Source organism: Chenopodium quinoa, unplaced genomic scaffold (genome assembly GCF_001683475.1).
Source record: "Chenopodium quinoa cultivar QQ74 unplaced genomic scaffold, ASM168347v1, whole genome shotgun sequence".
Taxonomy (NCBI): domain Eukaryota; kingdom Viridiplantae; phylum Streptophyta; class Magnoliopsida; order Caryophyllales; family Amaranthaceae; genus Chenopodium; species Chenopodium quinoa.
In genome coordinates this window covers 249954-322042 of record NW_018744582.1, presented here as the reverse complement: position 1 = coordinate 322042, position 72089 = coordinate 249954, and the positions used below count along the sequence as shown (strand labels likewise).

General features: G+C 38.2%; 3 protein-coding genes across 3 annotated transcripts; 2 read left to right on the top strand and 1 right to left on the bottom strand.

Annotated features, from left to right (window-relative positions):
- Positions 1-32567: 32567 nt before the first annotated feature.
- Positions 32568-45333, top strand: LOC110699164 (ABC transporter G family member 28-like). The gene is made up of 14 exons (XM_021876649.1): positions 32568-33191; positions 33274-33350; positions 35577-35852; positions 36975-37038; positions 37128-37274; positions 37452-37486; positions 38804-38877; positions 39477-40393; positions 41507-41803; positions 41964-42437; positions 43028-43176; positions 43808-44097; positions 44302-44435; positions 44665-45333. The coding sequence occupies exons 1-14, from the start codon at positions 32941-32943 to the stop codon at positions 44819-44821; spliced, it is 3342 nt and encodes a 1113-aa protein (XP_021732341.1). The 5' UTR covers positions 32568-32940; the 3' UTR covers positions 44822-45333.
- A 531-nt stretch (positions 45334-45864) lies between these two features.
- On the top strand, positions 45865-51547 carry LOC110699163. Its single transcript, XM_021876648.1, has 9 exons — positions 45865-46673; positions 46810-46860; positions 47591-47707; positions 48535-49014; positions 49575-49999; positions 50171-50270; positions 50514-50573; positions 50695-50880; positions 51139-51547. The coding sequence occupies exons 1-9, from the start codon at positions 46614-46616 to the stop codon at positions 51457-51459; spliced, it is 1800 nt and encodes a 599-aa protein (XP_021732340.1). The 5' UTR covers positions 45865-46613; the 3' UTR covers positions 51460-51547.
- A 9078-nt stretch (positions 51548-60625) lies between these two features.
- On the bottom strand, positions 60626-63853 carry LOC110699161 (protein LYK5-like). Its single transcript, XM_021876647.1, has 2 exons — positions 62558-63853; positions 60626-61398 (listed from the first exon to the last, which is right to left on the bottom strand). The coding sequence occupies exons 1-2, from the start codon at positions 63466-63468 to the stop codon at positions 60969-60971; spliced, it is 1341 nt and encodes a 446-aa protein (XP_021732339.1). The 5' UTR covers positions 63469-63853; the 3' UTR covers positions 60626-60968.
- Positions 63854-72089: the final 8236 nt, after the last annotated feature.

Genomic DNA, 72089 nt, shown 5'->3' with positions numbered 1-72089 from the left:
GATCAGGCGGCCGCCGTTACTGAGACCCCTCTCTCCAATTCTTAAGCTGCTTATTTTTTCAACTCTTCTTCGGCCTGCGAGCCGTTTCTTCTTATATCTTTTTACCCGACCAAGGGGTCGGGGTCTATGAATATTTTTGCCGGTCTTTTTGGCCAGCTGTTTATATATGAATGTGACGACTGTTTGGTCGTCTTATTTATCAATATTTTTTTATTTCCCTTTGTCAAATCTTTTTTCCAAGTGTAGAATGTCTTTATTGACCGCTTGTTTATCATGCCGACCGTTCTTGCTTGTTGTCCTCATTTTTGCATCAAAATTTTCCATTTGAATGTTTTTGAATGTCTGAATGTTGCCAAGTATAAAAGACCCCTTAGTGGGTGTCGCAATCGACTGATATTGTTGCCCCTGGCCGACTGATTGTTTCTTTATCAGTCAGTCGGCCATGAGTTCAGTCGGCATTTCCTTGAAAGCTTGGGATAACAGACTTTCCAGACTTCGATCATTTGAGGAAACTTACCCAGGCCGCCTGTTAGTCGTGCTTGGGCACATGCAAATGTCTTGAGGGTTTTAAGCAATGGTCGTAGTAGGCGTAGTTGAGGAACAGTCGTCCTATTTCAGTAGACCTGGCGTTGGTCTTATAAGGGCGCTACCTAGGTGGTTGGGCGCCTATTTTGATTTTAATTGTTTTCCAAGTTTGATAGAAAGAGGCCGTCTGTAAACGGGACGCCTAGTCGGAGAAGCTACGCCTGTATTGGTTACAAGCGGTAACTTCTGTTAGATCTAGTAGGAATAGTGGTCGAGAGCCCTTGTTTGCCAAAAAACAGGCGGACCTCTCATACCTATTAGGTTCCGTACTAGGGAGGGCGTCTTGTTAACCTTGAGGTTAGTCAATCACCGCCACTTTGGTTTGAGAAGTAGGGAAACCAGGCGGCGGAGGCCGGCTGGTCCCCTTGATTCGCTAAGTTTAGCTTGACTATTAACTCAAAGGTTGTTAACCTAGTAGGAATAGTGGTTTGAGTACCTCTGTTTGCTGAAAAACAGGCAGACTACTCATACCTTTTAGGTTCCATACTAAGTATGAGAGAGTGACTATGAGTTAACATTGTTTACTCAGTCTCCATCACTCCAGCTTGAGTAGTAGAGGTACCAGGCAGCGGAGGCCGGCTGGTCCCCTTGATTTGCCAATGTTGGTTGGATATTAACTCAAGAGGTACCCACTGTATTTATCCCAAGTAATACAGGCGGTCATCCGACTCAGATGTCAACTCTGCTACCACTGGCTCGGTTAGTGGTAGAATTATCCTTGTCTCAGTGGTAAACGACTATGTGGTTGTCCTTGGGGACAGTCGTTTAGGGGCCGTGTGTTTTATTTTATAGAGCATTATTCCACCCAAAAGGGAGCTACTCTCTGCGACAAATCTCATCCGGAGGGATGTCGCTGGACGCCTGCTATAATGTTGGGACAGGTCGTATTAGTTTAATTTTAGGAGAGGGTCAGTCGGCCTGGCGCCTGGACTGGTCATCCGGCCTGTGGCCTTGGCTAGTTCTTGGTGAACGTAGGTGCTATGTAAGAAGGGGCAGCCGCCTGTTTAGGCACAGGGTCGGCCAGGCCCTCTGATAATTTTTTAGCAAAAGTATAGGAGGGTGGCCGTCTGTTTTGGTACCAGTCGGCCATCTTCTATGGAGAGTAGCCGACTGTATGTCTAGACAGCATGCCCCTCTTGCGATAGAATGAAACTCAATGGAGAGTAGCCGGCTGTAAAGGTTTAGGCGGCATGCCCCTCTATTAAAAGTACAAAGTATTGAAATAATTGCAAGTTTTATTAATAACCTTTGTACAATTACATTATTCAGAAGTAATACTTCTTCAAATTGTCTACATTCCATGTTCTAGGTAGGAGCCGGCCGTCTGGTGTTTCCAGGCGGTAGGTGCCGTCTCTGACCTCTTCATAGATCTGGTAGGGTCCTTCCCAGTTGGGAGTTAGCTTTCCCAACTCACTAGCCCTACCGACTGCTTCCATTTTCCGTACGTAGTACAAAGTCCCCCACTTTCAGTGGACGCCTGTGTACTCTCTTGTTATAGGCTCTAGTCATTCTCAGACGGTAGATCTCATGGCGTAGGGCTGCGTTGCCCCTACGCTCGCTCGGGGAGTGAGTCCAATGCTTGGCACATGGATTCCTAGTTGGCCGCCTCGTCATACAGCATGACACGAAGAGTCGGCTCATAATGCTCAATAGGTAGAACAGCTTCTGCCCCATAGGTCAGGAGGAATGGGGTTTCCCCAGTCGCCCCTTTTTCAGTCGTCCTTATGGCCCAGAGAACATGTGGAAGTTCGTCTGCCCATATGCCGCCTGCTTTTTCAATCTTTTTCTTGATACCGTCAGAGATAATCTTGTTGAATGCTTCTAGCTGGCCGTTTGCTTGGGGTCGGCCAACTGATGCAAAGTTGTATGCAATTCCTTGATCCCCCAACCAGTTCTTGAGAACAGGCGTCTCGAACTGAGGACCATTGTCAAAGACCTGACATAAGCACCCCAAATCGTGTAATGACGTTCCTCCAAATGAATAAGATAACGTCCTTGGTCTTGATACCTTTAACATCCTCGGCCTCTACCCATTTAGTAAAGTAGTTGACTGCTACCAGGATGTATCTCCGGCCGCCTGTTGCTGGTGTATACGGTCCCAAAACGTCCATGCCCCACTTGGCGAATGGTAAGGGGCTATGTATGGCCATTAGATCAGTAGCCGGGCGATGGATTAGCTTGCCAAACCTTTGACACTTGTCGCATTTTTTCACCATATCCATAGTGTCTACTTCCAGGGTTGGCCAGAAATCTCCCTGCCACCTGGTTCTACAAGCCAGGGATCTACCGCCTACATGGGAGGCGCAGTATCCCGAGTGCAAGTCCTTTAAGATCTCTCGCCCCTTTTCCGGGGTGACACATTTGAAGAGAGGCTGGAGATAACCCTTTTTGAAGAGTTCCCCTTTATGCATTTCAAAGTTGGACGCCCGTTTTTTCAGTAGGACCGCCTCTGAGTGAGTAGCTGGCAGGGTGCCGTCTGTTAGGTATGCCCGGATGTCATCCATCCAGGTGGAGCTTCTGTCTAGGATCCCAGTAGGGTCCTCCTCAATGCTTCTTTTCTCCATTAATTCCCAGAAAACCGTCCTTGGTGTGTCGCAGGAAGTTGATGATGCTAGTTTAGAGAGGGCGTCCGCCTGGTTATTCTCGGACCTGGGCACTTGATTTAGGTGAAATTCTTCAAGTGTCCTGGCCTCCTGCTTTACCGCTTGTAGGTACTTAGCTTGATCATAGCCGGATGTGTGGCTTCATAGTCACCATGGTATTGGCTTACGATCAGTTGTGAGTAAGAACAGGAGGCTATCTTTCTTGCCCCGATCGCCTTACACATGCGGATGCCAGCCAAAAGGGCTTCATATTCCGCCTCATTGTTCGAGGTTGGAACTTAAACCGTAGGGCGTACTCGTACCTGTCCCGTTTAGGGGACTGACATATGATGCCTGCTCCACAACCATTCATTGTAGAACTCCCGTCCACATAGACTTTCCAGACCTGCTCAAAATTCTCAGGATCAGTCGGCCTGGTTAACTCCACTATGAAGTCAGCGAATGCCTGCCCCTTCACTGCTTTCCTTGGCTCAAAAGTGATCTCAAAACTTTGGATCTCGATTGCCCATTTAATCATTCCGCCTGACGACTCCATGGTTGTCAGTGGCCGCTTGATTGGCTGGTCGGTGTAAACCAGAACCGGGTGTGCTAGAAAGTAAGGCTTTAATTTTTTAACTGTCATGAAGAGGGCAAGGCCAAACTTCTCAACCATAGGGTACCGCAACTCGGCGTTCTTCAAGACGTGGCTGATGAAGTAGACCGGGAGCTGGTAACCGTCCCTCAGCAAGGAGGACGACACTAAGACCATGGTCAGAGAATGCTAAATACATGTATAGTACTTCCTTGGGTAAGGGGCTGACCAACCTTGGCAAGGATTGCAAATGTTGTTTCAATTTCTGGAAGGCCGCCTCCGCATCCGGCCCCCATTCAAACATGGTCTTCTTCTTAATAGCTTGAAAAAAGTAGAGACACTTATCGCCCGACCGGCTGAGGAATCTCCCCAATGTCGCCAGGCAACCCGTAAGCCTTTGAACTTCTCGGACATTGCGGGGCGACTGCATGTCTATGACCTCCTGTACCTTCTCGGGGTTAGCCTCTATCCCCCTTTGATTGATTAAAAATCCAAGGAACTTCCCAGACTCAACACCAAAAACACATTTCTTGGGATTGAGCATGACCTGGTGCCGCCTGAGTGTGGTGAATGTTTCTCGGAGGTCAGCTAGGTGGTCCGTCCGGAGTTTATATTTAACAATCATATCATCTATATACGCCTCCACATTTCTTCCAATTTGGTTGAAGAAGACCGTATTTATCATTCTTTGGAAGGTTGCAGGCGCATTCTTTAGTCCGAACAGCATGACAGTATAGCAAAACAACCCCTGATCTGTGACGAAGGTCGTCTTCTCTTGATCTTTCTTCCACAGGGGTATCTGATGAAAGCCTGAGTAGGCGTCCATGAAGCTCATCAAGGCATGGCCGGCTGTAGAGTCGACCAGGTGGTCGATCTTTGGGAGCGGGTAACTATCTTTGGGACACACCTTGTTTAAGTCTGTGTAGTCTACACACATGCGCCAGGTCCCATTCGACTTTTTGACAAGTACTACATTCGCTACCCAGTCCGGGAAGTAGCATTGTCGAATGAACCCTGCGTCCAGCAATTTCTTAACCTCAACGGCTGCCGCCTGGCTTCGTTCTTCACCATGGTTCCTCTTTTTTTGCCTGACCGGCTTGTTTTTGGGATCCACAGCAAGCTTTTGTACGGCTAGGTCCGGACTTATGCCTGGCATCTCATGAACTTCAAATGCAAATACATCTTTGAATTCCCTTAGCAGTTGGTGTACTTCAGCACCAAGCTCAACAAAAGCAGTCGTCCCAACCTTAACAATTCTCTCAGGGCGAGAGTCGTCCAGGACGACGTCTACATGTTCACCAGCCAGCTAAGGGCGGAAATCATCTGACTGTTCCTCGACCAATGATTGCTATTGTTTTTCTTTTCTCTCGACCTCCAGATGGGTGGCCTTTCTTTTCTTGCCGGCTACTATTGGGGCAGGCTCAGCTCCCTTGACTTGCTCAAGGTCCGTAGTCTCTCCACTAGGGCCGGATGGCACCACAATGGGCTTGATATCAGAGAGATAACACTCCCTGGCCATCTTTTGGTCTCCCCTTAGGGAGCCGATGGTTCTGTCATCCCTCTCAAACTTAAGAAGCATGAGCGAGGGAATGATGACAACTTTTGAATTATTCAAGGTGGGTCGTCCTAAGATCATGTTGTAGGCCGACAGTTCTTCAACCACCAAGAACCGGACCACCATGTGATGACCCTCTCCTTTCTCACCCAGGTGGATAGGAAGATCCACCTGTCCAACTGGGTGTACGACTCCTCCTCCAAATCCCATAAAAGGATGGGAGACCGGGTGTATGCTGTCGGGCTTGTACTTGAGCTTTGCCAAGCACTTGTTGTTGATGAGATCAGATGAACTCTCGGTATCTATGAGAATCCAGCCAACTCTCTGGTTGGCCACCTTGCATTCAATTACAATGGGGTCGCCATGCGGCCCCCTGATTCCCCTGTAGTCTTCCTCAGTGATAAAAACTTCGGGAAATGAACTTTTGGAGGTCTGTCCCTGGTCGACGGAGTTAACATCTAGACACCTGATGTTGTCTTTGTTGCCCCGGATAGTTAGGCCTCCTTCTGCGAAGCCGCCTTCTATTGTATAGACTAGCGCTTTGTCACTATCGAAGCTTTCAGCAGGTGTCGCCTTCTTCCGGTCCGCCTATTTCTGCTTGGGTTGTTGGGTACCCTTTGATTTCTTGACATAGGTGTTGAGATCTCCTTTGTCTGCCAGGCGGTCCAAGAGGCGCTTGAGACTGATGCATTCATTAGTGTCATGACCAATGTCCTTATGGTAATAGCAATATTTATCTTTGTTCCGATTGTTGACGGAACTCTTCATGGCGGCCGGCTTCTCAATTGAGAGTCGATCCTTGATTTCCTTGAGGATGGATAGCTATCATTGTTAAACTCATACTTAGGGGAGTATGGTTTAAACTCCTTCTTCTTCTTCTGGGACGGCTGTTCAGAGGAGTCAGCCACCCAGACTTCTTTTCTCTTCTTCTCTTCTTTATTGCCCGATTGCTTTGTCCGGATCTCTCTTTTGTCAGAATTTTTATGGTCCGACTGTTTTCCAACATTACAGAGGTCAGTCGCCTGAATGTAGGCTTCTGCCTCCATCATTGCTTCTTGGAGGGTGGTCACCCTTTTTCGGACGAGGTCGAATTTGAAGTTCGACCCATCCTTCAGACCTTTGAAAAAGTCTGTATAAGTTACTTCATCAGGTAGTCCTTATATCTGAATTCCCATTAGATTGAACCTCTTAATGTAAGAGCGCAGTTCCTCCTTCTCTCCCTATTGTATGGCCCCCAGATCAAGGGTGGTCTTCTTAGCAGGAATGTTCATTGCGAAGTTTGATGTGAACAAGTAGGCGAGGGTCTTGAAATTGTTAATATACCCGGCCGGCAAGTTGCCAAACCATTGCTAGGGGATGCCCTTCAATGTGGCCGGGAAACACTTGCACCATGTGGCGTCATCCAACCCTTGGAGGTACATAAGGTTGGTGTATGCCATCATGTGATCTTCTGGGTTGGTAGTGCCATCATATGCCCCTACCAACACATTTTTTACTTTGGCCGGCTGGGCGGCCTCTATTATTTCTTTAGAGAAGGCGGATGGCTGTTCTCCAAGTTTCAGCAACCTAAGTTGCCAGTGCAAAGGCTGGACATTCCTTGCCGCCTGTCCTCCAAAAAGAGTGGGCTGCATGAAATATTGGGACTACGGGACGTATGGTTGAGGAGGCACATACGAGGCCGCCTGATGCTTCTAGGAACCAGAACGAGAGGAGGCTTCGGGCGTCTGGCTCTCATAATTTGATTTTGAATACCTTAGAGAGGTATTATGTAGGCTGTCTTGAAAATCAGACGTAGAGGCCGACTCTGACAGTCGGTCATTCTTCTTCTGCTCAAGCAACATTCGAGCATCAGAGTATGTTTTCTTTGACTCGTCCGGCTGAACATGACGAATGGGCTTTCTCTTCCCTGGTGAGGGAAAGTGATACTTAGTTAGGTCGATCACTGGTGGCTCCCTCTCCCTAGGTTTAGGGTAAGGAGTCGCCTCCCGTTCCTTTACAAGCTTCTTCCTCCCAGATTGGGAGAGTCTCCTGGACGACTGTTCCTTTGGTGGAACGGTCGTCCTTTTGTTGATAAGCTCCTGGATTTCCCCCTTGAAACTATTCATGAAGGTCATGAGTTCGTTTCTAGTGATGGGGGCAGATCCCTCAGCCACCTGTTGATGATCAAGCGGTTGGCCGGCTGGTTTACTAGATCCAGCCAGGCAGTCCTCCCGTTCCCTCCTTTCAGTGGGACGAGTGCGTCGAGCTCTTAAGGTCCCGTCAGAGGTCGTATGAGTCTCGACTTCAATCTCATTGTCAGTATCCTGGTCCGTCTGAACCAGGGGGTCGTCCATGGGACGCTTCTCACTTAGAATCGGTACAGACAGTGATTCCATATCGAAAGTACTCTCCCCACAGACGGCGCCAAAATGTTTCGGGGTTTTTTGATGTCCTGCGGGAGAGTTACAATTCCGAGACTGGATCCGTGCGCCTGTACCTGCAAAACAACGGAGACTCCGAGTGGTGGGAGCTCCGCCTCCGACGATCAAGTTAGTCCTTGTATGTGGAGTAAAGAGTGCATAAAAGTAAAGGTGATATGGTTCCTCTAAGGGGAGGAGCGATCAAGGTGTGCAATTAATGCTAAGTCTGGTCTAGGAAGTAGTATGCACGAGGGTTTAGGTTTCTCTTGATGAGATGATTAATTAATTTTGTATGTGTTTAATGAAGGCTTAATTACTGTATTTATAGCCTCGAAGTACGTGCCCAGTACTAGGTTAAATGGTAAACCTAGGACTGATTGAGCTTGCCTCGGGATTCGGGCCTTGTTGGCCGTTTTCCAGGTTGGCAGATAGTGAGCCACGTGGCGTGGCGCGATTGGTCCATGTTGGACCTCTAGGAGTATGACACGTGGCAGTCCCTGATTGGTTCACGTGGCAGACACGTGGCAAGTGCTGATTGGCCCACGTGGCGGGGAAAAATCCCTTAAATAGAAACAAAGGGCAATCTTCAAATTGAAGCACAAAAGCAAAATCATCACTGAAAATTTCTAAGAAAAGCTAAGAAAAGAGGGAAAAGAAGAATTACCTAGAACCTATTTGTGCCAAGATGCTTTGAAGTTGATTATATAGAAAGTAAAGCTAACAGCATGCCCAATAAATTAAAGTTTGAATCTTGCAGAGCAAAACCCTTGATTATATCAAGCAAAGCTAGTAACTTTAGCAAGATTGCACTGAATTCAGTGAAATAAGATAGATATATCGCAAGTTTGTAACAAATAAGGGAACAAAAGCAAATCTTTTCAAGATATGAACAAAGGTGAAGACCCAATTTAGGATATAGGATATGAAGAATTGGGTAATTCAGCTGAGGTCCTCGTACTGTAGTATTTAAAATTGGAATTAGATTGTTAAAAATGTTCAAAATTTTTTATGTTTATGTAGTTTAAACATAAATTAACCACTTGCCCCTCAGTTAGCAAAACATTGCAACATGATCGACACCACTCACGCCCCTTAGACTATTGAGAAGTATATCAAGGGTCCACTTCCGAGCATGGCCAAAATCCTTAGCCTTGGAATGATGGACAATCTGGGATGTCAAATTACGCCTGAAGATTCGCCAGTTCGGCCCATAATATCATGTAGGTTACAATAGATAATGTTATTAGTAGGGAGTGGCCTAGGACGGTTAGCAAACACTGCCATGTCATGAACCAAGTCCTGGTGAACCAGAGAACGGTCTCTCATAAAGATGAGCATATATGAACCCTGGGCCAAACTTGTCGCAGAGTCTTTTGAGGGCTGCTTCCATGGTTGTAGTAGACTTTTTGGAGCCATTGGACGCGGTTGATCAACGGTATACCTCTAGGTCCCGGAGGAAGTTTCAATGAAATTAAAGCCTTGAACAGAACTGCAGTGCATGCTGTTACAACAAACACAAACCATGCATCCATGATTTCAATAGGTTCCTGATTCGATTTTTTTTCTTTAATAGTCCCTTGTTTTATCTGTAAAAACAAGTTTTTCAGACATAAGATTTTGACACTATACATAAACTAGAAATAGCATGTAAAAGTGTAACATAACATTACTCAATCAACTTTTTGCAGTACTGATAGCATTAACAAAAAGAACTTGTAATATTTGGCAATTATAACATCTTGAAACTCATTATTGGACCATCATGTCCATCAAATTGGACTGTCATACTGCAATAAACTATTAGCATTATGTGTGTAATTAATACTGTTTGGGTCCAATTTATTTACTATTAGGCCTGGTCTACAAATGATTCAAAGCAAATCCCAAAGGCAAGGTTCAACTCTCAACTCAATTGCTAAGCCAGTCAACGGTCCAGTCCAAGTGGCAAGCCCATTTGACTTCAATGGCCCAAGCCCATCATCCAAAGTAAAGGTATAAAAGCCAAATTCAATCCATTTTACATTCATTGACACATAGCCTCAAGCAACCAAATCTCTTGCATAGCTTATTCTCTCTACCTTTCTACACTGTACTGACTTCGGCATCGGAGCGGCCTTCCTCGGCACAACCCCCGAGGCCAGTTTTTACGTGTGTTTGCTGTGCAGGAAACCCTCAGCCCAACTGTAACTTGGACCGAGACACTCTTCCCACCTTGAAAAGGGCCTATTGAAGGTCCCATTGTTTTCATCCGAAACAATTTGGCGCCGTCTGTGGGGAAAATACAAAAAGTTAAGCCAAAAAATCAATCACTCTTAGCAACATGACTAAGAGTGGCAAGAGCACTAAAAGTGCTTGAAAGAAGGGTGGTTTTACCCCCCTAAGGAAACACAGAGACGTGATTACGGTGAGGGAAAATCAACCAATTTCGCCATCACCGGAATCATCCTCACCTTCCTCAAAAGCTCCCAATTCTCAGGAAAGGGAGGCTTCCATAGGCTCACCATCGCACCATACTCGCCAGCCGACAAATTCGCCTAAGCCGAGTGGGTCCAATGCGAGGAGTCCACCACAAAACAACCTACATTCTCGGTCCCAGCCGAAAGAAACCCCTTTGTCGGGGCCCTCTGCTGAGGAAGTGGCTAAGGACGTGGCGGTTTGCATGGAGTTCCTAAAGGCCCAAGGTCCAATTCCCTCAACACCAAACGAGTCTGAGCCTCTTCAGCCGAGACGCCTGAGAAGGAAGATCGGTCAAGAGGAGAATGAACAAGCTTCATCCTACAAAGAGGACACTTGGGAAACCGAAAGGGAAAGGAAAAAGAATCCTTAATTCTTTTGCCGCACCGAAACTCAAGACTCCATGAGTTTCCGGAGTAGCAATACTACCTCAACGTTCAAAGAGTCTCCCAGTCGAAGTGTTCATGAACGCTTGGGCTCAAGGGAGGGGGACGTGCGTAGCCGCCTCACCTTCCCAGTGGGAATCGGGCCATACCCCGAATTGTCTGTACCAGGGACGAAAACCACTTCCACCTCTCTGAGAGAGAGGAGCGAGGTCCCCTCGGCCAAGCAAAAAGGGAAGGCCGTGATGGTCCCAACAAGCTCGCCCTTCCAAAGTTGGATATTGGAAGAGCATGTGCCAAAGGTGAAAATACCGGCGCACATTACTTACGATGGTGCCTCAGACCCAAATGATCATATTGCCTCTTACGAGGGGCACATGTATCTCAATCCCATATCTAAGGCTACCTGGTGCAAGTATTTTCCAACTACCCTCAAAGGTGTTGCACAATCGTGGATCACCAAGGGGGTGAAAGAAGGCTCTATATCTGGTTGGAAAGACCTTTCCAGCAAATTCAAGAGCAAGTTTTCTACGGCAAATCGCCGAGAGAAGACAATTGCAGAACTGATGAGTCTGCAGTATGCCGAAGACGAAAGCCTTCGTGACTATCTTACTCGCTTCAGCAACGAGTCATCTAGAATTACAAGACTGGATCACGGCCTTTCTGTATTTGCACTGCGAAATGGTCTGCAAGCTGGATAGTTCCTTGACTTCATGGTCATGCATCCCTCGCAGACCTTGGAAGAGGCTTTGGAGGCCTCAGATAAATTCATCTGGGCTGAAGAATGGATCAAGACAAAATCTCAGTCCCAATCAGGGACCGGGCTAGCTAAAGGACAACTGTCCGAGGGCCCGACGTCGAGGAAAGGGAAGGTCAAACCCTCGGAACCATCCTCGGCTGCCGAGCCAAAGAAAGATAAGACCTCCTCTTATACGGGGAGATATGATTCTTACACTCCCCTTACTCTTCCTCGTGCTAAAATCTTCAGCACGACAAAGGACAAGGGGAGATTCAAAAAACCCAGGCCTCTGCCACCATGGCATCAGCAGAAGGGCAAAGACCGATGGTACGAGTTCCATGAAACTTCGGGACATCATACCGAGGACTGCCTTCAGCTGAAGGATCAAATCGAAGATCTGGTTCAAAAGGGTATCAAATAAAATACCCCGCGGATCGTCGCAAGGAGAGAAAAGCCGAGAGAGACTCTCGGGAAGATCTAGATTTTCTCCGGAAAAAGGACAAGCAACAGGATAAGGACACCCATGACATTCTTGTTATTTCTGGAGGAACTTCTCGGAGCGCGGTAAAACGCCATTTAAGGGGTCTAACCCATCAAATAAATCATGCCGAGCTCCGAGTGCCTCAGTCTCCGTGCCGAACATTCTGTTCATAACCGAAGACTGTAAGGGGGTGGTGTACCCTCATGATGACCCATTGGTGATTGTAGTGGGCATTGCAAACCGCAACGATCGTCGTCGACGGCGGCAGCGGGGCGAATATCCTCTTTTGGGGAGCATTCGACCAGCTGAAGTTGGAGGCCAAGCACTTAACTCCAGTACCCTACCCGGTATCTGAATTCAATGGCTCTTCATCCTGTCCATATGGGAAGATCCTTCTTCCTATCACCATCGGCAAAGTTTGAGCAGTACGAAACATCATGGTCGAATTTCTGGTCGTGGATGCCCAGTCTGTGTATAATGTGATCATGGGGAGACCCCTCATTCACGAAATTCAAGGAGTTATCTCGACGTACCATCAAGTCATGATATATGTTTCGGACGAGGGACAATCCGAGAAAATTAAGGGCAGCCAAAAGGAAGCCCGAAAATGTAACCACCTTAAGCCATCAAAGGGCCGCCGCGGCGACCGGGATGATGAGGAGGAAAAAGAGCGGGACTGTAGCGCTAAAAAACCTAAAGGTCTAAGTGCTTCAGCCCAAGGAACCCCATCAAAAGAAAAATCTTTGGGGAAAGAAAAGGCTAGTTCTTCATCGGAGTCAAAAGGCTCGGAAGATCAGCCAGAGTCTGTGATGTCTGCTGATATTGACAGCAGATCCGAATTAGAGGAATCTAGTGCCAGAGCTGCAGAACTGGATAATTAGACTGAGTCAATAGAGTTGGCCGAAGGAAATTCTAAAAGGTGTGTCAGTTGTGTCAGTATTGGATTGGGTCTTGAACCAAATGTTCGTGTTGAAATAATTCATCTCCTTTGGGGCAACAAAGATGTGTTCGCGTTCTCGGCATCAGAAATGCTGGGGATCGATCCGAACCTCATCTCTCATAAGCTTAATGTTGACCCGGAGTGCCGGCCCATTAAGCAGAAAAAGCAGAACTACTCCGTCCAAAAGAACCAGGACATTGCAGTCGAAGTCAAAAAGCTTCTGGACGCAAGGTTCATCAAACCTTGTCAATATCCGGAATGGCTGGCTAATGTGGTGATGTTTCAGAAGGCAAATGGCACCTGGAGAATGTGCATTGACTTCACGGATCTAAATAGGGCATGTCCGAAGGACTTTTATCCCTTGCCGAGGATCGATCAGCTAGTCGACTTAACAAGTGGCCATTCCCTGCTTAGCTTCATGGACGCATTTTCTTGGTACCATCAGATTTTCATGCACCCCGATGACCGAGCAAAAACGACATTCGTTACAAGTTCTGGGGTGTACAATTACAAAATGATGCCCTTCGGATTGAAAAATGCGGGGGCAACATATCAATGGTTGATCAGGTCTTCGCCAAGCAAAAAGGCCGTCATATGGAAGTCTATGTTGACGGCTCTATTTTCAAAAGCAAAGAAGAAAAAGACCATGTTACGGACCTGGCCGAAACTTTCACCACCCTTCACAAGCATCAAATGAAGCTGAACCCGAAGAAATGTGTCTTCGGCATGAAGTCAGGCAAGTTCCTCGGCTTCATGGTCAGTAAAAGGGGGATTGATGCTAATCCCGCCAAGGTACAAGCAGCTCTAGACCTTCCCGAGCCGAAGAATACGAGGGATGTTCAGCGCTTAACTGGCAGAATGGTCGCCTTGTCCAAGTTTATCTCAAAAGCCTCGGATAAAGGGCTACCTTTCTTCAAAGCGCTCAAGCTCCCAAAGTCAAAAGAGCTTATCTGGGAGGAAGGGCAAAGGTAAGCTTTTCAGCAGCTTAGTGAGCATTTGGCTCAACTCCCAACGTTGGAAAAACCAGCTGAAGGAGAAAAACTATACTTATATGTGGCAGTTAGTCTGACCACAGTAAGTGCGGTGCTGCTAAGGGAAGAAGAAAAAATTCAGCAACCAATCTACTTTGTCAGCCATACTCTGACAGATGCTGAGACGCGCTGACAGATGCTGAGACGCACTACCCTCTACTTGAAAAAGTTGCATATGCAGTGGTGGTAGCCGCTCGGAAGATAAGGCCTTACTTTGATTCTCATCAGATAATGGTTCTAACAGATCAGCCGCTAGAGAAAGTCCTTGGCAAAGTGGAAAAATCTGGCAGACTAGCAAAGTGGGCTTTTGAGCTCACGGAGTTCGGTATCAATTATCAGCCGAGGGCAGCTATCAAAGCACAAGCTTTAGCGGATTTCTTAGTCGAGTGTTCTTATCAGGAGACGCTTGACGAAGGAAAAAAGATTTGGACTGTTTTCACGAATGGATCTTCCACCGTGAATAGTTCGAGGGCAAGGGTCGTCATAGACTCTCCCGAAGGCAAAACCTTTGAATACGCACTGAAATTCTCGTTCAAAGCTTCAAACAACGAAGCAGAATATGAAGCAGCAATTGCTGGCTTAGAATTGTGCATAGCATTGGAAGCCGAGCATGTCTGTTTAAAAACAGATTCTCAGCTCGTCGCAAATCAGATCTGATGTGAATATGAGGCCAAAGAGCCCTCATTGGTAGCTTACCTCGCAAAGATCAAGACTGTTATTGAAAACTGAGAACTTTTGAAATCAAGCTGATCCCAAGGGGTCAGAATGCACAAGCCGATGCACTCTCCAAACTTACGAGTTCAACTTTAACTGAGTTGAACCGGTCCGTATACGTGGAGGTGCGCTGAGAAAGAAGTGTGGACGAAGCAATTGTCATATGCTGCGTTGCGCATGAACCGAGCTGGATGGATCCCATCCTAGCTTACAAACTTCAGGGAGAACTTCCCGAAGGCAGAAAGTTAGCCTCTAAGATAAAAAGAATCAGCTCAAGATTCGTCGTCTTCATAGGGGAGCTTCTGAAAAAGTCCTTTTCAGCCCCACTATTGAAATGCGTGGTTCCAACAGATGCAGACTATGTCCTTCGGGAAATTCATCTCGGCATCTGCAGAAACCACATAAGGGGAAGAACCTTAGCTCATAAAGCGCTAAGGGTTGGGTACTATTGGCCGACCATGATCGTTGATGCAAAGGATCTGGTCAGAAAATGTGAGAAATGCCAAAAGTTTGCACCAGTTATCCATCGGCCATCCCGAGATCTTCAGCCAATCCTGAATCCTCTTCCATTTTCTCAATGGGGATTGGATATACTAGGAACATTTCTTGATGCTCTTTATCAAAAAAGATGGTTGATAGTCGGCATAAACTACTTCAGCAAATGGATCGAAGCCGAGGCTGCTTCGAACATTACAGAGCAAACCGTCACGAAATTCATATGGCAAAACATCATTACTTGCTTCTAGATTCCGAAAGTTTTTGTCTTTGACTATGGCAGGCAATTTGATAACCTGGCGCTGAAGCGGTACACAGATTAGTTCGGCATTAAGCTGGTATATTCTGCAGTCTGTCACCCGTAGAGTAATGGCCAAGCTAGAGCGGCAAACAAGCAGATCCTCAATGCTCTCAAAAAGAGAGTTGAAGATCAAAAATCCAAGTGGATTGAAGAGCTTCCTGGAACTCTCTGGTCACTTTGGACAACGGAAAAAGAGGCAATGGGACATTCACCTTTTGAATTGGTATATGGATCCGAGGCTGTGCTTCTAATTGAAATTGGCTCTGAAAGTCTGCGAGTGAACCTCTTCTCAGCTGAGGGAAATGAGCAACTCATGAAAGAGTCCCTTGATTTCTTGGATAAGATCAGAGACTCAGCTCGAGACAGAATGGCTGCATACAAACAGAGAAATCGGCAAATTTTATAACCGAAGAGTCCACCAAAGACTTCGCAAAGTTGGGGACCTAGTTCTTCGGAATGCTGCTACTGTGTAGAAAGACCGCATTCATGGAAAACTCTCAGCCACCTGGGAGGGGTCCTATGAAATATATGACAAGCTTCAGCCTGGCACGTACCAACATCGACAGTTGGATGGTACCGAACTGAAAAATCACTGGAATGCAGATGTACTAAAAAAATATCATGTGTAAATCCCTTCGGGGAAGAACAATCTGTGTAAGTACATTCTCGTTAACTAATGAAAGGCCTTCGAGCCACCGTTTATTTCCAAGGTCAGCTATGTTTCTATTTTTTTTTGTCTTCTATTGTTTTTACAAAAAATTCAAGGTTTTTGTTCGGTGCTGTCCGAAGTATTACCTAATGAGGCATTCTACTTCGGCAAGCCGCAAAACCTATCGAGATGGGGATAAATGGTAAAATCCCAAGGTACTGCCTAATGAAGCATTGTACTTCGGATGAACTAGTTCCCCTGGGCAAAGAGGTCATAGGCGCATCTTAAACATCGCCTAAAAAATAGGGACTGATAAAGCCCCGAAATACTGCCTAATGAAGCATTGTATTTCGGATGATTCAGTTCTGGGGTAGGATTGCATTTCTGAAGTATTGCCTAATGAGGCATTGTACCTCGGATAGATCGTTGCCCTGGCATTGTGTTTCGGATAGTCGTTCCCTCGGATGAATTCAAAGTGTCACAAGAGTAATGCTCTCAGAGTCTATGGCTCTTGAGCAAGAAATCAGAGCTTTTGAAAACGAAGATAGAAGAACTAAAGAAAAGTAAGAGGAAGTTTCAAAGATGGTATGTGGAAAAATTATCATCCCAGAATCCTGAAGATATCACCTTCAGATTTTTGGGGGGGCAAGAGGGGCACTCCCTCAACAAGTTCCTAGCCGAAGCTGGGTATAAAAAGTGAGGACAAAGGAGTACAAATAGAGATAATGCACTCTCAAAGAAAAAGAGAAGTTCTCAGCCAAATATTCCTACAAGCCAAAGTTCTACACTTAGCGAAATTTTAAAGAAATTCAGAAAAACAGTTAAAGTACAGAAATGCAAAGGCAAGCAATGAAAGGAGAAAGCTGAGAAAATACTTCATAAATAAGTAAATGGTTTCAATACATTAGAAAAATGAAATTCTTGACATCGACAGCCACCCACAAAGCGGAAAACACAGCTGCCGAATCTCAGTACAAATAAGCAAAAACTAAAGTTTGTACAAATTCGAGGCAAGCTGAAGGCAAAAACAAAGGCAAAAGCAGATGCGACATTTGTCAATCAAGAACAAGTTGATCTGCATGATTTTGAAGATGGCTGCCCGAGTTCCTATGCTTCAGCATCAGCATCAGCATTTAGGGCTTGAGAGGGCCTTGCTCTAGTTGAAGACGAGGCAGGAAGAGCAATTTCTTATTCGGGATTTTCAGCCTCTTTGTTCTTTTCTTCTTCCTGAGCCTCAGTCTCAGGGCGACGAATGAGGAAAACCACTTCAGTTGGGCTGGCCTCAATCATATGAGCATTTTTTGGATCCATGGACCAGTCTTCGGCTTGGTCCCAATTAATTTCAGGCTCAAGATGAAAGGCCAGTCACCGAGAAACCTTCCAGCCATTTTCGTAGCCCTCAGCAAACTCTTCCTCGGTGTAAATCCGAGTCTCTAAATGTGAATGTGAGCAATCTGGCTTTCATGATCAGCAACCAGGAGCCGCCGAGGTACAACTTCTCTCTTCACTCTATCTTCGATACGGGCCTTGAAGTCAGAAATGCTCTAGCCAGGGAAGACAGTCTCCTCCAGACCCTGGCAGAAGGAGAGGAAGTTGTCGTTCATGATTTGCATCTCTCTCTTCAAAGCGAAGACCTCATCCTCAGGGTTCAGCTGCTTCGACTCTGCAAGCTGAGCCCGGCATTCAGCCTCTTCAGCGTTCTCGGCTTTAGCCTTCAACTCGTCGTTCATTTCCACAGTAAGGAAGTGGTTGTGAACGACCTGCAAAGAATGAGACAGAAATTAGTCGAGGCAAAAGAAAAGTTCAAAAGAAAAGCTGAAGTATGAGAGTTCACCTGCATCAGCAGCTTCTGGTTTTCCATAAAGGGGTTCGGCACTTTTGCAAGTGGCTCGGATGCCCCAGATGTTGCACCAACAATCCAAGCTCTGGCTCTGTCCAGCGCTGACAAGTTAGCCAGATCGCCGAAGTACTTGTTGGCTGAGTCTCGCTTGGACTCAAAAACAGTTCGAGCATATTCTAGAAGAGGCACCAACGGCGTGGAGCCGAACCCCATCTCAGAGGACTCAAAGGTCCTCAAGGAGCCAGCAGCCGAGGTAGATGGCACATCGTTATTTCTAGGTTCTTCAATTTCTTTCTCTACCTCGACCTCCTTCGGCCTGTCCTCATTCGCAGCAAGCGCTTCGTCTTTAGCATTGACGAGCAGCGCATCGACCTCTCTCCGAACCTCTTTAAAGGTAGCTTCAGCTGCATGGTCCGGAGAGGGAGGAGGGGTCTTCAATTCAATAACCCCCTCAATAGTGACCTCGAGGAGCAGAGAAGTAATCTCCTTAGCCTCCTCTTGCTTGTCTTCTTCAAGACAAGGCCTCTTATCAGGAACAGCCGGAGCCCGAAATTCTCCAGGCCTGACAAGTCTTCTCTTCTTTTTCTCCCCAGCCATTCCTTCGTCTGATGAATCTGGTACAGGGAATGCTTCGGTTGGGTTACCTCTTTTCTCTTCTTCTTTGCCAGACTGAAGCAAAAGGGAAAAAAGGGGGGCAAGGATCAGTGTAAGCAAAAAAAAAAAAAGAAGAAAAGAGAAAAAGAAAAAAGAAGCAAAATAAACTTCAAGCCGAAGCTTAGTACTTAGACAAATTTTCACAAGTTAAAAAGTTTAGGTAAACAGAACGAGGCAACCGAAGTTATATACTTAAACAAATTTTCACAAATTGTAAAAAGCGGTTAAAGCTCACCGAAGTCTTGAGCAAACGTTCGTCTTTAGAGTCCTCTTCTTCCTCAGCTTCTACCCTCGGCCCAGCAGATGAGGTAGGAGGTTCAGCATGGCTTCGGGAACTCGCAGCAACGGCAGTTGCAGCAGCTTCCTCTTTAGCAGTGTGAAGGAAGAAAGGATCAATCTTCTTGAACCAGGGATTTTGCGCCAGATAGTAAAAAGCACTGGCTACTTGAAGTTTCTTCGGATGCAGGGTGAGAGGCCGATCCTTTGAAGGAATTATCTTCGGTGAATTTGTGGTCGGATTCCTCTCCTGGTTGATCCCGAGCAGCGTGTAGTCAATGCCCGAGTTCTGCTCGCAGATTTCTGAAAATGTCAAAAAGGCAAAAAATTAGCTCGATTGAAAAAAGTTAAAACTTCAGAAATCAAAAGAATAAATAGCTTCGACCCCAGCTGAATCCCTTACCACCCTGTTATCTTCAGCTGAGGCCGACAACAGCGAGCATCTTCTCTTGGAAGATGTAATGGCAGCAAGGCAGGCAGATAGAGGGCACATTTGCCATTCGGCAAGTAGCCCCAGGCATGCCTTTTCGGCCAAAAAGCTCCATCTGAAGCTGATCAGCCTCGGTAAATTTGTCAAGGCCGATGATGGACATTTTCGGATCTGGCACCTTAAGTAGCGGGGGCCGCCAAAGTAATTTGGATGATCTTCGTCTGACGGTGCCCTGATCCAGATCCACTGCCCTCTCCATTCTTTATCCGAAGTATCATTCGGATAGGTTGAAAGATACCCCTTCTCATCCTCAATCTGCCACCAGCCAGGGCCAGCCACTTGTTAGACTGGGTGTTCGGCGTCAATTTGTGTGTGCAGCAAAAGCAATGCACACTCGGCTCCAACCCATAAAACAGGCAGACCCACAAATAGGTCATAACCCTTCGGTTGCTTACAGGGGTCAGCTGAACTAGAGAAATGTTGTATTCGTTCAGCACCTTCACAACAAATGGATGTACGGGAAACCGAAGCCCGTATTGCAGCTGCCAAGTATAAACCCCTATATAACCAGGTGGGACTCGGTGAATTCTTTCATCAGCGGAAGGCATTCGGCACCAATAGCTGTCCTCTTCCATTATCCCATAAAAAACCTCGAGTTGTTCGGCAAATCGGAACTTAGGATCATTTTTTATCCACCATGAGTAGGGCTCAGTCCTCATTATGCCCCAATTTTCCCTCTCATCAGTCCACTCCCTTTCTTCGAGAGTCAACGGCCTATGCACCGAAGTCTCTCTTCGGCTAGAGGTACTGGGCTCCTTAGAATCATCTGGGGGTGCGCTAGAGAGGGGTATGGCCCTTAAGGGAGCTTTTCCAGGGATGGCAGCAGCCCCTGTCCGAGCATTGGGGTTTCGGCCGCTGAGAAAAGGCATCATCGCCAAAGGCGATTCCGCCTCGGAATCAGTTGCGGCTCTTCTTCCTCAGAACCAGCTCCGGTCTCAATGGGTCTTTTTTCCGAGTTTCCGGCCATTATAATTGACGGAAATGCGAAAAGCGAAAATAGAGGGGAAGTTCAAAAGGCAAAGAAAACCAAAGAAATTTCAAAAAAAGTTACCTTTATCAGATGCGAAATCCGCCGATCTTTCAGTTCGGAGCAACGAATTTCACTTTAAAGCTTCGGAATTGCAAGAAATGGAGTCAGGTTTTGTGAGGGGGGTTGTGATTCTCAAGTAGTGTGTTTGCAAAATGAGCTTGGAAATAGTGGAAAGGGCGTTTTATATGCGTTCTCTGGAATCAGGAATTCTTAAAGTCCAAAACCGCCAAAAATCCCACTAATCCATCATAAATCAAACCGTTAAAACACGTTGCCCACTAATCCTCTCCACTTTGCCATAAACTTCCAATTAATTCCTAATTAACAGTTATTAACACCAAAAATCCCTCAAAATTCCTCTAACTAAGGTTGTCATCATTTGTTTCCCTCCAATTTTGCAAGTCAAAACCCGATCCGTACTTCTTCCAAATCGGGTCTAGGGGGCAAGTTGTTTGGGTCCAATTTATTTACTGTTGGGCCTGGTCTACAAATGATTCAAAGCAAAGCCCAAAAGAAAGGTTCAACTCTCAACTCAATTGCTAAGCCAGTTAACGGTCCAGTCCAAGTGGCAAGCCCATTTGACTTCAATGGCCCAAGCCCATCACCCAAAGCAAAGGTATAAAAGCAAAATTCAATCCATTTTACATTCATTGACACATAGCCTCAAGCAACCAAATCTCTTGCATAGCTTATTCTCTCTACCTTTCTATAATGTACTGACTTCGGCATCGGAGGGGCCTTCCTCGGCACAACCCCCGAGGCCAGTTTTTACGTGTGTTTGCTGTGCTGGAAACCCTCAGCCCAGCTGTAACTTGGACCGAGACAGTCTTCCCACCTTGAAAAGGTCCTATTGAAGGTCCCATTGTTTTCATCCGAAACAAATACAATTACAAATGTATATTCAAGGATATCTCACTTGGTTAAAGCTTCTCTTTCGATTCCAGGTAATCCTGGAATCGATTCTCATCCCCGCCCTTTGATGCTCATTGGCAACAAAGAAAACTTTATCAAACTACAACATGAAGCAACATAACTAGGTCACAATGATTGCAATACAATGTTGTTCAAATTCTACATAACAACATCATGATTGTGCATACTTTCATCTCCACAACAACCATCCTTAACCAAATATTAAGTATAATGTAATTATCAACTTATATTTCATGATATAATGATATGAAAACAAGTAACAAATCATAAAATTAACTTATAAATAAGAAAGAAAATACACTACATTACTAGAAGATAACGAGATTAAAAATTCGATTTGTATTACAAAAGAATTGAAATGTTGTTTACAAAAATACCTGAAATTTTAGTTTGAAAATCATGCAAAACAGAGTTGTGATTATCAAGTATAAATCAGAGTTATGATGAGCAAAACAGAGATTAGATGATGATGATTTATAATCATCTGTTAAAGTGTCTTGTCAGACAAAAAACAAGTAATTTTAAAAAGTAAAATTTTAAATACTTTAAAATTTTAAACAATGATGATTTATACTTTCTTTTTGCACAAGAATTTCTAATAGTGGATAATTGGAAAAAGTAAAATTTAGAAATTTAATGTAAGGAGTATTCAAAATTGTGGTGGACTTTCTTTTTAGTCAGGAAATATTGTATGAAATGAAATTGTGCCACCTTAGCAAGTTAGCAATCGTCATTAGTCAGGAGCTGTAATATTTTAGGTAAATCCGAAATTAATGAATAAATAGATGATAAATTTTCTCTTACTATATTTTTTTTTTTGGCTGCTACAATGCGAAGAAAATGAAACTAAGGGGGAGGATTGACACCCACAACATGCTAGACTTGTTGCTCAACACTAAGGTTAGCAAGCCAGTCTGCTGCTCGATTTGCTTCGCGGTAGCAATGAGAGAACATAGTGACCCATTGAGGCCTCTTAAGGAGTTGTTTGCACTGTTGGGTAAGTTGGAGATTGGGACAATACTTACTCTGAGGTGGATTAGATTTAAATTTGATAGGAACAAACTAACTCACAGGTTTCAGTGGGTTTGTGGGTGTTTTCGGTGATTTTTGGTGGGTTTGTTGGTAGTTTCAGTGATTTTCGGTGGGTTTGTGGGTGGTTTCGCTGGGTTTGTGGGTGGTGTTGATGGTTGTGGTGGTCTGGTTTGGGGTCTCGGTGGTGTCGGTGGTCTGGGTTTGGGTCATGGCACCTCAATCGATCTGACAACAAGATAAGTTGTTCCAATTTATTGTTTATTTCCTTCAATCTAAGTTAGAAAATCAAAATTGTTTACTCAGTTGAGTTATTGTTATAATTGAATTTGAGTATTGTTTGTTGGTTTCGTGATTTGGGTATTCTTGCAATTCTTGATTTTAGGCAACCAATTTTGGGTATTAGTTGGCAGTAGTTACTGGTAGAATTGTGACTTTTAGCATTTGGTGGTTAATTATTGTGACAATCATATGTAGGAATCAGCATGAGTATCATTATAGATTTTTTAAAACGACTTTTGTTGTCTTGTAATAGGTATGGCGATGAACATAAGCTTGCTGGATTTTCAGCAACATTGCAAGTTATAATTAATATAGTTATCTTATCAACCCCCCTCTTATAGGATTTCGTCTCAACTAACAAGTACGAATATGACCACTGGTGGAGGCATCAATTTTTTATTAGGGAAGACCTAACTTAATACGAGTATATGTATGTATTAATATCTCGTACTCAAATTGAAATGTCAAAAATGATTGGGATAGATTAAGTGCGGAATATTAAAAAAAAATATATAAATATTTGAAAAGGGGAATTTAATGTCTAGATTAGTGCTATAGCCTTTTTATATAAAATAGTAAAATTAGTACACGAAAGTATTACAAAGTAAAAAAAAAAAAAAAAAAAGGTTTAAGGGAGAGGTTATGAACTTGGGAGCTAGAAAATGGATCTCTAGCTATTTTCACCTAAAACCAACTTAGCTATGATACAACAAACATCATGAATTGAGAATGATCTCTTGGACCAGTGGTCTAGAGGCTTCCTGTATATATATATATATATGTATATGTATGTATATGTATATGTATATGTATGTATATGTATATGTATATGTATATGTATATATGTATATATGTATGTATGTATATATATGTATATATGTATGTATGTATGTATGTATATATGTGTATATATGTGTATATATGTATGTATGTATATGTATATATATGTATGTATATGTATATATGTATGTATATATATATATTTATATTTATATATATGTATGTATGTATATGTGTATATATATATACACATATATATACATACATATATTATATATATATATGTGTGTGTGTGTGTGTGTGTATATATATGTATATATGTGTGTATATATATATATATAATATATATATATATATGTATATGTATATATGTATGTATATACATATATATATAAATATATATGTATATATATATACATATATATATATATGTATGTATATGTATATATATGTATATATGTATATGTATACATATATATGGGTCCTCTTTCAGTTTGACATTACGTCACAAATTTAGTTATTGGAAAATTAGGGGCATAAATGTCCGCACACTATTTTTAAGATTAAAAAAAGGGAAAATGCTATACATAGCACTTATGGCTACATATAAGTAAAGGTGTGCATCGTGTCGGGCCGTGCTTGGTGGGCCACGGTCTCTGGCGGGCCGTGCCGTGCCATGCCATCGTATTGGAGGAGGCGTGTCGTGCCATCCAAATTCGCAGGCCAGCCGGCGGCACGCATGCTCGTGGAAGGCCAGCCCGGCACTTCATATCCAGTCTAATGTGGTCTCTGATGAGGACGTTGGTAGTACCTCTATTGTGGTTGTTGTACCCGTGGTGGGGGGTTAGGCACATTCGTACTGTTGTACGACATATTTTGGTTATTTTTCAACCCTGCATTGTAGGTGTTAGAGTATGGACTAGTTTGCTTATAGGCCTGAAAAGCATAAATCTTCTCAAGCGAACTAGTACATTCCTGAGCCCAATAACCTACAAGACCACAATTTTCATAGTTTATTGCAGAGTTAGTACCAATAGCAGAAACATTAGCAACGGGATATGAATTAGAATTATTAATATTGTCTAATTTTTGGCTAATAGCAGTTAATTGTGCTTGCAAAAAGGATATAGAATCAACTTGGTGCTTTCCCTTATTTGCAAATCCTCTGGGATTCCCATGTTGGGAATTATGAATATCCATCTCTTCAACAACATTACTCGCTATATTCACATCCAAATTCATAAATTTGCCGTTAGCTACAGAGTCCAAAATCATTCTTGAATTATATCCAATCCCATTGTAGAAGGCTTGGATTATCTGCCACTGTGCTAGCCCATGATGAGGGCATTCTCTCTGCAAATCCTTAAATCTTTCCTAAGCTTCATATAAAGATTCATTCGCTTCTTGGGAAAAAAATAGGATTTTACTCCTTAACAAAGCTGTTCACTTTGCAGGGTAGTATTTGTTATAGAAATTCAAAACAAGAGTTTCCCAGTCAGTAATACCAAGTGCAGTTCTATTAAGACCATTGTACCATAATTTAGCTTTACTACATAAAGAAAAGGGAAAAAGAATCTCCCTGATTTGGTCTTGTGTGACCTCAGCTTGTCTAATGGTGTTGCAATATTGGCAAAAATCCAAGATATGAAGATTTGGATCTTCGCCCTTAGCTCTGCTGAATTGCTTCCTCTCGATCATGGTAATAAACTAGGGTTTAATCTCGAAGTGTACTCCCTCGAGATCGGGTGTAGGAGCAAGGTGTGGAAAATCTGCTAGGGATGGATGCAAATAATAACTGAGCTTGCGAGGTGGTTGAGTCGTCATCTCTATGGTTCTGGAGGAACTTATGTGTCACTAGAATCAGATGGGGATTCCAAAGGTATAATACCCTCGGAAGTAGCTCGTACCTGTCTAAAAAGGTTCTTCTGTCTATGAAAAGAACGTTCGATTTCAAGATCAAATGGAATGTAGCCTGATCTAGAACTCCTGGGCATAACCACATAACTAAACAAACAGATATGAGAAACTGTCTCAAAGAACTTTCGTTCTCTAAGACGAAAGAGAATAATCTAGACTGCAAAAATAATTAGAAATAAAACTAAAACCGTTTCCCTAGCAACGGCGCCAAATTTTGACAGCCTAAATTCGTATCACCTAATCAAAAGTAATTCCTAAAACCACTAACTAAAATAGATAGGGAAGTAGGGTCGAATCCATAGGGAAACAATGTTCTTTTTATTCCTAATCAATTGTAATAATCTAAATTATCAAGTAACCAATTTGTATTGTGAGAATTAAACTAACAATTAAACTAAGCAAATTAACTAAGTGAATAATCAATAATAAAAGGCCTAGGGTATAGGTTCACCAATAAATAATACTCCAGGGTAAAACACAACGATCAATCATCACTGCATAAATTAATCAGATCATAAAGGGCTTTCGCTACGTATTATAACCACAGAATTAATCTACTGGTATTAAATCGCATCTCTCGAATCTTGACTTAACCATTTGTAAATTAACCTGCCTATTGAAACTAAGCCTAAACATCAATCCTCATCTCTTGAATCTCGAATCAATATTGCAAAACTCATACAATTAAACCTGGACAAATCTAATTGCATAGTATTAAATCAATCAATAGGAAATCAATCAAGCATTAACAATCAACAATAATAATTTACCCTTTCATATTATTCATGGATCTCCACAAACCCTAGAAATAAAACTACTCACTCATAATCAAATCTAAGCTAAACAAAACAATTAAACAAGACATAATTAATCAAAATAATTAAATTACTGAAAATAAAAAGGAAAAGAAATCGTTACCAAATTAACGGAAAGGATGAATTGCATAAAAAGTATGGAGATAGAACAAGAGTATCAAGAACAAAGCTCAAAACTAATCTGGAATTTTTGCTAAAGAGAAAACGTAATCAATGGCGTAAAAGACGTAATACACTTTTTGCCGACAAATCGTATTTATACTAAGCTAATAATCCTAATTAAAGAAAAAGCTAATTTACATTAAAAATCCTTAAATAAACACGCGCCCGGTCGGGCGAGGCTTCACCGGCCGGGCGCGCCTTTTCTTCCTAAGGGTCTTCGCTCACGCCTGGTCGGGCGCGAGATAGGGCAAAGCTTCGCCCTTTCCTTTATACCTCGCTCGGCCGGGCGCGCCTCAGGACGAAGCCTACCCGACCGGGCTAGCCTTCGGGCAAACGGATCTCCACTTGGGCTATTCTTTTGGGCTAATTTCTTGGCCCGAACGAATTTCCTCTTGGGTTTTGAAACACAGTCCATTGCCTCGAGCTCTTCTTTTCTTCACCAAGCCCTTAATCACCGGTTCGATTTCTCTAACGCGACCTTGGGCTTCGGAATGTGGTCATAGTAGTATGTTCCTATCCAATGCTCGTAGTGGCTCAAATAAGCTCGGGAAAATGCTCCAAATCCGCAATTTCCTGTAAAATCAATACCACAACTACGAAAACACTAGAAAACGCATATTAGTAATAAAAGTGGCTCTAAAGAGCCAAAAATACTCCTAACTATGACCAAGGGACGGTGATAAAATACTATATAAAATGAACATATCACAAAGCCCATCAGATTTGTTGCTAATTAAATTTATTTTTTATTTATATAAAAACAAAAAGAATGCAACCTATGGTATTTGATTCTTTTTCCCTAATCGTGTAGAATTGGAGTAGTTATTTAGGATACCTATTGCAAGTTGCTACTATGTGAGCAACTCATCATTTGTTTTTTAATTTTAATGTTTTTGCTATTTGTTTTTAGTTGTTAATGTACCTCAAACCTTAGTTTGTTGTATCTATATCAATTTCTTGATGTATTTATAAAATTTATATTACGTATTTATCATAATTTTCTTAATGTTTCTACAATATACGATTGATGTATCTTTAATTTAGTGTTAGCATGATGTATCTCTAATTTAAATTTGATGTACCTCTTATTTAAATTTGATGTACCTAGAATTTTAGTCTGATGCACCTCATATTCTCACGCTTCTCATCATAATCACCCTTCCCACCAGAACTCAACCCTCTATATATATATGACGACCCGAGAGAAGAACTTATTATCTCCATAATTTGATCCTATAATATATCTAGGAATTGCACTTAACAAAGACATAATTCCTTCAAATCTCTCTTTTTTTTTTTTTTTTTTTTTTTATCTATTTATGATAACATTGTTATTTTATTAATGGATACATATAATACATTTAATATCTAATAAATTTCAATATCAATTTATTTATTATAAATGTTCAGGAAAAATATTTAAGAATATTACGAAGTATGTAATAGAAGATTATGGTAAGATACATTCCAATTTTATTTTATTTTTGAAGCAAAAAAAAAAGAAGTTACATTTTAATTTATCATCTTATGAATATGGGATTATACTTGCTTTAAGCTGTTCTTTGAAATGTATCTCGCATGATTGAGGAGGAGTTGCATCCGGATCATTCAAACCTTGAGGAACCACATGTAAACCACAACGTTCGAGGTTGACGAAGGAACAATGATACAAGACATGATCCTTGTTATTTCGAACATGTCAACCGTTGAAACACTCAACGAGATACCCAACAATCGGGTACAACCTCAGGTAAGTCAGTATATTTGCACTTGTGAAGTGCATGGCTATTGTGAATTACACGTATTTCATCTTGTAGCGTACTAATAACTGAACATTAATTTTGTGCAGAAGATCAATGTGACATCAGCCAATGTAGGTATGTGCACTTGCTTCCAAGACCGATGTTGCCTTACATCACGGCATGGAAGGATGTCATTGGTGATGGTAACTGTGGCTTTCGTTGTGTGGCTGACTTCTTCTATGATGATCAAGCGCAATGGTTTGACGCTCGGGAAACAATAGCAAACGAGGTCGCCGCTCAACCAATGTTGTACGAAAGGATTTACGGGATTGGAAGGGTTTGGATGAATGTAGAACGTATTCGATGGGATGGTGGGGCGATCGATTCACGACATTGGATGGTAGCAATTCAAGATTTATTTCCTATTGCTACTTGGTTCAACACAAGGGTGATTGTTCTCGGTGTAGGCAGCGTACCAACCTGCTACTACCCATACCTCACGATGTTCCCGTCGCGGGCACGAAACACGGTCAGGGCACCCGCTCGAGAGTTCGTGATCAGTACTGTTGGTGGGTCACATTTTATCCTTCTTGATCTTGCACAAGATTCACCTCTTTCCCCGATTGCAGGATGGTGGACCGAGCACCATGAGCCAAGTGTTGATGGATGGGATCAGCAATATGAAGTTAGAAGGAACATGTGGGATGCATTAATTAGGTAGTGAACTCATTTACTTTCACTAAGGTTGAACAGTTGTAGCTATGTAATATAAATTAATAAAAGTAATTAAACTAAGTTCCAACAAAACCAAATAAGAAAGTGTCTAGTTCTTACCTTACTTGCCGAATACAAAGTAATATAAAATAACGAGGACAAGTAATATATAACTGAAAGACAAGTAATTCACAACTCAATCATCGTCTTCCAGTCATCTCGGAGCTGCTCATCCATTGCCCTCGTTCCACGTGACATGTTGGGATACTCATCCAGTGCTCTGTCGATAATCTCCATGGACCGACCCATACACTGCAAATGTTAAAAAAACATATTACAGAAATTACAATTTTTAGAAGTCGTATTAATAGTACAATAAAACACAATACTTACATAATCCGTGTTAGTCCTCTCAGGTAGACTGCTACTCCCAGATGATGACTCCCCATGAGATAGATGAGGGTGAGAAAATCTGTACAACCACTACATTTAACCGGGAGTGACCGTAGGAGCTTGACCACCAAGTCTGGTGAAGGCACCTGAAACAACACTGAAAGACGAACTAGGGACAAACCGAGTCCACATCACAGATGTCATCTCGGTTGGAAAATCTACCCGATACATCTTCAAGTTCGTCGGTCTCTTAGCCTTCTCAGGCCTGATAATGGACCTTGGAATGTCCTCCACGAAACCAAGTTGTCAAACCACTCGATCAGGCATGTACGGCTCAATGATGCCACGGTACTGGATGCAGCCAATAAATAGAGTGGGTGGCACGTGTTGTGCGGGATCAACTCTGTATGGGAGCTAGTTAACCTCAAGGTCAGTCAGCTGATCCAGTCTAGCACGAAAAGCTAATAGGCGCTCCATGCTCTTGTTAGGGCATCCCGATCCATTGTCCCATGAAGACGCACGAGGGCTACTAAGCTCCCTCATCAAGGTACCCTGCTGAGGCCAAAAGCACGAAAAGTACTCGTAAATTCACGCTTGCAGCAGCGTGAGACACCAAGCGATCGAATCAGCATCTTTTCGTGATGCCGTACACAAGTGCCGATACAGATAGGCTAGAGTAGCTAAACCCAAAGAATACTCATCAATCAGAAGATCATCAACAATAAGCTTGTGGAGGAAGAAAGGATGAGTGCGGTTGCCACTCTTGTCTAAAAACAGTGATCTGCCTAGTACTAACCACATGTATGCAGTACAATGGACACTGAAGGGCCTTTGCATCTCCAAAGTCGAACCAAAAATCCTCTCAGTCAGCACCCCACTACCATGCCAAATGGTTTTAGTACCGCACATCTCATTCAACTCTTCCACAGTCATATCCATGGTAACCGAGCACGCGTCTCGTATGACGTCCGTGCTAGGAGTGGTGGAACCATCAACACGAAGCCCAAGAATATGATACACATCGTGCAACATGATCGTGATCTCCCCAAATGGCATATGAAACGTGTTCGTATCTTGCTGCCATCTCTCAAAAAAAGTAGAAATCAACGGTCAGTCGAAACGCTTAAACATAATCCCGGGTAAGTGAGACAGATCACTGCCATCAATCGCTTCCAGGTGCTCCTGTGCAAGACGACCTCGCCAATTATCACACAATTGTGTCCTACTCAAACACCGCAAAACATTTCGCTCCTGCCCGCCCCATATATATGACGCCATGTGACCACCAAAACAAGGGATAACAGAACCATCCTCAGGACCACCTGACATCGGCTGCTGCATCAACCATGACTCTGCTTAGCTGCTAGAAGGTTAACTCGCTTCACTACTAACAAATTTCCCATGTTGTTGCTTATATACCATATGATAATCCTGGGGGTCCGATTCTTCTGCTCGATCATCTAGACTTGCTCGATCTTTGTACTCATCGTCAAATGTAGCCATGTAGGTATTCCACCCAACGAGTACATGGGGCGGCTCCCTTGTGACAGATGCTCTCCCGTCCAACCACTAGGAGACCCATATTCCTGTTCATGACGCAGCAGTGTCCCTGTATTTCCTCGACTAGACTGCCTCCTAACAGACGCATTCAAACGTCGTGATATTGCATGACGAGCACCCGAACCTTCAATCTACATTAAATTAGTACAAAATCAAATATCAATAATAATTTCGAATACAACTATAATATTAAAGTTGAACAACAAATATTAATATTCAAAAACAATTTTTTTTTTTTAAATAAAATAATAATAACAATATTAATAACAATAATAATAATTATTATAAACCACGTGAACCACATATTTCGCAACATACTAATAACTATTACAAAACAACAACAATAATAACAACAACAATAATAATGATCATAATAATACTAATAACAATAACAAAAATAATAATAACAACGAGTACAATGATAATAATAACAACTATGATAATATTAACAACAACAATGATAATAATAATAATAGTACTAAAAATATGAAGGTAGAAATAATAATAACATTACTCGGTTTGGAAAAAAAAAAAAATTCTAGAAAATAGTACACCCGCCCAAAATTTCTGGATGTACCTTGGAGGATCTGCCTGAAATTTCCGGATCCTCCATAGTACATCCGAAAATTTCAGGCGGATGTACCATTTCCAGAATTTTTTTTAAAAAACAACATCAAACACTAACCTCTTCGCCACTGGTGCTGTCGCCTCGACGACCGTATGTCACTTTGATTCGTCGTGGGTCCGCCATCGCCGGATTTCTTATGCCCTCCTTGGATTGGTGGCTGTCGGTGGTGGGTTTTGGGAGTTTTTCAATTTTCTGTTTTTTGTTCTTTTGATTTTCAGATTTTTTTATTTTTTTTTAAAAAAATTCTGATTTTTTAGGGAGATTTTTTTTAGAGAGATGTTAGAGAGATAAAATGAGAGTAAAGTATAAGCGTGAAATGTGTTGTAAGTGTCGTGAGTGAGTATCGTGACTATATACATACAAGGGGTAAATACGAAATTTCATGTAAAAAATGCGAGCGACGCCTGGTTAATTGGAAGCGACGTTGAACAACCCCAAAAATTTTGGTCTGAAGAAATTTTTGATGAGTCATTATTATATTTATAAAGTAGATAGAAGCCCGTGCGATGCACGGTTTTTTCATTTAAATTTTTTAATTATTTGATATTTCAGATAAAATTACAAAAGTTTAATATTTATTTCTTTTTACTATAATTTATAATGAATTTATTTAATATAAATTAATTGTAAATATAATATTTTTTCCGTTATATAAAATCTTTAATGTGAAATGATAAGTTTTTAATAATTTAAATCCTAAATCATTTATTCATTGTTTTACTATATCTTTTATTTCGATAAAATCACCAACCTCGTCCACAACCAAACTACTACATCAATGTATAAATTGAACCGTGAAATGTTAGCCAAACTGAAATCGATATAAATTAAATCTTTACATTTTATATAAAATAAATCAATATATTTACGAATAAATGAAAAATTGTTGCGATATAAAATCAAATCTATGCATTGGATCGGAATTTTTTCATCATCTCCAAAAATAACCAAAGCCATCTATATATTAAGTATACAACATCTAATCGTATGCCATTACATAAACAAATAATCGTTAAGTATCCTAAATAAATACAATGTAACTAATAATTACAAATATAAATTTAAACATAAGATTTTAAAAATTACCCGGACATTGATGACCTAAAACTAACACAAAATTCACTTGATGAGGTTTTGTATTGATACGAAATTTTATTTGTGTCGTATGATGTGTTAGATCTGCATGTAAAAAAACATTTAGTAAATAAAACATAAACATAGGATTTACTAAAACATAAACATATAATCGTTGAGTATTCCAAACTAATACAATGTAAGTTATAATAATTAGAATTACTAATTTAAACATAAGATTTAAAAAATTAAGGGAAAAATTACCCGAACATTGATGACCAAAAATCAACACAAAATTCGCTTGATGGAGTTTTTTATTGATACGAAATTTTGTTCGTATCGTATCAATAAAATACAAATATCTTTTCTGATTGGTCGAAATAAGTATATTTCTTACGTGACGCTCCGAATACTCTCCAAAAATGCTACTTTATTTATATACTTCGTATATTAGATTTTTTTTTTTTTTTTTTTTTTTTGTAAAAAACAACAAAGCACTGCTTCTTCGCCACCTTCATCTCCCTACCTCATCTCCCCCTAAAATTCAGGTTTCCCCAATCATCCCTAAACCATTTCCTTCCCATGGCTTCCAAAATCTCAATAATCCTCACTCTCATCCCAAACCCTAATTTTCGCAACTCGAAGAATGTGAAACTGAAACCCTCAGCCAATCGAATTCTGAATTCTACAACCCCATTTTTTCAAATTTGGGTTAATAATCATGAAATCGAAAGGCGATACGGGTTTCTTGATTCGCTACTTCGTGTTGTTGCCATTAATATTGGCGACATTGTTTCGCGCCATAAATTCCCAAGGAGATAATGGTGGTAGTAATAATTCTACTGATGATAATATTGATAATCCTGCTGCTGTTGATTATGTTACGCAGATTATTTATGATCGATTTGCTAATAGCAGCGAATTTTTGACCCCTGAGATTACGAAAACATTCAGATTTTGCATCAAAGATATGTAAGTTGATTTGCAATTTATTCTGTTGATCATATTCACGTGTTGTGATTTTCTTAGTAATGTAAGTTTAATTTGGTTGTAGGGAGGCTGAATGGAATTCCGCATTCGATTTCTCGAGGAATTTGAGTTTTTTGTCCAATTGCATTATTAAAACCAAAGGTACATTGATTGATTAATTCACTTTCAAAGGATACTAGTGTACGACGTAGTCCAGTAGTTTAGGTTGTTGAATGTGACGAGGTAGTTTAAATATTGTTGTTTGTAGAAGTCAATTACGGTTCTTGAAGTGCGTTAGCTATGAAGTTGAGGTATTAAGTATTGAAGTTTCATATGGTTCTTTGTTGAGTCGTCATTTCAAAGAGTAACTTTGAAAATTCTATTCTTGGTAATGATTTTTATTGGCTACATTGTATCATTACGGAGTAGTATCAGAAATATATGAGATTTTTGTGAGAACCTGGTGCTTAGTTGAAGACTGAGTGTCTCAGCATGATAACTTACTAATATAAGTTCTTGCACCGTACACACCCGGGTGTACATAACAAACTCTGGCATGGAAGGGCCTCGGGTTGTCAAACTTTCTAAGTAATTTAGGCTCGTTTATGTTTTGTAGGCAATTTCTCATCTAGAGAGGTTTTTTACTTTTTTGTATACAGTAATATTTATGTTTGAAATTTTAAAGAATCCTGGCATGATTGGAGCTTCTTCCCTCCATCCCTGGTGGTTATAGTTACCTAGCTTACTGATTTTGGGGGTTAGTGAAAGTGGATCGAAAGTTCATTACTTCACTATTTCAGCATATATTCTCTATGTTGATTATTGAGAACCCTAAGAGTTTGTTGGTGTGTTGGAAAGTTCGTGGTAAAAAGATAATTTGTCTGTATTACTGTCATTGGTGTGGGATTTTAAATTGATAGTTCTCAACATCTCACTATAAATATTTCATTTCATAGGTACCAAACAATAATCGGTGTATATAATCCATTCTGGACAACATATAGTTGTTTATGTCACCCGCTGAAACAACAAGCATATTTTACGTCTGGTTTGGGTGGTCATCTAAATTATCCCAATGAGCCAGCTATTGATTTGTTGAAATTGATGTTTGTTCTTGAAGAGAGGGAAGAGATTTCTAGAAAGTGGTTTTGTGTCATAGAGTCAAACTTATTTATTCTTACTTTCTAGCTTTCTTGAAAATATGCTCAACCTGCAAAATTGTGCGGGCATTTTTCTTTTAAATTTATTTTTAAAGATGGATGATTAATTAAATGAAGGAACCACGGCTGCAGTTTGGTAAATTTTTCTTAATCTTTTTTTTTTTTTTTTTTTTTTTTTTAATTTTTATTATTATTCCTAAAGATTATACACAAACACCATGTTAGCAGGACTCAAGTAGGAGAATCCGATATGGCTATGGGTCCTAGTATTTGATACATAAAACTCGAAAATTCAGGACATGGGAATTCTAACTGAATTTTGGACATGGGAAATATTTATATGTATTTTTTAGTGAATATTTAAAAGGTCATGTTGACATTTCTAGTCCCAATATGATTTGGTGACAGGTAACATGAATCATCATCTGTAATACAGAATATATTTACTTTACTATGATAATAATATTATTATATAATATTCTTTTGGATGAAATTAGTATAATACCAATACACCACCCGTGTTGGCTTTTTTTTTTTTTTTTTTTTTTTTTTTTTTTTTTTTTTTTTGATAGGTAAGAAGAAAATACATTAGGATTCCCTCCTCCCGAGTGCTACACTTAACGAGTCACTAGTAAGAGTTGAGAGGAGTTGCGGGCTATTACAAGGCTCAATATACATTTAAGTAGTCACTAGATATGATATGTTGAGCTTAGCGTAGCTATTCTTCGAGGATGGACATACAAGTTGATAAAAGTTAAATTTGGGCTACACCTAACGAGACACTAGTAAGAGTTGAGAGGAGTTGCGGGCTATTACAAGGCTCAATATACATTTAAGTGCTCACTAGATATGATATGTTGAGCTTAGCATAGCACTTCTTCAAGGATGTACATACAAGTTGATAAAATTTAATTTTTGATGCAACCATAATTGATTCTTGGTATTTTGCAACTGTAAAGATCAGGCTAAAAGAGCCTCTACACAATTGTGGGTATGTTTGTTTAAGTTGGGCCCTTTTTATTTGCCCTTGGCTGCTGCTTCGTTATAGGTATTGGGGTTATGTTATGATGTTCTCTGGAAGATAATTACACATTAGTATCAATAAGGGTTGATAAAAAGTATAATTTTGATAAAGTGTGATCCTTCTATACCATAGCCTATGTCTTTGTTCAGATTTGACCATGTAATAATTTACAAATTACTAATGCTGAAACTGGTTAAATGATAGGGGACTTGGTTCAGCGCTTGTGCACAGCAGCAGAAATAAAGTATTATTTCTCCAGTTTTCGTGACAGTGTTACCATGGGCATTCTTCCCATGAAGTTAAACCGCAACTGTAACTTAACCACATGGCTTTCTGGGTGTCAGCCAGGATGGGCCTGTAGTGTTGTTAATGAGCAGAGAGTCAATTTTAGAAATTCAAAGGATATTCCAGATAGAACAGATAATTGCCAGCCTTGTTGCGAAGGGTTCTTCTGCCCTCATGGCTTAACTTGCATGATACGTGAGTTTCTATACTCTTTATTTATTTTGGAATGTATGCTATACCAGTTTTGCCTTTTGTTTATTGCTTGTGTCAAGTTACAATTTTTATCTTCTTTTTATTTGTCTCAACTATGTTTCTCATTTCTTGGCTGTATTGCTAATACATTAAACTAGGGGTGTTCATAAACTGATCTGGTCTCCGGACAGAAAAAAGGATTTGGATTGGACCGGACTCGACTCCGAAGCGAGAATTTTAACTGTCGGCTCTTCGGTCCGGTCCAAAACCTTTTAAAATTTGACCTTGGAATGACCAGTATTTTGTTTTGAATTATGCATATAAACCTCTAGAATGTCAAATTTTTAGCTTTAATGTAGGAAAGTAGTATATCATAAGCTATTCTATATTTGGCATTCAAAAAAGGCATTAAACAATTAAGTTTTATTTATTTAATTTTCCCTATTTTTTATAAAATAAAAACATAGAAAAAAAATTCTAAAACTGATCTGGTCTGGGTTTTTGACTGGGTCCAGTCTCCAAGTCTTGAAATTTAAATTTCTGATCTTTAGTATGATCTTGTCCAACCGATGAATAGCCCTACATTAAACTTATGATAAGTTTCTACAAATATGTAGTTCTATCTCAGCCAATAGGCTCTCCACATGTCTTCCATCTTTACACCTATATTAACTAGCTGGATCTTCCATTTACCAATAAGCTATAGCTGGATCCGGTGACAAGCTTGCTTAATGTGAGAAGTTTAGGTACATTAAGGTGCTAGAAACATACCTTCAAAATTCACGAATTTGAAGTTAATTTTGTTTTTGACTTTTTTTTTTTCATGGATTATATTTTTTAATTTTGGATTTGTACCTTATAATCTTGTAAAATGTATCGTATATGGTTCTCATGATTCTTATATTAAGTTCCACCAGAACCTACTCTATAGGAGTGTGTGTATTTCATTCAAAGTGTCTAATCTCCATTCACTGATTATTTTAGCGTAAGAATTTAGTGATATTATGTTGTGTGATTTGACTGTTCCCATTCTTTTTCTTCATCTGCTTCCACAAAGGAGGTTCCTCAATTTTTTTTATTTTTATTTTTTTGCTTGCATCCTTACCTGTGATTTTGTACTTGAAGCTTGTCCACTTGGTTCGTATTGTCCAATAGGATCGTTCAACAAAACTACAGGTGTTTGTGACCCGTGAGTTCAGATCAAAGCCTAAATTGTCATCAGAACCTTTTTTGCCTTTATGTAATGGATGCTGACATCTTCATGGAAACCAATTGTAGGTATCATTACCAACTTCCACAGGGGCAACCTAATCACACTTGTGGCGGAGCTGATATCTGGGCTGATATAAGCAGTAGTGGAGAGGTTTTCTGTCCAGCAGGATCATACTGTCCAACTACTGCTGAGAAAGTATCATGCAGTCGTGGGTATTGATTATTACTCTATTTCTTCGAAACTTTTGGGGCAATAGGATTTTCACTTGTGTGCCTAGCTCCTAGGCTTAGCACCTGTAGCATTTCTCACATAGATTGACTTCATCATTTGATATCTGATTTCCTTAGGTTGTGGGATGCTGATCTTTCTGTTTGATCATCTTATGGCAGGCATTACTGCCGAACAGGCTCTACATCTCAATCACGTAAGCTCTGTTCCTTGTTTTACTCGTTGAATGAGAAACTGAATTCATTACTCATATTTTATTTTATTTTATAAGACGTAGTATAATTTTTTAGATTTCTAGTTATTGCTAAGAATTTCAGTGTCTTATTTTTTGTTTTGCTATGAGGTGCTCTGTAGAAATCATTCATTGAAAGTCTTATTCAGAATTTACTATTTTTGCTGTTTGTGGCTTCAGCTGACCAAAGTAGTTCGAGGTTTTTGTTTGTTTATTATGTATACCAAGTATTAATGTACACAGGCATGTTATTTTAATCTTCGTTTGCTATGTTTAGCTGTGTTAACCACCTTCTAATTCCTTAGGCCTTGGAAATTCCCGTACCATACATCATATTCAATTAATGAGAATAGATTATTGGGTGGCTCAAATTGTTTGCAGATTATATTATGTTCCATAAATGACTTAAGTAGCACAAAGATACGCTAATACATCTTTCAAATGTCAATTTAAGAGCAATTGTCCTTGGTCTTATGAACTAAGGTTGATAATTTAGATAGCGGAATCGTCTAAAGAGAAAAAGAGTATTTCTGTATAGGGAAAATGTGATGATTAAATGGGTTGTGGAGGGAGATAAAGCTTGTAAATTCTTCTTTTAGATTGTTTATAAAATTGATGGGCATTATATCAAGGTATCAGCATTGTTGAGAGACATTAGTTGGTTAAGGGATCTGAAAGTCCGAGACTTTATTTGTTGAGGCCTCCTGTGTTAGAAGTTTGTATTGAAAAGTGGGTGGGAGGAGGGTGGGATGGTTCTTATTGGACTTTAGAGTCACATCTTTATGGAAGCAAATATTGCTTTGAGTGGCTTTTTGTATGAGTCTAGTGCGTGATGATATTCTGTCTTGATTTGTTGGATGTGAGATGCAATAATTCCTTTTAGTGGTACTTAGAATTATAGGTGATTTGCTGTGCTTAATGAACAAATTTATCACTCACTGCGATATTCCACTTAAAAGTTGGGTGATGGTCAGTCCATCTAACCTTGTGGTATGGGTGCATGTGCACCATTTTAGTAATTATGAAGTATTTTTAATGAAAAGATTCCCTTTTTGTTACATTGGTTGCGACTCTTGCTAGTAGTCTTGTGAGAGAGCTCTTTCTCCGCATTTAAAAAAATTAAAATAGCCCCCAAATTAGTAATTTTCATTGTCACATCTTGTATTTTGACCAAAAAAAAAAGTTCACTTAGATGAATATCTGGAGTTACCTCTGTTAGTAGTAATAATGTATCTTTTTATTGCTTATTAATGGTAATAAAGTTCCTTTTAATGTATGCAGGATGTTTGCTTATGACTAAATGTGATGCAGGAAGCTCAAACCAAAATATTACTGCTTATGGGGTCTTGCTTTTTGTAAGTTTTACTCAATTTACAGATCTAACCAACACCTGATTGTTACAAAGTTCATGAGCTAGTTGATAGTGTGTTTTAGGAAGAACCTTATTTTCTTCTTTGCTTTGCTAGAATTAACGATGAATTTGAGGGATCCTGAGAAAGAATTGGAATCTCCTTTATAAGGCATGTAGTCATGGGGGAACTAGTTTTCATGCTTATTGTTGATGTGGCAGATAATGATGATATGCTTGGGAGCATTTTATTCTCCCTTGTGATTTTTTCGAATGATTTTATTTTTGACATGCAAAGTTGAACTAAAGTCTTTGCTGGCAATCTGATTTGGCTCTTTCCTTCAGAGCCAAAGGCTGTTGCATAAGATACACTCATTCCTAGTTAATGAGATACACTGAACTTCACTTGTTTCTTTATGTATTAATTTAATGGTAGTTTTGTTGTGTTGATTTCTTCTTTCCAGAGCAGATCTTGTCTTTTACATATTTTATGTACGCTTCAAGATATGAATAGTTATATGCTTTTAACACAACAAAGTTAAGAGATCTATCTTCTAGGAAATCTTTTATCCACCTCCCTGATACATAGTCTGTATGTGCTTACAGGTTGGAATAACCTCTTTACTTCTGCTTATTTATAATTGCTCTGATCAAGTTCTTGCTACTCGAGATAGAAGACTAGCAAAATCTAGGGAAGCTGCTGCAAAAAGTGCACGAGAAACAGCTCAAGCACGAGATCGATGGAAATCTGCTAAAGATGCTGCTAAAAAACATGCAGTTGGACTACAGAGACAATTGTCGCATACATTTTCCAGGAAAAAATCTGCAATGCTGGAAAACCAGCCTAGAGCTCTTCCTCAAACTAATCCTGAAACAGATGCATCTTTGCCTACTACTTTAAACACACCAAATTCATCTCAAGAATTGTCAAAAGCTGGAAAAGGGAAAAAACATGAGTGCAGTGACCTTGCAAATATGATGACTGAATCTGAGGAGGATCGTGATGGCCATAAAGGTTTCAACTTTGAGATTGGAGATAAGAATCTGAAGAATGTGAAGACTAATCAATTTCATACTCATAGCCAGATTTTTAAATATGCATATGGTCAGATTGAGAAGGAAAAGGCTCTGCAGGAGCAGAATGATAACCTCACTTTCTCGGGAATACTTTCAGCTGCCAATTATATTGAAATCATGAAGAGACCCACGCTTGAGGTGGCTTTCAAAGATTTAACCCTTACCTTAAAGGGGAAAAAGAAGCATCTGTTGCGATGTGTAACAGGGAAAATCTCTCCCGGAAAAGTGTCAGCTGTCATGGGACCATCAGGAGCTGGGAAAACAACATTTCTTTCTGCTTTGGCTGGGAAGGCTACTGGCTGCAAAAAGACTGGCATGATTCTTATTAATGGAAAAGCTGATTCGACCCACTCATACAAAAGAATTATTGGATTTGTTCCTCAAGATGATATAGTGCATGGAAATTTAACAGTTGAAGAGAATTTATGGTTCAGTGCAAGATGTAGGTAAGCATCATATATTATCATCTTGAGTTACTTTTATTTAAGATAACAAAATATGTTCTTCATGCCTATGTGATGAGCTATTGCCTATGGGTTATATTCATTGCTTCTTTATAAGCTAAGGCTGTTGATGCTTTCCTAAATTATGCTATAGGACTAATAGGAGAGACATGAATTGGACTAAATTTTATAAAATTTCTTGGATTCTTTTCTTCTTTCCTTTTGTATGTGTGTGTGTGTGTGGGGGGGGGGGGGAGGTGGTGTGTGTGTGTGTGAATACCTTATATGAGCTTTTTATAAAAAAGTAATCTTTGATTAAAATAAATATTCATTTCTTCTTATCTACAGAGTACAGACTAGGAGTCATTATTGGAATTGAGCTGTCAAAGTCTGATTTTTGTTTGTTGACATTGATAAATGATAACATTGATAATTTTTCAAAATCTATTTTATTTTTCGTTTTTCTTCAATGCTAAGTGAATGGTTACAGTAACTCTGGCAATGTAAATAAGTAACATTTATGTCATGCTAGGTAGGAATTCTTGTTTCTAGTTTTTGGATTTGAGTTTTAAAGTGTTTTATGTTAAGAGTATCGAATTTCGGATAATTAATACTCGTCCCTTCGTCATTAAGTAAAAGCCCCATTTCTTCCAGACTCACGTCTCTAATAAAAGCTCCATCTCTCATTTAGGCGGGGTTCATCATCCTCTAGCTTCTTTTTTCATTCACTTATAATCAAGTAAACCTCTGAAACCCCTCCATATTTTCTCTTACTTCCCCTAAAGATAAAAATTATTCCTTCTGTCTTCTTTTTGTAGTTAATTTTAATCAACAGTATACCCCACTACAACTCATATTTTTAATCTATGTGCTCGGGTGAAATAGGGATCTTATTTAGGGATAGGAGGTAGTAAAAAAAAAAAAATACATACTATTCCATTTTTCTTGATTTAAAAAAACTTGACCTTCAATTTTCATGAAAAGTGGAAATTTGAATTCTAGGAATTATACAGAGGATATGCTCATTTTTTGTACAACTGTTGCAATTTTAAAATCTGTGTAGATTTTATAACCCAAAACGGGTGTGTGAATTTTTTTTGTATTAATTTTATGTAGGCTATCGGCAGATCTGTCAAAAGCGGAAAAGGTCTTAGTTTTGGAAAGGGTAATTGAGTCATTGGGGTTGCAGACTGTACGGGATTGCCTTGTTGGCACTGTTGAGAAACGAGGAATCTCAGGAGGGCAGAGGAAAAGGGTTAATGTAGGGCTGGAGATGGTTATGGAGCCTTCACTGTTGATCTTGGATGAACCTACATCTGGATTGGACAGTTCCTCATCGCTGCTGCTGCTTAGAGCGCTCCGTCGTGAAGCACTCGAAGGTGTAAATATTTGTATGGTGGTTCACCAACCAAGGTAATTAAAAGATTTGTGCTACTTATCACATTTACAAAGACTGTATTATAAGTTGATATTTGCTGGTTTTTTATATTTTGATTTTATGTTACCATATTGGGTAAATAGCATTGCAAATTCTGTTTTTCTACATGATTTATAGCATCACATTTTTTGGCAGCTACGCATTGTTCAAGATGTTTGACGTGTTGATACTTCTGGCAAAAGGTGGTCTTGTTGCTTATCTTGGACCAGCAAAGAAGGTAGAAGAGTATTTTTCCAGCCTTGGAATCACTGTCCCTGAACGTGTCAATCCTCCAGACCATTATATTGACATCTTAGAAGGAGTTGTGAAGCCAAACTCAGATGTAAATTATAGAGAACTTCCTATTAGGTGGATGCTTCATAATGGATATCCAGTTCCCCTTGATTTGCTGAGTGAGGTTGGTCTTCCTGAATCTTCACAAGGGGAAAGTTCTGGTGACAATGAAAAGCCTGCTGCTGGAAAGTCTTTTGCTAGAGACCTTTGGCAAGACATGAAGTGTAATGTTCAGTTAAAAAAAGACTACATGCTGCATAATTTTCTAAAATTGAATGACCAATCAAATAGAAAAACTCCTGGTATTTTCCAGCAATATAGATACTTCCTTGGACGGTAAGTAACCATCCACTTTCACTGTTTTTCCTGTATGGGTCTAGTCTCTAGTGTAAAGGTCCATCCCTTTGCTTGTTATTTCCTGCTTCCTATTCAATACGTATTACTGCAGAAAAAATGTGGAGTATAAATGTATAATTAGTAAGTACACAGCTTTCTATCTTCGGGAACAAAAAAAAAATGGTAATACCAAAGTACAAGAAAAAATATATTAATAAAAGCAAAGTATTTTGTTCACGTGGACATAGGTTGAATTTATAGGGAAGAAAGAGTCCAGTTTCAGAGGCTTTATCAACTCTGTAATCATGGGTTGTCAAGGATTTCTTAAATGATGCTATTTTGGATATTTTTTCAGTATATGATTAAAATCCAACTTTTTAAGCTAACAAAACAATAAGTGACAGTAATCAGTGGCATTGTGTATGTATTTTGCATTTAAGATTTTATTAATAGACATACAAACCAATTTGGGTTTCCATGCCTTGGAATGACTAGCTAATGGCCATTAAGTGCTAGAATCTTGTGCTGTGCTAAGGTAAAGTGATTTAGCTCATAGCCTCATACGAAGTATAATTTATTGTAATTTTCAGAGCTGGCAAGCAGCGGTTAAGAGAAGCTAGGATCCAAGCTGTGGACTACCTTATTCTGCTTCTAGCTGGAGCTTGCTTGGGAACCCTTGCAAAAGTGAGTGATGAGACATTTGGCGTGGTTGGTTATACATACACTGTTATCGCTGTGTGTAAGTTCACCGATCCCAGACTCTTCTCTTTTATCTGACTAATGTAGGGGAAGAAAAATTTTGATTCAATTTTTTTTGTGGAATGTGATCCAAATTTGTGGACACAATGAAGTCAAAAAGTCTTATCTGATTGTCATTTGGTAGACTAATTCAATAGCTTTTTTTCTCATTCCTTTAAACTAGGCTTTTAACTGGTTGTACTGTGAAAAATGAATCCAAGGTTGTGGACTTAACTAGGCTTTTTTTCTCATTCTTTTTAACATTTTGTATTCGCATGACTTGTCTTGATCTATCCGAGCTTTTTAACTGGCCTCACTTGTACCATGACAAATTTATGTGGTAAATGAATCTAAAATTATCATGTATAAAATAAAATTTAATGGGAAAAGCTGTGTTTATCTCAAAGCTCATTTTAAGTGATGCATCCCTGACATTTTGCAGTGCTGAGTGAAATTCTTAGCTGTTCTTCTTTATCTCAAGCTTATGACTACATAACCATCTTAATCTATCCTGTTGTGTCTTTTTGCTTCTGTTGCTTTGAAGTTTTCCATTTGATTTTATGATTTTGCTTTTCATAAGATAACCTTCCTTCAGTATATAGAATCTAATCACTTTGTACTGCTGTTTTCAGCTCTACTATGTAAAATTGCAGCCCTGAGATCATTTTCTCTAGATAAGTTGCATTATTGGAGGGAGAGCGCTTCTGGCATGAGCAGTCTGGCTTTCTTTCTTGCTAAGGACACTATCGACCATTTCAATACGATTGTCAAGCCTTTGGTTTATTTATCAATGTTTTACTTCTTCAACAACCCTCGATCGTCCGTTCTTGAAAATTATGTTGTTTTGCTTTGTCTCGTGTATTGTGTAACTGGAATAGCATACGTACTTGCTATCTTCTTCGCACCTGGTCAAGCTCAACTGGTGTGTTTTTTCTTACTTTCCTAACCCATATAAAATAAAAGCTATCAATTAAATATTTTAACAATTTATTTAATTTTTTATTGTTGATTTACACTTCCTTGAAACCATTTACATGTTTATCTGTAGATTTTTAGATTAAAATTTTTAATTTGGTGGTTTTTAAAGATCAGTCTGTGCAATTAAGGTGGTTCTCTTCTGTTGCAGTGGTCAGTCCTGCTGCCGGTTGTCTTGACTCTGATTGCAAGTCAAGAAAATGGAAGTGGGTTTCTTAAGAAACTACAAAATTTGTGCTATACAAAGTGGGCCCTGGAGGCATTTGTAATTGCAAATGCGCAGAGGTTCGAGATGCTATTTCTATACACCCCTCTAAATTTCTCTTAATATTTCTAATAAGTTACCATCTACTGTACCCTCTATTCTTTTTCGTCACAATTTCCATAAAGAAGTGTCCTTATATGACAAACTTCCTAGCCTGCCATTATTAATTCAGCATAATTTTATCTGATTGGAATTGTGTGATGATTTTGAAATATCTCAAAGTAACTTGCATACTTCTTCGAGTTTCAGGTATTCTGGAGTTTGGCTGGTAACACGTTGTGGTGCTCTTTATGCAAAAGGTTATGATGTTAATAATTGGGAACTCGCCCTATGTGTCCTCATTGCTACTGGTATAATAAGCAGAATTATTGCGTTCAATTTTATGATACTCCTTCAAAGGAAATAATGCAGTCGATTCCTCATGAAGTCATGATATATACATTTCCCCTGCCCTTGGAAAATGTTTCTGTTTAATCCTTGAAGTTATATCATGATTGATTTTATGCAATAAGAAAGTTTCATGGGAAGGGCGAAAAAAGGATTGGTTTACTGGTGGTAAGTCTGTTTCGACGAGGACACATACAGAAGGAACCAGCAGCACCAAACAAGCTGACTAAAAGATTGAATTATATTTATCAGTTTCTGTTTTGTTGTTCTAACTCCCTAACATATGGAAAGACTACCTAGATTGACAATCATGGTAAAAGAAACATGCGCACACTAATGAATTTAGATATCATGTTTTATCAATGTTATCATAGGATTTGTGTATATATGTGACTATTATGTGTATATGCATCTAATTCTATTGATAAAAATTTCAAATGTTGTACATGCATCTTAATCAGCACTCATTATCATATTTGTAAACTCTATTTCCATCCATTTTGGGAAGAGCAACACTATGATTATAAGTAATCCCTCGGTCCCATGTTTGCAACACAACCAACTTTTTGTGAAAGATTTTTGGGTCAAATGTTGTAAAAAATAAGGGACTAAGGGAGTAATAGCCACCTAATGATCCAATATCATAGACAAAAACTTTTAGTTATTACTACATACTTATTAATTCTTATACTCTAGCTTATTTTGTTAAGATTATGATTTCATTTTGTTAAAAAAAAAAACACCAAGAAAAAAAGATTTTTTTTTTTTTTTTTTTTTTTTTATAATGATATCATTCATTATAAAATGTTGGTCGATTTAAGAGTTGGTTGTTTATTGTTTTTTGAAAAATAATTTATCAGCGAAAGATACATCATTTTTTGAAGAAAAGAGGTGTTTATAAGCCGCAGTAACTAGTTATATCTTGTTTATTTGATAAATGAGTTAAGCTTGAACAAGGATTGAAACTTGTTTAATAAACATGTTTGGTCATGAACTTAAACTCGAAATTTATTTCTATTTTTCAAAATTTCGTTAAAACTCATTAGCTGTCTTAATATTAATTAATCAATTATAGCTTTTTAATTTCACGAGTAATAAAATGAATAATAATTTATACAAAGTATTATTTTTCCAGACAAATAATACGCTAGACTTGAACCTCTTAATTTATACGAGTAATTGTATATTTCTGATTAGTGAATTCTATGTTTATGTATGCATCATTTTTGAGATTTGTAGGTGTCAACTTGTTTATGAGAAAAAGTCGTGTAACGAAAAAAAAAAAAAAGATTTGTTTATAAACTCAACTTGAATACGGAGTATAATAATTGATAAGCTATAAACACAAGAAAAAAAATTTAAATGTAATTTTTTTAAAAAAAGTAAAAGCCTAGGTATAACTGCCAAACTGCAAGTGCAAGCTACGATATGTATGTAAAAAAAGGCATACACCACTCTCTCTATCCATCCATCCATCCATCTTACGCACAATGTCACCCCCACCTACTAATTAGACGGTTAACACTAAATCATGAGAGATGAAGTCTTTTCGAAAGCTCCTCTTCATCTTCTCAATTATCATTACTTCTATCTTATGATTATAAAGAAATTACATTATCATTTCTCAACTACTACATCATTTCCAACTACAACCTTACTTGATATTAATCCTTTTACTCACTTTATACCTAAGCACCCTCATACCCTTCCTCTTTTTTTCCTTGCACGCTCGGATCGAATCCGTCGTAAGTTTCTTGATTCCTCTAGCTAGCGGTGTCTCTAGCATCCGTAGCTGGTTCGACTTGAATACCATGTCTTCCTTGGCCACTCCTACCCGTATGCATTTACTTCCTGTTATACCAGAAAATGGAGTAAGTTTATTTTATGATGATCAAAGTTACGTTGCACTCTTTTTGTGAATTATAAATATATGATCTTTTTCAAGCCTCGTATATAGTTAATCCGGTGTGTATTAAATGAATGTTTGCTTTATGTTTTGCTGTTTAGGTAAAGAAAAATCTTGGCGGACAACGCAAATTACAAGAGTTACAACAAGAGGTTAAATTTTTATATTGGTTGATGCATGTACTCGTGCAATCTTTTAGCATCACATCATCCATTGCATGTAATCGATGCGTTTATAATTATTTTGTGGGCAATAATTAATTCCAAACAAAGGCAATATATATATAATCTCTAATTATAAGAGCATTTCACATTTGTTTTCTTATATTTTTTGCATGGAAAATATACCATTACATTAAATCGTTTACCTTAACTTTTTTATTTTTTATTTTTTTATTTTATTTATTTTTTTAAATCAAATCTATTACTCGTAGATAGATCTTTCTTTTAAGTAAATTATAAAAAAAAAAAAAAAAATAATAATAATAATTACACTTTGAAAACATATATACTTTGCTATTTTTATTAGTATGCCTATCCACACACAATCCAACTTATAAATATTTTGTATTACGAAAAAAACACTCCTATGTTACAGTCCTAGTTATATATTGCCAATGAAAGGGCTTGGTTGTCCAAAATTAGTAGAAAATTCAATTGATGAATTAGTTAAATGTGTTGTATAATCGGATCGTAATTGCTAGCATATTATAGGTGATGGAGCTACATAATTATATTATTTGCCATAGCTATAAAAGCTCGGTTGTCCTATATTAGTAGAAAACTCAATTGATGAACTAGTTTAGAGTAAATATGATGCTTAATGTGTTGCGAACATGTGAGTTATACGATGAGATTGTATGTAATTGCTTGCATATTATAGGTAACGGTGCTCCAAAACTTGTTAAACCACGAGGAGCAAGTTCGTGAGATTTTGCAACAAGTTTATAATCGAAAAGCTGGCATGCCATTGCACATCCCGGATCATCTTCCTCGTAAGGTAACATAATTTTCCACATTACATTTTGGTGTAATTTAGACTCTTAATCCACTAATTGTTGGTGTAAAAAGTAAAATCACCATATAATAGAAAATCAAGCTATAATCAAGTTTTTGGTTCAAAAAGTTACTTCCTCTATTCCATAAATATTGCAATCACGATGAATTTACGCATTTCAAATCATATTTTATATGCTAAATATCTATAGTTATATAAAAGTAAAAATTATAAAAAGTTGATATTGTGAAAGTATTTTACGAAACGAATCTAACAAGACCCCACATGATTATATTTTACTTTACGTATAAATCATAATATGTGGTCAAACAAGCATGATGAAAAGTATAAAAGTCCAATTGCTGCAATATTACTAGAACGGAAAAGTATATGCATATTTGTTATATGTACAACTAGCTTATGACATACCTTTTACCCTTATATTTTCGAAAATTACTACTTCGTATATACTTTTTTTTTTTTTTTTTTACTTGCAACGTCATCAGAGAATTTATGATTTCCTATGCACATTTTATATTATATTGATATCTTTAATTTTACTTTAGCAATAATTATATCTGTTTTCCTAACGCATGAATTACAAAAAATGGTCAAAGAAATTTTTGTGAATAGTGTAAAATTTCAATGTTGAATTTTAAAAAAAAAGTATTTTCGTTTTCAAAAAGATGGATTAATAGTTTTAAAGAAAAAGTTTACACAAAGTCCTAAGTCCAAATCTTCAATGCTTGAATTGCAAGTTTAATACATTATTTGGGGTAGTAGGTTGAAGTAGCACTCATGAGTTGGTGTTGTTTCCTTGTATGAACCAGATGAAAGAGCTTTTATCTGAATTGGTGATGGTTGAGGATGAAATTGTTGGACTTGAAACTCAAATCGAGCATCTTCGAAAAGATGTTAAAGCCGAGCAAGAAGCATCAAAACAAGTAAAACCAAAGCAGCATTCATCGCAGTTGCGAAACAATACAAGTATGGTAAAATACAATCAGCAGCACACGCAACAAAGAGCCAACAACAACAACTATAACAACAACAATGATCAGCGGATTGGTTACGAAACTAGGGCTTTACATTTCATTAGTAAAGCCATTAATGGAAGTTATAGTCTTACTGACTTTACAATCAATGAGAAGGATATTGGAAGCCCGATAGGAGGAGGGAATTTATCCCCATACATTCAGCCAACTTCCAAGCAAAGTGGACTACAAGATCAAAGAGTGACAAAGAGAAGTGGTGTTCAAAAGCCTACTGCTTCGCCCTTGCGAAACTTCAGAGATCCTACTCCTTTTAAGGTAACATATAACTTAAGCACTTGCTTCCTACACGTCTAAGATTATGCAAATTTCTTCTTTGAAATTTATAGGTATGTTAGTTAGTATGTAATGTTTCATGCATGATGAACTAAACGTCTATAATAGAAATGTGATGACCAATTATTTTGGGCCGGAGGTTGTGCCATAATTCAAATACTAGTATGATCTCCCTAGTCCTTATCTATCTAGACTAATTCATAGTGCACAATTGCATACTTTTGGTTCATGATTATATTGGGGTTTGGTTGGTTGGTTGCCTTTTGGTATGTAAGACTAGATGGGTCAATCAATTTTTTTGGGCTTGAAGTCTTATTTGTACTAGTTTTTGATGGGCTATTGAGATTTTCACTTAATTTTTTTTGTTTAGATTTTTAGTTTATGACCGAATTTAAGATTTGCAGACCGGGTCATATTTAGGTTAGGTCAATGTTTCGACATGTCTAAATTCATTCTATAGGCTATAAGGATGTTCTCTAGCTCTCATATCAATATTAGTTCGGCGATACATTGTATGCTTATAATTACACTTGTTGATGCAGCCAAAAGAAAGGAGTGTAGAAGTTCGAGTTGATCCTCCTCAAAAATCAATAGGGTCAACACAGTTGGAAGAGAGTAATGGAACAAAATGGCAACCCAATAAATTGTCTGAAAACATAATGAAATGTTTAATCCTCATTTATGTGAGATTAATTAGAATATCAAGGCAAAGTGAGCTAGACAAATCTGGCCCTATATCAAGATCCATGTACTCTTCATTAAGCTTCAGGACCGAGCCAGGGGTGAACTTGTCAACAAGCCTCATAAAGGAGTCGAAACAACAAGATCCATACGGCATTTTCGATATTGAAGGGGCTATACCAAGGGACATTGGTCCTTACAAGAACTTGGTTGTTTTTTCTTCAAGTTGCTTAGACCCGAAATTTGTCTCTAATTCAAGCTCCATTCCATTGTTCCAAAAGCTCAAGTAAGTCAAAATTAAGTACACTCTATGTCCGAATTTAGTTGTCATGTTGATGGTTTACGTACTTTAACTAGTAATATGACAACTAAATCTAGAGTGAGGTAGTAGGCGTTACTTCGTGAATAAAGCTAAGTGAGTCATAAAATCATCCTTAAAATTCTCGTTTGGGAACAGGGGATTATTCAACAGCCTTCAGAAGGTGGACCTCAAATCCTTGTCAGATCAACAAAAACTTGCATTTTGGATCAACATTTACAACGCTTGCATAATGCATGTAAGCTTTTTCTTAACTACATATGCAAATTTCATAATTTGAATTATCCTTTTTATAAGTCTTCTTTTACTATATAAACAAGGAATATTTTCTAGGAATAATCTAACCTTTGTTCCGACTTTTTACATCAATTCGTCATTAATAATATCTCAATATCTTATAATCATTATTTGAATTTCTTGTATCGACTAATTTGACTTTGGGCTTTTAGCTACGAGTAACGTTTTCAACATTTTTCTACAGGGATTTCTCAAGTTTAGTGTGCCTTCTAGCGCAGAAAAGTTGCTCAATTTATTGAACAAGGTACTAATATTAGAAAGAGAGGAAATTAAACCTTGATTATATTTATCTATATATTACGTGACATTCTCCAAATTAATTTGTTACTATACATTAAAGTGAGTTTATTTTGATTAAATGACAGGCAACATTGAATGTAGGAGGAAAAGTTGTGAATGCACAAGCTATAGAACGTTGTATTCTAAGGAAACCAACACTCATGTCTTCTAAAGATGGAAAGGAAGCCATAATCCACGAACTATACGGTCTCAACACCGTGAATGCTAATGTCATCTTCACCCTATGTTGTGGAACTCGATCTTCTCCCGCTGTAAGTTAATTACTCCATCAAATTCTCTTAACATGACCTTAAACCATCTTAAATATATGGTCTTTAGTTGACTAAATTATAAAGTCAACTTTTTATTGTGACGCATTTCAAACATATATTTAGGACAATCATATTATGCTCTAGGTAAAGTGTTGAGCACACGGACGTGACATGAGGCTAGCGCGTGACATTCACGTGTGTGTCCGCCTAGGGTGCATTATTGAAATCTTCCGTGCCTAAATAGTATGGAATGTGCAGGTAAGGATATACACAGCTGAAGGAGTGACATCGGAGCTAGAGAAATCAAAACAAGAGTACCTACAAGCTTCAATATCGGTGACAAACTCGAAAACGATATGGTTACCGGAGCTACTAATACAAAACATGTATGATTTTGCAACGGACACGGATTCCTTAGTAGAGTGGGTTTGTCATCAGTTGCCTACATCAATTTCACTCAGAAAATCAATTGTGGACTGTTACAAGGGCACCAGCAATAGTGGTAGAGTAATTAATAATGGTATTAATATTGAGAAAATGCCATATGATTTTGACTGTCAATATTTGTTACAAGTATAGTTAACTAAATTTAGCTCAATTATTGGATTTTGTTTTTATCAAATGAAGGGCTTTTAGTATCAATCTATTATTCTCTTTGTTTCTTCTATTCTATTGGGTGTTGAAGCTAATCATAGATTTCTTGTTTACATTTTTTTTTATGGGAATTAGGGGTTTTATGTCTATTGTGCATAATCACATTACGAAAACGTCAATTAAGTAGACAATATAATCAAGAATTGCAGGCAAATTATTTCTAAAATTTGGTATATTCACCCAAGAATAAGGTGTAGTCTATCGCAATATCGCATAAAAAATAAAAAAGTTAAAAATGAGGGGTGTGCGCCAAAATAAGTACAGGCCATCAAGTCCGATCCATATGGGTTGTTCTATCATATTCGATTTAGCATACGAAGTATTAAAAAGACTATTGTGACTTAATACGAAGTATTTATACATACACATGCATAAAAGTGTCTTCTTTCAAGACCATGACTTATCCGTAAAAAAAAAAAATATGAAAAAATAAAAAAAATTAAGACCACGACTTAAATTATCAAAAAGAAGAAAATTTGTTGTTGATGAATGGAGTACGTAATTTCATAGTGTATATCCGTCAAATGTCCTGATGCATGAATTTAAGTAATTGAACTAATTTAGTCAAAATGCCAGAGAAAATTTCCTGCATATTTTTTATAAACAATTGACTCTTCTAAAGGCAAAATAATTACCCCTGTAAAATATTAATAATTGTTAAACCATCTCTTTTCATAAAGGTGTGCTAAATATTCTTTAAAACGGTCAGAACTCAAAAGTAATCCATTAAGAAGATTATATGCAACATGTGTTTATAGTTGTACACCTTGTAGTTAAAAAAGTCAACAACTCAATGTGAGTATATTTCAATTGGAGATTAAGATCAACGCCATCATACCCCAACACTCGATCGAGCAATTATAAGCTTAATCATTGATTACTAAACTTGGCTGTTAAATTAAGAAACATAATTATCCACTAACACATAATAATTCATGTTTTATGGTTTAATCCAAAATACACATGTACCATATGCACTTGTATGGCCAAAATTCTAAATTGCATTAGTATTAGCACTGTCAAAAACCGAACCGAACTGGTGAAACCGAACCGTTTCAACCGATCCGAATGAGAACCGAACCGATTAAAAACCGATTTTATGAAACCGAAAACCGACCCGAACCGCATGTTAGTAAAACCGAAACCGAACCGATCCGAGTAAACGTTAAACCGTTTAAGAACCGAACCAAATCTAAACCGAACCGTTTCTAACCCGAAACCGTTTAAACTGGCATAAAAACCGTTTACACCGAACCGTTAACAAACTGCAACCCGTTTGCACCGAACCGTTTATAAACCGAACTGATTATAAACCAAACCGCTTATAAACCGAACCGTTTATGAACCGAATCGCTTATAATTCGAACCGTTTACAAACCACTTCCTACTAGGAGTATTTTGAACGACTCGATAAAAATCCGATTTTTTTAAATAAAAAACAGACCCGAACCGTAATTTAGTAAACCTAAAATAAAACTGATCCAAATAATGTTAAATCTTAGAAGAACCGAACTCGTTAACAAACCAAACCAGTTATAAATCGAACTAAAATAAAACTGAACTAAAAAAGAACCGAACCGTTTCTAACCGGGAGAAAAACCATTAACAAACCGCAACCCGTCAGCACCGAACCGTTTACTACCCGGACCGTTTACAACCCAAACCGTTTACAACCCGAACCGAATTTAAACCGGGATAAAAACCGTTTACACCGAACCGTTAACAAGCCCAACCCGTTTGCACTGAACCGTTTACTACCCGAACCGAATTTAAACCGTTCAAGAATAAACTGAAACCGAATCGAACCGATAATTATTTAAACCGAACTGAAACCGACCCGTAAGACATTTAAACCGATTTCAAACCGACCCGATTTCAAACCGAACCGAAACCGAACTGTCAAACCGTTTTGACAGTACTAATTAGTATACATGCACTCTTAGCTTAATTAAGGTTGATTTCTTAAATTATTGAGAATATTTCGGCTGCTTTCTTTTAAATTATAGGATCCATATCTTGTATAGAAAGTAGATGAGACATGCTAGATTCATATCCAATTGTCAATTGAAGAATGTAGTGTACACACATAGGGTGATCGATATGAGGAATTGTGAACTCGCATGGGGGTACTAAAAAGAAGATAGAGAAAGATAGAGAGATAATAGGGAGAGAGAACATAAAAGAGAGAAAATCTTGGAGAAAGAGGGAATCACGTGGGAAGAGTATTGTAAAATAATAGTCCGTTTAATACCAAGTACTACGGAGTATTTTTATAAACCTGTATTTAGTATACATATATTTTGTACTATTAAGAACGAAGCTAGAGAGAACAGGACTAAAGTATCATTGTCTACCTTATGATAAATGTTGTATAAAATTAATACGCGTACTTGTTTAGTCTAAATAATAGATCTGATAAATACTAAAATCTAAACGGTAGAATTGATAGTGAATTGTTGGATATTTGGCTTATTACAACAACTTGGGTCTTTTGAAAGGACAGTTTTGGTCTCTTTGATAGTGAATTGTTGGATAATTGGCTTATAATCAACTATTCGTCTATTGGTCTAAACAATTCATATGATATGAATATAGACAACATTCATATGATATGAATATAGACAACATCCAAAATATGGAGATCCCGTGAACACAATTACACAAGTTAATATTTTTGACTTTTGTTATGCGCTCCAGAAAGTCAGCAACGGGTACGATATATTGTACGAGAATCTAAGAAAAATATGCATGCGTTGATCTCTAGTCAACTAACAATGAACTCACTGTACTATATTAAACCGTGTTAATAAAGTTGTTTTATTTTTATTTTAATCGAAAGTTGCCTTGATTTTTAGATGTCAGGCATTATCAAAATTTAAATGGAGGAGCTTATTTGATTGAGCTTCTACCAGTACCAAGGAGTAATGGAAAAAGAAGGTTTATATAAAGAGATAGTGAGTAAAAAAGTATATATATTATTGTTTAGGTTAAAATCTGATTGCCAAACTAGACCAGAAGTTGGACGATAGCTAGACTAATAAATATGCAAATGTTGATACAGGTTTAAGGAACAAAGACAAATGATTAAAAGGAGAAGAACAAAAGGGAAAGGGAGAGAGAGACGACATGATGACGCAGAAAACCCAGGAATAAGGGTAAAAATTGCGGGTGGCGTTGAGTCCACCAATCTACTATTTTTAGAATTAAGTACAAGTACAATGTAGGTTGTAGTTTGATCAAGAATGAATCTATAATTTGGTTGCTAACTGCCAATTGCTATGGAATGTAAAGCTTAGGGTTTGTCTCCTGTTCGTTTACAATGGTTTTCATCCTATTTATAATAGAAAATCCTTTTAAAAGCGCTTCAACGACCTCTTCCTTGATTCCGTGGAATTCAGAGTTAGTTACCAGGTTCAGCTCCGAATAATATGCCATACTCCTCATGCATTATCCGTTGCCTTTTTAACTTGTTCAAACTAACAGCTAGTTGAAGTTTATGGTTCCAATTTTTATGGCACTTCACTTGACTCATTCTAACTTGGATTCTCTTAGAATATTCCTTGGAAAAACCTTTATTTAACTTTCCTTGACTTCTGGTAACAAGGTCATTGACTTTGTAGCAACATGTAACCTGCAATCTAGCAACTTGCAGACATAAGAACCTGTAGCAATAATTTAGGCACGACATTTTTTCCCCCAGCTTGTCTCTTAGATGTACCTGTTACGACTATGAGGCAAGCTTAATCATTTCAAAAAGATAAACTTTGATGTGAGTAACGGAAAGATAAAAATTTTCCCAAGATAAATCTTTAGATTCGAAAAGTTACAACAACTTCTATCCGTTATACTTTAATAAATGTGCATTATATAAGCGTCTAGAGTCCTCTCCTGACTAGAATGAAGGGGTTCATCCAGCTACTGGTGGTGGCGGTGCTTCCACTTAAATAGATCAGCTTGATGTTTAGTTCCCTTTTTGTTTATGCTTCTTGGTATTAAAACGTTGTTCTTAGCTTTTGAACTTGTGTTTTACTTTGCTCATGGAGGCATAGGTTTTCATCCGTTAGTTTTTCTTTTGACTTTGAACACTTGATGCTAGGTTCTTTGGGATAAAATATACTTTGGTTTTACTTTTGTTGTTTTGCGGTTGTGCCTTTGCTTTGAATGTCTTTGGTAGTTGGCGCATTGACCCTTAGTTCATCAGTAGCTTCTGCAGGTTATAGTTGTACCTGCATCTGGCGCTTCGGCCCTTAGTTCACTAGTAACATTGGCAGGTTATGGATGTACCTGCATCATAAGGGTTAGGGGTGGCCGTTAGCAACGCCAACGACCCTCCGATGCTTGAGCCAGTACAGGTTCTGATAGAATAATTAAAAACAAATTGACAAAGTTTGAGATTACTTGGTTGAATCTTCGTCTTTGTTTCCTTAATTGGTCGTACCTAGGGTTCAGGTTATCCCTTTGAATCTGCAAAGACAGTAGGTTAGAGCTGACCATTGGCGTTGCTGCTAACATCCCTCTAATGCTTAAGTTAGTATTTATTCGATGAAGATAAAACTAAATTGAAAAATAATGCACGATTACTTTGGATTTTTTCCTTTTTTTTTTTTTAACATAGGGAATTAACTTAGAAACGGTAAGGTTTCAAGTGTGCTGCATTCCAGCTTCTGGGTACCAACTTGCCTTTTGGTGTGGCCAACCTGTAGGCCCCTTTGTCAATCTGATATGGGCCTTTCTTGGTTGCTCCCAGCTTACCTACGGATACTCCAAACTAGCACTTTAATGGATTCAGCTTCATTTCATACTTCCTCAGCACGAACTTCGACCATTGCCTTGGTCCTGACTTCTTCAAAAGAGGCACAAGGATATGTAGTCAACTCATAATACAATCTGGATTGATAATTGAGACCTCTGTGGAATGCTTCTATGGCGGTTGACTGATCGTAGTTCTTGATGTTGACATCTCTCTATTGAACCTGCCCCAATATTATCTGGTTTTCTCATTCTGCTTCTGGACGACGCGATACAGGTCACTACTCTGCCTCTCCTGCTCCCTACTGGTAGAACTTATTTACCAAGCTGGAGAAGCTGCTGATAGATTTTGGCTTCAGGTTGATTAGCCATTGGAGTGCAGGTCAAGATAGAGTAGCGCTAAAGGACTTACACATGGTGGGCTCAATAAGCTCCCACGGAATTGATTACTGCCACATCCTCTGCATGTATTGGGCCACGTGGTCCTGAGGATCGGTAGTCCCGTCGTACAACTTGGGGAATACTGGAATGTTCATCTTTTTGGGAATCCGAACTCGCTCAATCTCCTCCACGAAGGGAGACTCATTAAATCCGTTAGGTGATTCATAGGCCACAGGTTTCGGTGCGCCAGGTAGCCGGGTCAAGAGCTTCATCATTTTCCGGCTCTGGGCCTCGATTACAGCCACCTTTTTGGCTACGGGGTCAACGTCTTCTTCATTACTCTCCTTCTCAGTTTTTTTTTTATATATTTTCCTCTCTTCATCGGATTCGTCGGATGATTTTAGAGAGAAATGGGGGATGTCATCAGTTTTGACCTTTCTTCTCTTGGCGCTCTTAACAGATTCAAGTTCCTTGTTCAATTTTTCCAAAGTCTCCAGGAGGGACCGGGATTCATTCTGGAGTTTCTGGTTCTGCTCTCGGGTAGCTTTCAACTCATCTCTGGTCCCACGCAATTGCTCAAGGATCTCAGCCATGGTAGGATCTTGGGATGAACCAACCATAGCGAATTAGGATGGAAATAAAAATAGAAACGAGAATAATAAATCGAACGAAATGAATAGGGTAATCTAACTGTGTCCCCACAGACGACACCAATTTGTTTAGGTAAATATCTGATCGTCAGACTAGACCAAGTTCAGTAGGACAACAACTAGACTAATAAATATGCAAATGCTGATACAGGTTCAAGGAACAAAGATAAATGATTAAAAGGAGAAGTACAAAGGGGAAAGGGAGAGAGAGAGAAACGAAATGATGACGCAGAAAACCCCAAGAATAAGGGTTAAAACCGCGGGTGGCGTTGAGTCCACCAATCTACTAATTTGAGAATTAAGTACAAGTACAATGTAGGTTGTAGTTTGATAAGGAATGAATCTGTAATTTGGTTGCTAATTGCTATGGAATGTATAGCTTAGGGTTTGTCTCCTGTTCATTTACAATGGTTTTCATCCTATTTATAATAGAAAATCCTTCTAAAAGCACTTCAACAGCCCCTTCCTTGATTCTGTGGAATCTGGAGTTAGTTACCAAGTTCAGCTCCGAATTTCATGCCATACTTCTCATGCATTATCCGTTGCCTTTTTTACTTGTTCAAACTAACAGCTAGTTGGAGTTTATGGTTCAGATTTTTATGGCACTTCTCTTGACTCATTCAAACTTGAATTCTCTTAGAATATTCCTTGGAAAAACCTTCATTTAACTTCCCTTGACTTCTGGTAACAGGTCATTGACTTTGTAGCAACCTGTAACCTGCAATCTAGCAACCTGCAAACATAGGAACCTATAGCAATAATTAGGCACAACAATTTTTTATTTTATTTTTTTGAAAAAAGTCCAAAAAGACACTATATTTCATTAAATAAAGTCATACAACATCTACAATTGACAATTAACGATAATGAAAACAAATGTAACAAAATCAAACAAGAATTTATTGGGGAAAGGCTAAGTATCCAAATACATAGATATAACATTCGGCACATAGTCGATTCGTTGTCTCATACAATTTTTTGAGTGGATTTATCGTCGCATCAAAATTTTGTGAAAAGAAAATTCTTGTGCCGACTTCATAATCCGAATCCGAGCAATAATCAATCGTAGCCCTGCACTGGAGACCATATTAAACACAAATAAAGCCTTGTCTTTGAAGGATTTTGAAAAATCTTATCTTTCGAAGGAGATCAAAAAAACCTTATCTATCAAAGGAGATTAACTGATGCGGGAGTAATAGTCCAATATGGGTTTCTTGAAAATTCATGGAGATTTTCAAAAGGCTACACTATCTTTTAGTTATTATTAATTATTAGGATTTTTGCCTATGGGTTTTTACCTTTCACTTGAAAGGATTTTTCCTATTTTTAGGCTTTAAGAGTTCTAGTTATTAGGATATTTATTTGTTTAATTTATTTATGGTAGGATAGATTTAATAGTTGGTTACAAATATGAGTAGAAAATTTATCAGGATTAAGATTCTTAATATTCTATCTTATTTTAGGATATGATTATTAATCTCCTATCTTATTTTTGTATGATTTTCACCTTATAAATATGGGTGTATATCAATAATGATTTTAGAATAATAATGAAGAGAGATTTATTATGGGAATCAACCCTTTGAGTGTTGCTCATTTGATTGTTAATCAAAAACATCACTTGTTGCGACTCGTGATCATCTTCTAGTTGCGACTAGGAAGGACCTTCTATTCTTGCGAGAATTAGAGTACTATCCTATTCATTTTCGTGTAATTCCTTAGTTCTTGCTAAAATTCGAAGATCCAATATTATTATAGCTTGCGAGCCTTGTGAGAGTCTTGAGAGATCCACATCATTAACCCTTTCTTTCAAGGAAAACATTATTATAACCTAAAAAACAAAAATATAACTTAAAAGAATCAAAGATTGGGGTTTCTACCGATGAATCCGATGAAACCCCCTTTAAAATTAACAGGGGCTAGAGTTTAGGAGAGAGAAGAGAGGGAGAGGAGGCAAGGGTTTTTTTTTTACTAACTAATTTATTTATTTGTCACTTTCTTAAAGTATATATATTATGAAATAATTTAAATGAAATACGAAATAGCAAATTTTGATTTTACTAGGGTGGTTATCCTGCGCACTCGCACGTCATAGACTCATAGCTAGCCACTTTTGGGAAGTTATTTCGATTTGGCGTTTGGTTATAACTTTAATTGTTAGTAGCATTAATGATGAAAATATTTAAACAAATATTTTTAGGGATATAAATATCCACACACTATTCTTAAGAGTTTTTTTTTGAAACAACTATTCTTAAGAGTTGAAAAAACAATTAACATTAATGAAGGTAAATATGTAAATAAACATTTTAAGAACATAATCGTCTCAACACTATTCATAAAAAATGTGGCTTGCTTTTAAAGGGGTAAATGATTTGGTCTTATTAAAGGGGTAAATGTTGATAGAGTATAAAACATATTTTTGGGCCTCAACCATCAAGTTAATATTTTGGTTGAATTGGTGCTCTAACATGGTATCGGAACCAACGTGACACAAAGGTCACGGGTTCGAATTTCATCCACCCCCTACTTTCAAGTGGACTATTAAGCGCTGGGTATGAGGAGGCCATGCTGCATCCACACTTCAAGCCCAACGAGCTCTCGTGTGAGGTGGCGTGATAAGAGTTTACTCATACTTTTTGAAAGGTAGGGATAAGTTTTTAACAAAAATAAGAAGCATGTAAGCTAAAAAAACAAATCAAAATGGGAGTAGGCACACAGTAAATTATTATTTATTTTTTTTAAAAAAGTGTTACTAATAATATCACAAATTTTCTCGTTAAAATTAAAAAAAAAAAAAAGGTTTGACTTCATTGTTTTACATACTTTGAAGTGATTTAACTAAAGCTCATTCTTCAATTCTCATTCTATAGTTCTACGTATAAAAATTTGAGAAAGTCTTAGTTTATTAGTTTATTACGTTGATAAACAAAATTTTCTTATCAAATGATAAATTTGTAAATAAATTTACAAATTTACCCAGTTAGCATAACATTGTTGTAATTATATCAACATTTGTAGGGTTCGTTTATAATAAAAAGTTGTTACTTTATTTATAATTGTGCCACAAGACCAAGATGATAAACTTGTATTTTCTCTAAAAATTTAAGTATACACTTACAATATAGAAAGCTACTCCCTCCATTTTTAAATATCTGCTCCACTATTCATTTTCGGTCGTTTTTAAATACTTGCTTCATTCCCTTATTTGAAAAGCTTTTACAATATTTAATTCATTTCTCTAAACTAGTGGGCCCAACATAAATCATATTTTATTAATTTCATATACTATCTCTCCTCCAATTCTCTCACCTACTTTTGTTTTTTTTTACAGTTTTTTTATTCTTCCACCAACCTTACTACCTCCATATTTTATTACTTTCTCAAACTTATCCTAAAATTCCGCACATAAAAAAATAGAGCAAATATTTAAAAATGGAGGGAGTATGTAACAAGCCCACAAGTCCACAACCCAAAAACAATGATCAATCTAAATCATTATTTTTATTTTTTAATACTCTGTACATTACAGGTTATTGTACACAAAACTACACAAGATTATCCAATTATAAAATACAAAATCTAAAATGAGAAAACAATCTTTAAAATAAGGTTGACTTATATTAAAGTCAACAATACATGAAGTATACTATACTACCGGGGAGCAAACGACACTGTAAAATCAGTAGGAATTTTCATTTTGTCATACCAAACTTGAGATTCCAAATAAAGCTTAGATATTTTACCCGCCACGCGTCGCATATCTGGCCGTTTATTAGGGTCCTCGTGTAAACATTCAACCGCCAATCGCGTCATTTTACCAGCCACCTCAACCGGGTACGAATCTTTTAGCCGTATATCAATCCATTTCCTTAGCCTCCCTTCCCTCTCAACTCCACCTTCCTCCACCACTGCTCGGCCAGATTCCACCGCCGATAATTTTATGTACTCCTTCGTCGCTTTGTTGTATGTATACTTTACCGGCTCCTCCCCCGACAACAACTCCACCAACACCACCCCGAAAGCATACACATCGGATTTTCGAGTCCCCACACCCGTCAATTGGAACTCTGGCGACATGTACCTGTATAAAATCGGCCGTTAATATTATTACTCCCTCCGTCTCTAATTTTTTGCCCCGTTACAAATATTTGGGTCAAACTTTTAAAACTTTGACCATTAATTGTCATTAATCTATAATAGTTAATGTAGTCATGTGTGATCTTATTGCGTTCATTTTATTATGTATTTTATTAATATCAAACTTTTATAATTTTTACGTGAATGGAATAAGATATATATGCATTGTAAGGTGCGTCTTGAAGACCGAAAAAGTCAAATGGAACAAAAATAAAAGCACAAATAAAGTATCAGACTAGATGGACTAACTAGATCATCCTTACACATAAAATACTCATATTGTTATTGAAATTTGTAGTTTGTCTTTTTAATTAGATTAAAATAAAATAGAGCCGTCTTTTTACTCTATTTTTAATCACAATAACATCACATTCAAGATTCAACTTATGTTTGGCATTCCATACTTCAATTTGATGCAAAAATGCAGCGTGTGAGAATTGATAACTAGGAAGTGGGAACCACGATTAAGACGAGCTAAATTAAATTTTGACCAATATTTTCAGGATATAAAAGGATAACACGAAATTAATTATGGAGTACTTTATATTAATCGACTATCTTACTTCTAAATTCTACTTTCTACCTAATTTTTCTGTCTAACTCCTAATTTCCCTCAAAATGTAAAGTCTAACAACAATTAACTTCTTCTATAATAAAACAAAGACGGACCTATCATGGATTTAATGTTGTGTCCAAAATCAAACAACATTATTCCGTACAACTTTGTAAATGGATGGAAATTAAAATTTCACACCCTCCTTCATCTAGATTAGTCGTCATGTCTAACTTCAAACAACTTATTATTAATGTGACGACTAATTCTTAAGCGTGGATGTCAAAATTAAAATTTCACACCCTCCTTCATCTAGATTAGTCGTCATGTCTAACTTCAAACAACTTATTATTAATGTGACGACTAATTCTTAAGCGTGGATGTCAAACAACATTACTCGTATTATTAACTTATTATTAACGTGACGATTAATTTCGAACAGAGGAAATCAAAATTCATTAACTTATTATTAACATGACGACTAATTCTAATAGAGACAGTACAACTAATTTTAAACAGAGGAAGTACGACTAAATTAAAAGTTTCATACCCTGTAGTCCCGTTGAACTTGATACTGTTAGATCGGTTCAATTTCTTCGGTGAAGAAGACGTACTTTCCTCCTCATCAAGAATCTCCTCAACCTTATAACTAACACCCAAATCATCCAATTCCTTCTCCTCCGTCGGCTCGCCGCAAAGCTCAGCAGTCCCAAAATGGCAAAGCTTCGCATTAAACGACGGCTCAGTAACAATAACACTGCTCGATTTAATATGATTATGAACAGATTTCACATCTAACCCAGTATTATTATTATGAATGTAATCAATCCCATTTGCTAAATCAGACGCAATCTGCATCCTCGACATCCACGAATCAAGAACAGTAAACCCCGGATTACTCTTATTATGCAACAAATCAGACAAATTCGCACCCTCAATGAAATCGTAAACCAAATAAACATAATTCCCAGAAATCGATGCTCCAACTAGATTAACAATAGCAATATGATGCGACCTACAAATGGAAGACAACTTTTGTCGAACACTTGGTGGGCGTAAATCATGACTATGATTCACCTTCCTCTGAAAAATCAACACGTCTTTTCCGAGCAAATGACACCGCCAACACCGGGAAGCAGAGTAAGTTTTAGCGAGGAAGTTGTTGGTGGCGGAGCGAATCTCGGAGATGTCGTAGAGGTGGGGGTTTTCAGGTAGCGAGTTGCGGAGGCTGGATAGAGAATGGCGGCTAGAGTGGGAGGTTGAAGAAGAGGTGAAATTGGAAGTGGGTTTGTTTAAGGTGGTTGATTGGTCGGAAGATGCGGCGGAGGAAATCGGTGTTGGGGTTGATTTTCCGGAGTTTGACGGTGGTTTACGGTGGTTGTTGCGGTGGCGGGGAGATGAGTGTTTTGGATGTGGTGATGTGGGGGGTATGGCGTCTACTGCCATTTTTCTTCTGCACATAATATTTCGGATTGTTGTGAATTTTTTGAAGACGTTTTTTTAATACAAGTATGAGAAATTTTAGGTTTTCATTTTCTTTGATTTGAATTGAATTTTCATTATTTTTTTATTTTTTTTTTTGAGTAATTTATTGATTTGGGTTGGTTGTGCTGTTGTGAAGTTGTATCAAAAAATAAAATAAAATGATTGCATGAAATTATTGTTGAGGAAAAAGTGGGGGTCAAAATCAATTTAGAATTAGAAAGGAAATTAAATTATAGGGGAAAAATGGTGGGAAGAAAGACAAGAAAACAGAAGACTGTATAAATTATAAGAAGAAAAAGTGGCAATAAGTCAAACCCGATGTTTATTTTAGTTTTTTAATGATTAAAAAGGAAAGTGGACCTTGCCTACTTATGGAGGCGGCACACCACCGATTTTTTTATAAATTTTGTATAGCTATATTCATTAGTGTTTATACTTGTGGTTGTGTCATTGTGATTTGATCGTGATTTTGTGAATATGTAATTATAGGAACACTAGATTGCAGTATTAAAAAAAAAATGAAGAAATAAATCGTTATAGATTTATAATGAGTTTAAAATTGAAAAGTGTTTATATTTATGAAATTAATAAAGTACTTTTAAAGATGTGAAAAATATTAATATTAAATCATCTTATATGATTTATTTATACTTCATATTATTTATAATTTTTTTTTTGGGTGCATACAGGGGGCAAAGCCCCGAGAAAGGAAAACTAAATAAAAAGCAATGAACGAGGAACAAAACGAGGTAAAGCTACGCCTACTACATTATGATGTAAAATGCGGTCTAAAGTCAGGGGGGACTTGAACAAGTTCAATCCGGTTGCTATGGGAAACGCCTTGATTCTCAAGCTAATCCGCAGCTCTATTTGCTTCTCTATACACATGTATGATCTCCACTTGCCATTCACCATCTCCAATCATCTGTTTGCAGTGAGATATCAAATGAACACACTCTCCTATGTTCTCTTCACCCTCCCTTTTTAAGGCTAGCACAACCGCTTTAATATGTTGTCAAGTTGGATTTGCAGCCTAGGAACTCTCATCTCTTCGCTAGATCAATACCATATTCAACTGCCTTTACTTCAGCCTTGAAAGCATTACAAGCCCCAAAATTCAGAGAGTATGCATACCTTATTTTACCTTCACAGTTGCAAATTAGACCACCCCTACCTGTTGGACCTAGCTGCCCTTTAGCAGCCTCATTTGGGTTCAGCATGTGCCATCCACAGGGAAGGGCAGGCTACCTGACATGCACCTCTCTTCTCCTATTCTGCCCTTGCAAAGGTTCTTGACCTGACTGAAGATCATCAGTACCAAACTTCCTCAAAACGTTCAAGCAAAAACTTCCTTACATCAACTGGAATCTCATGAGATTTATTAAACGCAACACAACTTTTGTGCAAAATATGTAGGTCAAATGTCAAGTAAAGAGTTCTTTTGTGCCTGAAATTTGATATTTCTTACTACCCATTGCTGAGCAGCTCCTGAGAAAAAATTGCTTAAGTTAGCTGGCCCTCCCACTTGCCTCCAAACCTCGCGAGCTGCTCTACAATCCCTTAGGATATGAAGCACTGATTCTTCTGAATTATGGCACAAGTTACATTTTAGGTCATTCACCAAATTTCTCTTGAATTGGTTCACATTGCACATAATGCTTTCATGCATTACGAGCCAAATAAAGACCTTCACACGCTGTTGAACTCGCAAACTCCATACCAAGTCCCAACTGCCATCATCAATGCTCTGATCATCTTTTCGAATAATATTGAGAGCAGATTTGATACTACTTGCCTTTTGATGCACCAACCCAATAAAGGAGATCACCTACTGTTGCATCAGGGTGTAGTTCATGAGCCTTGATTTCTTTAATGGCTGGTTGAGGAAGGAAGTTTGCAAAGACATCCCACCTCCAGGATTGCGTTTCACTATCCCACATTTCTTCAACCGTGGCCCCCTCAATATTCGCAGGAACATCTTGAATTGCTAACTCTCTCAAAGGTCTTGAAGTGGCCCATTTATGATCCTAGAAGAGAGTAGTGTCACCTTTGCTCACTGCCACTCTTGCCCCTTCATAAAGAATACTCGCATTCTTCGTAATTCCCTGTCATACATTCGACATATTTGATTTAGGTTCAAACATGTCAATGTCACATCGACCTCTACAATATTTATTCCGTAAAACCCTTGACCAAATTGCATTCGGCTCAGTCAAAATCCTCCAACCAAGGTTAGTTAAAAACGCGACATTGGCTTGTCTTGAAGATCGAATCCTTAAGCCCCCTAATTCCTTCAGTTTCTGAAGGCACTCCCAAGATAAAAGATGGACCCTCTGTTTTTCTTCATCACCACCCCAAATAAAATGCCGAGTTCGCTTATCTATGTCATCACAAATGGTTCGGGGAATCTTCGTCGTTTGCATTGCATACGAAGCCATGGTTGAGATAGTGGACTTTGCAAGAGTAATTCCACCAAGGATAGATATTTTGTTTTCCAACCCGACAATCGTCGATCAATCTTTTCACACAAAATAGCCAAAGGTTTCCCTGGTTACCCTACTAGTTACTGTAGGCATGCCTAAGCAGGTGCCTAAATCAGCAGTTGGAGAGATCCCTAGGGTTGCGCTAATGTCATGTTTGATATTTTGGTTCACGTTCTAGGAAAAGTAGACTGTGGACTTGCCATAGCTAATATGCTGCCCCAAAGCATCACAGAAACGCTTCAAACAAGACTGAATAACATGAGCTTGAGTAGAGCTTGCTTCCGCAAAGAGAATAATGTTGGAACTTAAGAGTTTAATGCTAAGGAAAATGGTTGTTTTTACTTTGGACGAAAACCCTTTGTCCCACATTGGTGGGATAAAGGAGATTTGCTTTGTTTAAATATGAGTGTTTGTATAATGATGTTTGAAGTGCTTTCCTTATTGGTGTGGGCGAGAAAGGGGCATCCCCCTCGGCTTGTGATTGTGACACGTGTGCCTTTTTTTTAGGCCAAGTCGTAACTGACGTTTCAGCATTTATGAGATCGTTCAGTTACGAAGCCCACAACGATCAAAACACATTAAGGGAGACAAAACCATTATTTACGTTGCCATGATTTTTGCCCTGATTTTCTCTAACAATCAAACACATTCATGGCTGCCTTCAAACGGCTATGTTATGTTCTTGTCTATAAATACCGTCCTCTTCATCGGTTTTTTTATCACAGAAAAACTATTGCTTCTTTGTCTTTCCTCCAAAATATTCTGAGCATAATTGTGAGTTCCAAATCTCTCTTTTTGAGTGCACATTAAGGGAGATCGCTGTGTAAAATCTTGGGGGGCAACGCCATCTCCGATTGCACCATAGTCGGGGCGAATTTTGCTTCTAAGACAGTGTTCCTAACACGTCACAGCGTTTGTTACATTAAATATTCGGCCCACATTTTTATTTTATTTTCTGATTTTACAGTTTCTCATCTTACAAATAATATCATCCACAAAGCATATATATCCTAGGCCCATCTTTGCTAGCTTTAATCGACTTCCAATGATTCTCAATTATCGGTTCTTTAACTATTTGATTCAATTTTTTCATGCATAGAACAAAATATAAGGTGACAACGAATCACCTTGACAGATTCCTCTACTGGGAGAAAAAGAAGCAGTAGGTCCTCCATTCCAATTAACTCTCATCGACAATGATGTCACACATTCCATTATTACATCAACAAGAAGGCATGTCAATCTAATTTCAAGGAGCGTGTCACGGATAAATTCCCATCTCAATCTATCATAGGCTTTCTCAAAATCAATTTTTATTACCATAAAACGATGCTTTCCTTGCTTTGTCTTCATGGTGTGGATAACTTCTTGCACAATTACAATATTATCCATAATTTGCTTTCTCGGAATGAAACTAGTTTGGGTACAAGAGGTTAGGTGAAGCATAAGAGGCTTAATTTGGTTCACTATAGCTTTTGTAATAGTTTTATAAACCACATTACATAAGCTAATTGGCCGGAATTGAGAGGCTAACTTCAGATTATCCACCTTTGGTATAAGAACAATAAAAGTGTCATTCAAAGAAGCTGGCAATCCCTTTCCTGCAAGCGCATCCAGTACTACCTTATACACATTCCCTTTAACAATTTCCTGATTTTTCAGGAAAAAAATAATACCTGGAAACCGTCTGGACCTGAGGCTTTCAGAGCACCCACCTCATTTATAACTTTATCAATATCACACTTTGCAAAGGGTCTCGATATTCTTTCCCAATCTCTTGCTGTGAATTCAAGAAAAAATATCACTAGAAAGGCTGACATCCACATGCTCCTCACAATCTGTAAAAAGATTATAAAATACTCCATTATATGGTATTGCACATTGTAGGGAATTTTTCAAACTCAACCTTTTGAGCCCTACTGTGTTCATGCTTTTAGGCATGGCGGCGATCCTAGGGAAGGAAGCTAGAAATAGAAGAGTCGCCAACAAGTTTTAGGAACTTGTAAACCATTCACAGGTGCAAAAGTTACACCCCATTTACGATCACGGAGATCGTTAACTCCATACTGGTTCAGAACCATGACTGGATATTCGGGGATGATGGTACGAATCCAACCTAAAAGAGATTGAACCCGCCCTAAATTGACCTCTACTTAATTCTTATGATATTCATGTGCGCTTTCTGATCAACATACATACATCAAGTTAGCCCTAAACCTATTTAATCTATGTTGGTTGATTATTAATGCACAATCAAATATATTATTGTGATCACTTGGATTAAAATCATATTAAGCCTAAAATCAAATTATCAATTATCTTATTAGGCATGATTCCAAGTACAAATTCCTTTTAAACATGCAAGAAAGGGTGTGATCAATCAATAACAGTCAGTCATGAATAATCAAGCAACATATGATTAATTGACACAACAACCATCATCATAATCAAAATATCATCAAAACATCGACAATAGCAAGATCCTAGGCATGATATCAAACGGATTAATAACAAATCCTAGCATGTCACTAATAAAAATCAAAATCAAAGCATTAACCTAAATATGATACTAGAAATCATAAAAATCATCTTAAACATGATACTAGAAATCATAAAGACATCCTAACATGATACTAGGAATTATTATAATATTCTAAACATGATTTTTACCCCAAAATCAAAAAATAAAGATAGTAGATCTACTCACTTTGATGCCTCGGCTTTCTTGGTATTGAAACAACAAACACGTTAGTAACTTCAAGAAAGATTAAATCAACAAAGTAAATAAATCAATTATGAATTGAAATAGATATTTGGGACCAAACCCTCATAACTATCAACCTTTCACGCCGAGGTCGAAGGCAACGTCGAGGATGGTTAGGAGTATTCGAATCTCGTAAAGGAAGTATGGTGTTTGATTGAAGAGAGTATCAAGGATGTGTGTATTTGGGATGTGTTTAGGCTAGGCTAAGAACATGAAGAATTAAGAGAGAGAGAAAGAATATTAGAGAGGGTTGGTCATGATTGTTGGTGAATGAAAACAGGGTGATACGACCTCTATTTATAGGGAAAAAAAGAGAGTCGAAACGATCAGAAAAGAGTCAGAATTTGAATCAAAGTAAAATAGGTCTCATTGTGGCGCGATAGGTCCATCGCGGTGCGATGGTGCTGTCGCTCAGCGATGGTTTTGAAAAAGATAAAACTTGTATAGAGTTTGGATCCCAATCGGATTGGGCTAACCAAATATCCGTACGTATTCTATTTTGATCGGGATTAAGATCATTGAAAAACAGAGGTTTTATTTGATATAAAATTCTTAAATCTCTATCTTTTAGAAAACAAGATAGATTAGAACCTTCTAGAGGATTTTAGAATCTCATAATAAATCCTAATGGGTTTACGAATGGGATTAAGGTAAATGGATCATCCACATGAGCATTGGGTCGTAGGTAAGGCTTAGTTCGGGCTTGGTTTAGTATTTTGGCCGTAACTTATTCGTTATAAGTCGGATTTTGGCTTATAATATATCGTTGGAAAGCTCTTTTCAAACCTTATCCAACTAAACAATAATTGGACCAAGATAATGGACCAAAATAGACTGTTTTGGAAGTTTCTATGATTTGGAAACGAAATGAATGATTTTAAAAGACACGAAATAAATGATTTTGGTTTAAAGGCACGAAATGAATGATTTTGGTTTAAAACATTTAAAGAAAGGTTAGAAATGATTAAGGCTAAAAGGAAATTCACGAGACTCTTCAACCCTTCACCTAACTCGATAATCAAAGACGTGAAAGGTACTCATCACTAGGTTTGGTTTTTGGGGAGACACAATCAGGTGTCTATAGAAGCCCCCACTGTGACCGAGTTTGGAGAAACGTAAGTTTCGAAAACAAAATTCAAAGTAGATCGATAGGGACGGAGAATGATTCAGAACGCTCTGCGATCCTAAATCATCCTTTTAACGTCGATACCTGCAGAAAGTGTCAATCTACAAATAAAGGAGTTAAGGGGAAAGAAAACTAGACGAAAATCCTAATTTGGCACCGGTTCAAACCCCCCCCTAAGGCACCGGTTTTGAACCGTTGGGGATTTGAGGGATGCCAAATCCTTAAAAAATATGGCACCGGTTCAAAACCGGTGCCAACAAAAGCATTTGGCACCGGTTAACCGGTGCCAACTAAAGCATTTGGCACCGGTTAACCAGTGCCAACTTTAATGGCGCCAGTTTTTTTTTAAAATAAATTCAATGTAGTTGGCACCGGTTTTAAGCATGAACCGGTGCCTTTGACTTGTTTTTTTTTTTTTTTTCCAGAAATAATATATATTTATATTAATACTAATAAATATAATAATAATAATAATTATTAATTTTAATAATAATAATAATTATTATTATTATAATATTACTATTAATAATAATAATAATTAATATTAATAATAATTAGTATTATTAATATATTAATAATAATAATAATTGAAAATAATAACAAGGACATAAATATTGATAACAATCCCAAAATATGATATTAATTAGAAAAATGTGTCATAACTACAAACTAACAAAATTAATTAGTAATAATATAGTACACTAAGCTAGTTAAAACAAAAATAAATGATATTTACAAATTAAATGTGATGTAGGCCGCCAACATGTCTTGAATTACATTGAGTTCCTCGCTCGTGAACGGATTTCCCGTTTGTCCCTTGCAAAACTTGGAATACATACACAAAACGTAAGTTAGTAGGAGTGAACTCATAAATAATCGTAACATGTCTTTATCATTTATTTACAGGTGGCTAAGGCTTGAAATTACAAGAAAATAGCACTTGTGGGGTTTTAGAACGCATTTTCAACCAAAATGGCCCGAGTAAGGCCATTTTCACTACTAGGATGCCTATTTCCTACATTTCTTGTCAAGTGAACTCATAAATAGTCATAACATGTCTTTATCACTTATTTATAGGTGGCTAAGGCTTGAAATTACAAGAAAATTTCAATTAAGGGGTTTTAGAACGCAATTTCAACCAAAATGGCCCGAGTAAGGCCATTTTCAATACTAGGATGCCTATTTCCTACATTTCTTGTCAAGTGAACTCATAAATAGTCATAACATGTCTTTATCACTTATTTATAGGTGGCCAAGGCTTGAAATTACAAGAAAATAACAATTAAGGGGTTTTAGAACGCATTTTCAACCAAAATGGCCCGAGTAAGGCCATTTTCACTACTAGGATGCCTATTTACTACATTTCTTGTCAAGTGAACTCATAAATAGTCATAACATGTCAATATCACTTAGTTATTGGTGACTAAGGCTTGAAATTACAAGAAAATAGCAATTAAGGGGTTGTAGAACGCATTTTCAACCAAAATGGCTCGAGTAAGGCCATTTTCACTACTAGGATGCCTATTTCCTACATTTCTTGTCTAGTGAACTCATAAATAGTCATAACATGTCAATATCACTTAGTTATTGGTGACTATGGCTTGAAATTACAAGAAAATAGCAATTAAGGGGGTGTAGAACACATTTTCAACTAAAATGGCCCGAGTAAGGCCATTTTCACTACTAGGATGCCTATTTACTACATTTCTTGTCAAGTGAACTCATAAATAGTCATAACATGTCTTTATCACTTAGTTATTGGTGACTAAGGCTTGAAATTATAAGAAAAGAGCAATTAAGACATTTTGGAACGCAATTTCAACCAAAATGGCCCAAGTAAGGCCATTTTCACTACTAGGATGCCTATTTCCTACATTTCTTGTCTAGTGAACTCATAAATAGTCATAACATGTCTTTATCACTTATTTATAGGTGGCCAAGGCTTGAAATTACAAGAAATTAAGGGGTTTTAGAACGCATTTTCAACCAAAATGGCCCGAGTAAGGCCATTTTCACTACTAGGATGCCTATTTCCTACATTTCTTGTCTAGTGAACTCATAAATAGTAATAACATGTCTTTATCACTTATTTATAGGTGGCCAAGGCTTGAAATTACAAGAAAATAGCAATTAAGGGGTTTTAGAACGCATTTTCAACCAAAATGGCCCAAGTAAGGCCATTTTGACTACTTGGATGCCTATTTCCTACATTTCTTGTCTAGTG

Coding starts and splice junctions, on each gene's coding strand:
- LOC110699164 (XM_021876649.1), top strand. CDS start 32,941: ATGAAATCGAAAGGCGATACGGGTTTCTTGATTCGCTACTTCGTGTTG. Junction 43,177..43,807: donor ATACACTGTTATCGCTGTGT/GTAAGTTCACCG, acceptor TGCTGTTTTCAG/CTCTACTATGTAAAATTGCA. Junction 44,098..44,301: donor CACCTGGTCAAGCTCAACTG/GTGTGTTTTTTC, acceptor CTTCTGTTGCAG/TGGTCAGTCCTGCTGCCGGT.
- LOC110699163 (XM_021876648.1), top strand. CDS start 46,614: ATGTCTTCCTTGGCCACTCCTACCCGTATGCATTTACTTCCTGTTATA. Junction 47,708..48,534: donor CGGATCATCTTCCTCGTAAG/GTAACATAATTT, acceptor TGTATGAACCAG/ATGAAAGAGCTTTTATCTGA. Junction 50,574..50,694: donor TGCTCAATTTATTGAACAAG/GTACTAATATTA, acceptor ATTAAATGACAG/GCAACATTGAATGTAGGAGG.
- LOC110699161 (XM_021876647.1), bottom strand. CDS start 63,468: ATGTGCAGAAGAAAAATGGCAGTAGACGCCATACCCCCCACATCACCA. Junction 61,399..62,557: donor AAGTTCAACGGGACTACAGG/GTATGAAACTTT, acceptor GATTTTATACAG/GTACATGTCGCCAGAGTTCC.